The sequence below is a fragment of the Hakea prostrata genome, chromosome 5 (assembly GCF_041222555.1).
Source record: "Hakea prostrata isolate BN-2017 chromosome 5, UWA_Hpros_2, whole genome shotgun sequence".
Classification (NCBI taxonomy): domain Eukaryota; kingdom Viridiplantae; phylum Streptophyta; class Magnoliopsida; order Proteales; family Proteaceae; genus Hakea; species Hakea prostrata.
Window position 1 is genome coordinate 35903350 of NC_142604.1, and position 72089 is coordinate 35975438.

The 72089-nt window shown below is 42.3% G+C and overlaps 1 non-coding gene across 1 annotated transcript; it reads right to left on the reverse strand.

The window, feature by feature from the left end:
• Positions 1-33561: 33561 nt before the first annotated feature.
• On the reverse strand, positions 33562-33668 carry LOC149015880 (small nucleolar RNA R71). The gene has a single exon (XR_016173738.1). It is a non-coding gene; the product is annotated as a small nucleolar RNA R71 (small nucleolar RNA).
• Between the last annotated feature and the right edge of the window lie 38421 nt (positions 33669-72089).

Consider the following 72089-nt stretch of genomic DNA (forward strand, 5'->3'; position numbering starts at 1 on the left):
TGATTGTTCATGATTATGTTATTGTTTATGTGGGAGGTTGATCACTCGATACCTGATCTTCGGGCTGTGGATCAAACTCTCGGGTATGCCAGATAGGGTACCGGCTGGGAGGGCGTGACACTGGCAGTCGACCGGCCAGTCGACCAAGGCATGACAGCAACTTCAGGAGTGGATTTGAAAGGCTATACAAGGTCAAATTGAGCGGGGTTTTTTCCTACAAGTCAATCAAGAAGTCTAGTTTCCAGAAATACATTCGGATCAAGCATTGGAGCTCATTAGGTACTTCAAATAATTCAATCTTATTCGATGTGCAGGCAGGATTGGCCAGACATAGTTCAGCAACTTCGGACAGGGATTTTGAAGGCTATACAGGGTCAAATTGAGCGGGATTTTCTCCTAAAAGTCAATAAAGAAGTCTAGTTTCCAGAAATACATTTGGATAAAGCATTGGAGTTCATTAGGTCCACCAACTAATCTCACCTTCTTCAGGCTGCAGATTTAAAACTAACACTAACAATGCTCTCAAGTGAGGGGCATCATCGACAATGTCCAAGGGCTTGGGCTCTGACACCAAATCATTAATCAAAAGAGTCCAAAAATCTCTATTTCCCCCACTTCGGGTCAAACACCATGTCTTCCATAAAGAGGGCCCACAAGGACAACTTCCATCATTTCGGGACATGGATCTACACTAAGGGAAAGATCGGACATGATTTCCTAAGACTCTCAAGGTAATAACACTGAAATCAAGGTCCAACTTTAGGGTCTAACATCAAACAAGTCTTTCTTCACCCAAAACAAATAGGGTGCCCCGGGCTGGGTTTGGGCTGGATTTCACATTCTCCCCCCTTTAAAATAATTTCATCCTCGAAATTGGGAGAGTACTAGGCTTTCAAAAGAGATGGAGATACATCGCTTTTACCTTGACTTTCTTCTCCCAAAATATATAGAAACAAATAACAATAAGTCTTTTGTAAGAAAACAAGGAATAAATCTAACATGCTTTGAAATCAAATCAAGAGTATGATCATGGCTTCGGAAGACTTCACAAGGATCACGGAAAAGATCAATATGAAGATCATAAAACCTTAAGAATGAAAGGAGATTGTAGAAGAGATGGTTGCAAGGATGCATTATCTTCTTCATAGTCTCAATCACAAAGAATAAAACATAGTAAGAGTAGATCAATACAACATAAGGGAGATTACTAACCTTTGATTGAAGAATAGGAGATGCAAAGTCTTGAAACAATTAGAAGGAGTAACAAATCATGAAGATCACACTTGATTTCTCTTTGAAATCATCATGTGGAGAGTTTACAAGGCTATAGAGTGTATGGAGTTCCACTTTACAACAGCAGGTATAGAAGAATCAATCATGGGAATGACTTAAGATCACCCTCTCATCAAAGGAAAAATAGAAGGCACGAGAAGAAATAGAAGGGAGAAAAGATTAGCTTCGAGGTAAACTTCTACTAAACAAAATTAGGCAACTCATATGATAGAGAATAAATTGAACAATGTATATGGTAGGTATGCATTTGGCACAGCAGCAAGGTTAGGATTAGGTGGGATTTCACATCTTAGGTCCTGAAATGATTGAAGCTACAAGCGCAATGGTGGATATGATCAGAGAAAGGATTAAGTCTGCCCAGTCAAGACAGAAATCTTATGCCAACAAGAGAATGACAGATTTAGAATTTCAAGTTGGGGAGAAAGTTTTCTTGAAGGTTTCACCAATGAAGGGTGTAATGAGATTCAATGTTAAGGGTAAGCTTAGCCCTCGTTTCATTGGACCTTTTGAGATTTGGAGAAGGTTGGACCTATTGCGTATCGATTGGCATTACCTCCTCCTCTTGCTGGAGTTCATAATGTATTTCATATTTCAATGCTTCGGAAGTACATAGAGAACCCGGAACACATTAACAACAAGCTCCTGAAGGACTTAGTTTGATCTTACCTATGATAAAGAGACAGCAGAAATCTTGGATAAGAAAGACAAGCAACTACGGAATCGCACCATCCCTTTGGTGAAGATTCGATGGAAGAAACGATACCCTGAAGAAGCTTCTTGGGAGATGGAAGAAGACATGAAGGAGAAGTTTCCTCACCTCTTTGGAAGCTCAGGTACGCTTTCAATTTCGAGGATGAAATTTCTTTTAAGGGGGGGGGGAGAATGTGAAACCCAGCCCTAACCTTGACCCGGAAACCCTGTTGTTTTAGGTCCGACAACCCGAAGTAAAGCAAGAAGTCAACTTTGTGCCATCCCAATGGAAGACTTGGTGTTTGGCTTAGAATCCATCAGTGTTGATGACAAAGTTCCATTTATGGAAACTGCACCCTGATGAAGAAGGAATTAGTTGATGGACTTGGAGTACTCTCTGACTTGGTTCGAAGGCATTTCTACCTACTAGGTAAGTCACTTGGTGTGTGTGCAAAACCCCTTCATGTTTGGATTTGATCTGAGCCTTCAATTCCCTATTTTGGACTTATTGTTCTGCTTGGTCGATTGATTGGTTGACTGCTTGGTCGACTGGGCTAGTCGACCAATCAATCGACCAATGAGATCTGATTTGCTGATTATGTCTTTGCTTGCTCTATTTAAGTCCAATCTCAAGTCTACTTCGTATTTTCTACCTCCAAACTCCTTGGAACGAACCAAAGCCCTCTGCAAGTCATCTCCTCTGCATCCTTGGTGATTTTCTTGATAGATCTTCGTCAAATCTCTTGCATTTACGCAAAAAGGTATGTGATCATCCTCTTCTATGCTTCGTCTTTGATTCTCCATTGTTTTTCTTTCCTTTTCAGATTGAAGATAGTAGAGTTGATGTTGCATCTCTGTTGCAACTATCACATTACTCGTTCCCTCTCTTTTCCTAAGGATCTAAAGCTTGGTGGATGATCTTCATCAAGATCATCACTCGCTTTTGAAGGAAAACCATGTATTCATTCTCTTTCCTTATTTAGATTGATGTTCTTCATTCTTAGATCTATTTTTCTAGAAGATCTATGCATGCTTTCCATGAGTCCTTTATCATATTAGTAATCCATCACCCTATAGTTTCTCGTCCATGATTTTGATATGAATTCTTCAAGGACCATGATTGATCTAATTATGGTAAGTTTTTGTTTCCTAATTTGTAACTTGAAGACTTGATATTATTAGGGTTTTGAAGTCCTCTATATACCAATACACTACCCTTGCATATTCCCTCTTGTTTGGTACCCATTTGAACCACCAAATTCAGATTTGTAATCATAAATCTCTGATTTTGTAAGTCACTGTCTATATTAGTCGACTGCTTGGTCAACTGAGGCAGTAGACCAATCAATCGACCAATGAGGATAGCAACCTCATATTTGGTCTGTTTTGGATGATTTGATTTCTTTTCTTCTAGGTATCTTTCCTAATATGTTATATATACTTGTTTAGGACTTTCGTTCAAAGTTTAGACAAGGTCTTACTTGATCTTCAAGATCCTTTGCGAAGTGATTAAGGTAAGGATAGTTATTTCCTTAATTACATAGATTGCATGATTTAGTTTCTATATTGGAATCTCTTTGATTTACTTCTATAAATAGATTCTTATATTGGCTGAATATTGATGCAACTACTTTGATTACACTAGCGTTACTTGTTTATGCTAATTAGTTCATGTATGATTTACTTACCAATTATATACAAGTAGATGTTGTTATTGATTTCTTTCTATATAAGAAGTTACTATATATGTGATATGATTGGTTTATGGTTGTGAATGATTAGGTATGTTTGGAAAGGGGAGGTGTCCTTTTGACACTTCTGTCCTTGGACAACTACGGGAATATTATGGGATGTTTCTGAAGATGCCCTTTGGACACCTTCCTAAACTGTTGGATGACATATTTAGGGTTGTATAGTAGTGTTTGGCTAGGATGTCCTGTTATGTCAGACCCTAATCGGAGGGGTATTGAGACCGAACAACCTGTGGTAGCAATGGGGATTTATGGGCGCTCAAGACCGGTAACCAACCCGCGAGAGGACAGGAATCACATTGTGGATACTTGAAAGAGGCCATTCATTGGTAGGGTTGCATATGGATAGACTTGGGCTCATGGGCGCTTAAGACCGGTAACCAACCCATGAGGGGACGTGAGAGCTTCCCGTTTACCATAGGTGGATAACCAATAGGGTTGATGAGTCCATAGTCAGGGAATATGAGGACTCTAGTGTGAAGGATACAGGAAAGGATTGCCAGGGGCGAGGAATGGACGTTTCTAGATCTGACTTGATGTAACTAAGTAGGAGACTTGCATTTGGCTAGGCTTTGACCCTGACATGCACCAGTACTTAGACCAATGGTGATGTGAGAGAGCGGTGACCTAAACCCCAGCCATGGAATGTCCCGAGGGATGCCGGACCCACTACCAAAAGGCATTGTGTGATGAGACCTTCCTAAAGAAGTACGGTGCTATGACTTAAAGCATGTCTGCCAATAGAGACCAGCATACATAGAGTTAGAATCATAATGCATCATATGTTTCATATCATATTGCATCTTATTTTGCTTTGAAATCTTGCTATTTATGTTATTATGGATTAACTGCCTTACTGGGTTTGTTTTGAAACTCATTCCTTTTGTGCTATGTATTGTTAGACTTCTCTACAGGTTCTTAGTATCATGACTGCTCGTATGAAGAAGCGCAAGGAGAAGAGACATATCTTCAGGAAGGTGATTGGGGTTACGATGATTACACTGAAGATTCCGCGGGTGGTTATACTGCATACGATGCTTAGTCCGACCATAAAGTGGAAGCGCCCTTGCGCCATTTTTGAGATTTATACTTATAGAGATGTTGTCTATAAGATTGAGAACAATTTAGTTACTTATTGTACCTGCTACTGGGATTAGTTTTCATCCCTTTTCCTTCTCTTTTTATAACTATTTTTCCGCTTGATGCGTCCAAAATCTGCTCAGCTCTTAGATCTCCTGAGAGTGACCTGCAAAATAAAGCGTCAGATGTGGCCCGACCGCTGGGGTCGGGAGTCCACCTCCGAAGGCTAAGTTAGTTGATGAACTTAATCGCAAACGGCTCTGCTAGAGCACAGAGCTAAGGAATGAATAACAAGAATACGATTCAGATAGTAAGCATCTGAGTGTTTTCGTCCGTCCCTACCTTGTTGGTAGGTTGATGTCTTATATAGAGTGTACCTTCCAATCTCCTTCGTTCGATGTATTTGAGCCTTCTTTGGGTAGTCGTTGGATCTTAACTGATAGATTAGTTGAGTGATAGACTTCTACTAGTTTGGACTAGTAGATGACTCCTAGGATAACCCGACTGTTATCTGATGGTTATCCATACGATAGCGATGAGTGACAGCTGCTGGATTCTGCTAGCCATCATTAGGTTGATTAACCTACTCCAAAAGTATCGGATTAGGGCGTGCTTGTGGCCGAGTTTGTTTTCATCCTCAGCAAACTATCTTCTGAACCCGACTCGCTCGGAAGCGAGTCAATTCCCTTCGTCTCGACCGAAGTCGAGGGTCCAACCATGAATGAACCAAGTTCGATCATATTTTCTTCATATCACGAGCCCCCCAGACCAAGCGTTCGTGTCAATCCCGAGGGCTTGGTTTTTAACTAGGTTCTTCGTCGAGCAATAGTCTTGCATAACTTATTAAATGTCATTTCACATTTAATGCGGAGGTGTCGCTTTTTCCTCGAGCATTGTGAGGGTGACGCCACGCGTCTTTTTGCAGTCGAAACTTTCGTGGCTCACGCAATCAAAATGACGGTTTCTGAATGCCTGTTTTGGATTTGTGAGTTCAAACTTTCGAACCGTCTTCAAATCTCGATCGTTGATGCTGAATTCATCTCGATCGTACACGTCCTCGAACACTCGTGTGGGTGCTTAAAAGCGGTTCATTGTCTCCGTAGGTTTCATTCTCCTTGTCTGGAATTTTGAAACCTCGTCGTCTTCTTCGTGCCTTCACGATTCTCTCGTCCTCGAGCTTTCTGCCTCAATGACTCAGTAAGTTTACTAACTCCTTCGCAAAGTTTACTTTCGTCTCCAGGTTTCTTTTTTCTCTAGAAACTTCAATCAGACCTTTTGGTAATGGAAGATAGTAGGGTTTCTTCTGAGACTTCCCCTATACCTAGTGCCGGTAAAGGCAATAGTGATGAGGTCTTTGTTTCTGTCCCTTCTGATCAATCGGATAGTGACAATAAAACCCTAACTGTTCTCTGGCATGACTCCACAGAAGTTAGCCAACAGAGAGGAGTAGAAGAAAAAGCTAAGACTTCTTCTGCCCTTCCTGAGTCAGGATCTTCCATGACTCCTAAGGTGACTGCTAAATCTTTTGGGCAGTCGAGACAACCTACCAAATCCGCCGGTGGACCTGATTCTGTTGCTTCCTCCTATAATGAGGAAAACCTTCCTTTAGCCGTCCAAGGCTTTAACTTTCCTTCTTCGTACCATCTTAGGGCTCCCAATTTTGATGAGAGAGTTGATTCGACCCTTCTGGGCGAATTTTCCCTGTATATAGATACAATGGAAAGCAGGGTTCGCTTTCCTTTCTTCAATCCTTTGTTTGCAGTCATTCTGAATCATTGGGACATTTGTTCCCGGAATGTTTCTTCCCAATAGCTGGCGTCTCATCGTCGGCTTCTTGGGTTTATGCTTTGAACTTGGCATCATGCTTTCTCTTCCTCTTTTTGTACATTTTCATGTTCTTTCTATTTCCCATCCTCCTGGTTGGGTTGTGGTTTCTAAGTGCAACAAAGTGGAGCTTGACTGGACAGGCAACATTCTTGCCAAAGGAACTTGTCCTTCCAATCACAAAGGATGGCGCATGCGGTATTTTTTCTGCCGAGCGCCTCAATCAGATATTAACTTCCCAACCGTCTGGAAGGAGCACACTTCATATTCTGAGGGTAACCGGGTCCTTCCATTATCCAAAGAAGACAGAGCGGCCGTCAGGAAGATCAAGTCAATTCCATGGTATCAATAGATACATGGATATGAGATGGAATACAACTCCATACTTCAGTACCGGGGGTTGGCTCAACGTGAGCTTTCTATCTGCCACATTTCATTTTCTTAAGAATACTACGAATTCTTTCAACTTTGACTCTCGTCTTTCTTTGCAGTGCTTCCAAAAATGAATCCCGAAAGTCTTCGAATGAAAACTGCCAGGGCTGTTGTGACTGCTGAACAGCGGTCTCCTCGAGTCTTGACTGCAAAACAGGTAGCTTCTGCACCACCTCCAGACCCTTCTTACAAGGGTATTAGAAACCTGAAGCCAATGGTTGAGGCTTCGAGGAGAGGGAAAAGACCAATGGAAGAGGTAGACCTCCCCTCTCCCATTCGAACTAAAAGGAAGCACGATTCAGCTGATGCTTCCGCTCCGAAAAAATCCAAGAAGAATAAAGATTCTGAGGAGATCTTCATGCCTCAATGGATGCTGACGCGGACAGATCGGGCAACATATGATCCTAAGAAGGCTGCCGAATGGAGCTCTCTTGATCTTTTGCCTGCCAATCGTCAGGACTTTGAGGCCCTGGAGGATGACGTTCTCGTTCATCATTCCACAAGGTATTATTTTTCTTGATCTTCTGCCAATTGCTTTGTAATCTCTCATGAGATTTTCTAATAATCTCCTAGTCTTTCTAGGAATGTTGTGTTGAGCTTTTATCAACACATGGAGGCATTGAGCCGAGTTGGTCGCAATGGCTCCTTGCTACAGACCTACGAAGAGAATTTCGCAAAGGCCAATCTGAAGTAGACCGGCTGAAGAAAGCAGCCAAAGAGTTGAAGGAGAAGCACGATGAGGAGATGAATTCCTTGAAGAAGAAACTTGACTCGTCAATTACTCGTGTTGTTGCTGCAGAACGTGGGGCCAAGAAGTACAAAAATGAGGCTATTGCCTTTGGTGAGAGCCTCGAGTTTAGGTCCTTAGATAATGAACGCCTGTCAAAGATGGCAGTTCCTAGCAAGCCCGAACATATTAGACCGAGTCTTCGAAAGAACTGCATTCGTAAATATCTGAACAGCGTCCCCTTTACCAAATTGATGGGCTCCTTCATCCTTCAAGCTTACCTAGCGGGCCAAAATGACGTCTGGGAAAAGATCCTTGAATCTAACCCTTCCTTTGATACAACTCCCTTTCGAGAGGTGTGTCACAAGGAAATTTTCGGGAAGCTTAAGTTGTCTTACCCTGACTGGGTTTTGGAATTGGAGGATCCTATTCTAGCAGACCCAAATATTGAGGAGTATCTTGCTGACTCGCCGCCTCTTCCCGAAGAACCTCAACAGCCTGCTTCGGAGAAAGATCCTGAGAAAGACCCTTCAGTCGACAATGAGGATGAAACATAGGAAACCATCTTCTTATTTTCCTTTTTCTTTTGGTAGGGTTGGACCTCCACAATTTTAATGAAATGGAAATCAATCTTTTTTCTCGAACTCTTCCAATGATTGCCTTAATACTTCCTCATCTCATATCCAAAAAATTGTCTTAAGAACAATACGTAAATGATATAAGTTATCACGTAGATTAACTTGTACCTTAACGGGAGATAACGTTCGGGATATCATGAAGGTGCGTTCAGGAGAGATGTGTTCAGCTTTGAACTTTATGCCATCTTAACTTTTACTCCCAACTGCTCCTTTATTTATGACGAAGTCCAAACGTTTCCTGTATTCGTATACCAATCGCTCCCCCCAAGGAGTTGGAAATACTCTATTATTTAATGCTGGTGAGACGGTTGGTATTTTGGCAGTATCCTTGTATCAGGTGCATACTGTTCCATGTGGAAACTTTGTTCAACCTTCGAATTTCAAATTTGAAGCGCCGTTATCCCCTGACCGTTGATCCTGCATTTTTAGGAATTTGAAGCGTCTCTTCGATCCTATCCCTTGATTGTCTTGGGCTTTCAACCATCGTATCCCTCTTTGAGGCTACTTAAGCCCCTCAAGGATACTTCATCCTTATCTCGCTATCTGCAAGTTATTTCTATCTGATAGATTTGCAAAATGACATTCCGTCCTCCTTTGCCGTATCCGTACTCTTGTCCTTCAACAATATCTTCGATCAGAATCTGAACAAGTAAGTCCTCTGCTCTGTCTGTGTCAAGACTCTCTTCTTCTCCCTGAGGAAACTCCACAGTATTCATACTTGGGGTTTACTTAAAGGAAGTACTTGTTGGATTTTCGTACTGACATTGCTTTTTTGTATTTGCAGTGCCTCCCAGAATTAACTTGGACTTTATTAAGGCAAATTCTTGCAAGAAAACTACCCCAGTACAGACGAAGGTTGCTTCCTTTGAGGTGATTGCCGCTGGTGAATCTTCTAAACGTGAGGAGACTGCTGTTGGTGAATCTTCAAATCAGATTCCCACAATTTTTGCTGATGTTTCTCCTACGCTCCCTCTGCCTGAAGAGACCGTTCGGTTTTCCAAGGAGGATGTGGCTCCCTCCGTTGTTCCTTGTACTGATGATGCCCCTGCCGAAGATATTGTTCGATCTTCCATGATGAAGACCCTTCGGGCATCTAAGGAAGATGCGGTCCCTGTTGGTGCCGCTTCTATTTCCAACTCTAGTGCTTGTTTGGCATCCTCCTCCGCTTCTTCCTTGGAGATGGAGGATTTTGCCACTAGGAAGCGCCCTAGGTTGGCTGATGACGTAGCTCATCCTTCTTGTTCGTTGAAGAGGTCTGACTTGGTGACAGGCGATTTTGACAAGGCACTGAATGGTGCACTGCTATTCAGATGCCTACCGAGAGTAGAGCCCTCTCCACCATCCCAGACAGTGATTTTATGAAATCACTGATGATGTAAGTTTTTCTTCATTACCTTTTGTTCTGAAGACTTTTCTTTTGCTCATGACTAACTCTGATGTTGTTGCAGGAGTCTTACTGGTAACTTTCACAACCAAGTGGAAGCAGCCTTTAGACTCAGTAGACTGAGTGAAGAAGTTTCCAGGCTTCAGGAAGACTCCAAAGCCAAAGACACTAAGATTGCTCGTCTTGGAAACCGAGCCTGGGAGATTGCCCGAGAGAAGAATTCTGAGATCGATCATCTCCGTTCGGATTTGGATGATGCCAGGGAGAAGATCCGTCGGCTGGAGCGGGAAGCAGGGAAGCCAGGGGCGAAAAGGTCTAAAGCGTTACCCCAAAGGCAAGTTGTTATCCCTTTGCCCGAGTCCCTCCCAACTGATGTTCGTAGGGCTTGCATCTTCAAGTATTTGCATAGTAAGCCTTTTGTTGACATGCTAAAAGCTTATAACTTGCAGGCATACCGGGATGGCGAAAACGAAGTATGGGAATCGATATTAAGGAGAAATCCTTATTTCAACACGACTCCCCACCGTGCCAATTGTCATCCTAAAGTGTTTGCAAAGCTGGGACTTCCTCTTCCTGCTTGGACCAAGGATGCAACAGACCTTCCACCCCCAGTTCCGAATATCATGCATCATCCTGATGATTCTCCTCCTTATTCTCCTCTCAAAGGATTTAGTTATGAAGAGCTTGCCTTGAATGCTGGTTTAATCAAAGATCAAACTTCTCCTGGCCAAGCTGGATAAAGAGTATGGAATTGCAAGGATTTTGATAACATACGTTTTCCCGACTCCGTTCTTCTTCTTCTTCTTGAATCTATGCTGCTTCTTGACTTTGTGTTACCTCTGACAAAGCTGCTTCGATCTTGTTTAACATCTTAATGATCACCGATGATGACATTCTTTTTTGACCGAGCAAAGATTGTACCTCAACACTTGTTGTCTCATATGTATGTTTGATGTAAAGGTTGGCCCCTTCTGGTCGTTTAAAGAAATAAAGAATTAACTTCATCTTTGAACTTTGTCAGTCACTTGAGTCATTGTTGCAGTAGGTCTTAGTTGTTCAAAACAATGGCTCTACTTAGAGTTTTCCGAAGAAATTCAATAAGTTTGAGGAGGAACTCACTTGGGTTTTAAACCTATGCCTTGTAGAAGGAACCCACTCAGGTTTTAAACCGACGCCTTTACTTAAGAATTTCCGGAAAAATTCAATAAGTCTGAGAAGGAACTCACTCGGGTTTTAAACCGATGCCTTGTAGAAGGAACTCACTCGGGTTTTAAACCGACGCCTTTTGATTTTGTCGTTGGATCTTGTTCTTAAGTGTTGTGTGATGCCCCCCAATCAAAAGACAGTATGTTGAACACTGATAATTGTATTGATTGAGTTGAAATTTGTTACATCATGAACGAAAATGATAATCTTTAGGGATAATATTTCTTCAGATGCCTGGCATTCTACGAACGATCCAACTCTCTTTGGGTTGTCATGTTCTTCAGCTTATAAGCTCCCTAACCGACTGGTTTAATAACCATATATGGTCCTTCCCATGAAGGGTCCAATTTCCTTTGATGGCGTGGATCTGAAGCTAAAGTATTTCTCAATACCAAATCTCCTGCCATGTACCGACGATTCTTCACTCGAGTATTATAATGTGACACTATCCTTCGTTGATAATGTTGAGTTCATGCTATAGCTTTTGCACGAACTTCATCCAACAAATCAAGGTTATCTAGCAGTCCTTGTTCGTTTGCTTTTTCTTCAAACTCTCTTTCCCGTAGTGTTCCAGCCATTACTTCCACAGGTGCCAATGCTTCAGATTCATAAGCCAACTTAAATGGAGTTTCTCCTGTGGGTGTTCGAACCGTAGTTCGGTAGGCCCACAGTACATTCTGTAATTCTTCGACCCACAAGGCTTTGTCAGCTTTGAGTCTTCTCTTTATTCCCTCAAGTAACGTTCGGTTTGTAACCTCTACTTGACCATTACTTTGGGGGTATGCCACTGATGACATACAATGCTCAATCAAATAAGTTCTGCAAAATTGCTCAAATTGTGGATAGTTGAATTGGGTGCCATGATCGGTAACGATTATTTTTGGCATCCCAAACCGATATATAATTGACTCGAGCACGAACTTCTCCACTTTTCTTTCAGTGATAGTTGCCAGGGCACTAGCCTCAACCCATTTGGTGAAGTAGTCGATTGCTACTATAAGATATTCTCTTCCGCCTGACTCCCACGTGAATTTTCCCATGATATCGATTCCCCACATCGCAAAAGGGATGGGATCTAAAATCGAAGTCATGGTTTCAGCTGGGCATTTAGATACCGTAGCATGGATTTGACAATTGCTACACCGGCGAACATATGCCATAGCACCTTGCTGGAGTGTAGGCCAATACAACCCAAACCTCAAAATTTTGTGTGCCAAAGCCCGACCGCCCGTGTGTGCACCACAAATTCCTTCATGCACCTCTGCCAGTGCTAATTCCACTCCTTCAGGACCCAAACATCTCAAAAGGGGTCCAGAATAAGACCTTCTATATAGCCTTCCATTTTGCATAATGAATCGTGTTGATCGCACTTTGATTAGTCTCGCCTCATTCGGATCTTCTGGTAGTTTGTCATCTCTCAAATATTCTACCATTGGATCCATCCAACAACGCTCCTCTTCAATATAGGAAATTTCCTTTTCGTGATAACTTGGAAATGTTATCTCTTCTATGTAGATCGAAGGGTCTAAATTCTTTTCTTAGCATTGGCTAATCGAGATAGCTCATTTGCCATTGTATTTTCTTTTCTTGGAATCTGACATAATTTCAGATTCCTGAACTCTTCTTGCAATGCTTGCACAATCTCTTGGTATTTCTGTAACCGGGGTTCTTTGATGCCATACTCCCCTTGTACTTGGTTGACAATAAGTTGGGAGTCACTATAAATAGTTACGTCTGCTATCGCCAATGCTTTTGACAGTCTAAGTCCAGCTATTAGGGCCTCGTACTCCACCTCATTGTTACTTGCTTAGAATGCAAATCTCAATGCATATCGAATAATGAATCCTGCCAGACTCTTCAAGAGAATTCCAGCCCCTGCTCCCTGCTTGTTACTCAAACCGTCCACATATACCTCCCAAATGGTCGGGATAGTGGGTTCGGCAATGTCTTCCATTGGTGCAGTAGTCTCTACTACAAAGTCGGCTAGTGCTTGAGCTTTGATTGTTGTTCGAGGCTTAAAGCTTACTTGGAACTCATTGAGTTCAACCGACCAAGCCACCATTCTTCCAGACAAATCAGGTTTACGAAGAACTTTACTAAGGGGAAAAGGAGTAAATACCTCGATTGAATGAGCCTGAAAATATGGCTGTAGTTTCCAAGCTGCTATCATAAGAGCTAGAGTCTGCTTCTCGATCTGAGAATACCGTGTCTCCGCATTAAGTAGTACGTGGCAGACATAATAAATTGGCCACTGCTTCTTGTCTTTTTCCGAACGAGTATTGCGCTGACTGCCGAATGGGATGCTGCTAAATATAACTGGAAGATTTCTCCCTTCTCGGGTCGAGATAATAGTGGTGGTCTTCCCAATGTCTCCTTCAGTTCTTCAAAAGTTTTCTGACATTCTTCAGTCCACTTTGCCTCCCTACTGCCCCTCAAATCTTTGAGTGCTTTGAAAAAAGGTCGACACTTTTCTCCTGACTGTGAGATGAAACGGTTTAAAGCGGCTACTCTCCCCGTTAAGCATTGAACATCCCGAACAGTTTTGGGGGCTTCCATATCAATCAAAGCTTGTATTTTGGTTGGATTAGCCTCAATACCTCTTTGTGATACCATGTGTCACATCCACCCAGCCGGTACCCTATCTGGCATAACCGGGATGTGATCCACAGCCCCGAAGATCCATAGTTTAGGGACCACATAATCCACATCGACGGTAATACAATCATGAACAGATAATAATCATAAACTAACAATGAATGATCATGGAATTCAGAAATAAGGTGTCAGACATAATCAGAGTGCGGAAATAAATATCAAATCAGATAAATTAAGAAGGCAGTGGGCGGAATCCACTCCTTCACCAAACGGAAGTGAGGTCAAAATTTAGTTAAGTACAAGTCTCAAGTTATAAAGGTAAGTTAAAGTTATTACAATTCTTCTAAGTATACTGTCACAAAAGAAGGGGTAACTACTCATAAGTCTCCTCCATAATAAATATATCTTCTTCAAAGTTGAGGACCATGGAGACCCAACATGACTGCTCCCATACAACTCCGGGGCTAACCCTGGTACGCCTGGTAATCTTCTTCGGTATGGTCACCGAAGACTTCAACGTAGCCAGCCTCCGGATGGTAGTATGAGGTATCTGGGTCCGCCTCAGGGAGGGTGCCATCAGAGTAATCACCTGTAGAATAGCCTAACAAAATATTGCAACAGAAAAGGAATGAGTTCAAAAGAACTCAGCAAGGAAGTTATCCCACCACACATAAACCACAAGATAATCATAAAATGATGCAGATGATATGAGGCATATAATGCAATATGACTTTATTCTAAGTATGCTGGTCATCTATGGTAGACATGCTTTAAGTCGTAGCACCATACTTCTTTAGGTAGTCTCAGTCACTCATCACCGGGGGGAATTGGGTCCTGCATCCCTCTCGGACAAATCCATGGTTGGGGTTTCGGTCACCGCTCTCTCACATCACCGTTTGGTCTAAGTATTGGCGCATGTCAGGTTATAGCCTAGCCCAATGCAAGTCATCTACTTAATCATATCATGCCAGTTCCAGATACTTCCATTCCTCCCCTCTCGGGATCCTTTCCGGTATCCTTCACACTAGAGTCACGGATATTACTCACCGGACTCATCAACCCTATTGGTCATCCACAAATGGTAAACGGGAAGCTCTCATGTCCCTCTCATGGATCATTTCACCGGTCTTGAGTGCCCGTGAGCCCAAGTCTAGCCATTTGTAACCCTACCAATAAATGGCCCCTATCGGGTAACCGTAATGCAATTTATGTCCTCTCACGGAGTGGATACCGATCTTGAGCGCCCACAAATCCACACTACTATCACGGGTTGTTCGGTCTCAATGCCCTTCCGAATCGGGTCTGATATGATAGGGACATCCTAGCCATACATCTAGACAAATCCTATGCATGTCATTCAATAACCCGGGAAAGCGTCAATGGACACCTTCGGAGAACATCCCATACTATTCCCTCCGATGTCCAAGGACAGAAGCACCAGTAGGGTACCCCTCAATCCCAAGTTATACTTAAGCAATCACATGCCCAAGTTCATCATATCAGTTCACAAGATACAACGTCATAATAAACATTCAATTCATGACATTGACATAAGTCATCATATATTGAAATTGATAAACATGATAAAACATTGAAGTAATATAATGTAAACACAAAGCTACTGTTAAAAGACATATGTAGCAAGTCTAACACGATAAGAATATGAAATAGAAACTATATTTACTAGGTTAGGAATACCAAGTCAAGATTTCCATATCCTAGGTAATTACATCGATAACTATCCTTACCTTGAATCGGAGAAGAGAATGGTCCAAGATCACAAGCAGTGGCCCAAATAGTCTTAAAGTCCTAAACAAACATATATGAAAGGTTAGAGAAGAAATCAGAACAATCGGAGATCAAACGAATCGAACCGGGCAAAAGTTGCTGACAAGCAACTCTATTGGTCGATACATTTGGTCGATAGTATCGACCATAGTATCGACCAAATCAATTCCAGGACAGCAAGCTGGCTTTTCGGATTCTTGCCCCGATTTGGTCTTCCGGGTCTCGGATTGACATGAAACTTGGAGGATAGTCTAAGCACAACATGGGGACACTAATTATCAAGAAACTTTCATAATCCAATGGTCCATTTGGAAATCCCCAAATTGACATATTAAGGTTAAGAGTTGTAGATCATGGCATTGGCTATATCTCAATGCAAATTAGGGGAAAACATGGGGGATTAGGTAGGGAATCGTTTAGAAGTAACATGGAGCACATATGCAAGGTATAGATTAGGTTAATCATGAGCTTCATCTCAGTTTTGGTAAATAAAGCAAGTTGGTAAGCAATAAATCATGGAAATGTGTAGTCAATGATCATGAGGTGAATCAATCATAGTCATATCGGTGAAAACATCATTGTATGGGGTTTAGAAGGTTCATGGCAAGGTGTATGCAAGGTTGCAGCACCTTGGCCATGGTCCCAACAGTAAAATAGAGAAAAGATGAGTGAGAAAGTGATTAGGAGAGAGAGTCATACCTTTAAAGTGGAACAAGAAAGTAGGAATGAGTGGTTGGCAATGATTGATGAAGAAGATGCTTCACCACTACCAAGGAGGAGTTCTTGGGAGGCTCTCTCACGTTCCCAGATGTTAAAAATGCGAGAATAGGGCTCCAGTCTCGAGGAATAAATAAATAGAAAAGAATATTCCAAGAATCTTTAAATCTGGGCTCAGCAAACTTGTTGGTCGATACCTTTGGTCGATGGTATCGACCAATAGTATCGACCAAAACAATCTCTGCAGAAATTTTACAGAATAGTTCAGCAACTTTAGGTGCGGACTTGGAGGGCTATACAAGGTCAAATTGCATGGGGTTTTCTCCTACAGTTCACTCAAGAGGTCTAGTTTCAGGGAGTACCTTCGGATTATGTACAGGAGTCCGTTTGCTATTTCAACTGTCTCGCTCTTCATCAGTGCGCAGATTCTAACTTAGCACTGGTAATGTGCTCAAGGAAGGAGCAGCATCATCAATGTCCATAAACTGGAATCCCGACATTACGTCATCAACCAGTAGGGCCCATAAGTCCCTCCTACCACCACTTCGGGTCTTTGGACCTACAAACATAACAATGACCGGGTCGGGTCAAGGTTAGGTAAAAGCTGGATTTTACACCATGAAGCCCAAAAATTTGCCTGACGAAACTCCGAAGGCACATTTCTCCGGATTCAGCTTTATTTGGTATTTTCATAGTACTGAAAATACCTCCATCAAATCTTCAATATGTTTCACCCTTGCAATGTTCTTTACTAGCATATTGTCAACTTAAGCTTCGACATTTTTCCCGATCAAGTCTTTGAAAATTTTGTTGACGGCCCTCTGGATAAGTAGCTTCGCATTCTTCAGGCCGAACGGCATAACTTTATAATAAAAAATTTTACGATCAGTCATGAAAGCTATAAACTTTTTGTCCTCCTTGTTCATGAGGATCTGATTATACCCTGAATAGGCATCCATGAAACTCAATGTTTCATAGCTTGCAGTTGCATCTATCAAGAGATCAATCATGGGCAACGGGTAACAATCCTTAGGACAAGCCTTGTTGAGATCTATGTATTCTGTACACATTCTCCACTTCCCATTTGCCTTTTTGACCATTACCACGTTGGCTAGCCAGATTGGACATTCAATTGGTTCAATGAAACCAGAGCTCTTCAATTTTTCAACTTCGCCCCGAACGGCTTCGTATTTTTCCATGGAGAAATTTCCCCTTCTCTGAATACCTGGTTTCACCTTTGGATCTATCCAAAGTTTGTGCTCTGCAACATGCCGATCAATTCCTGGCATGTCATCTGCAGACCATGCGAACACGTTACTATTTTGTTGAAGAAAAGACTTCAACTTTTCCTTGAATTCTTCCAGTTGTTCCGACCCGATATAAGTAACTCTTTTTTCATCATCAGGATACAACTGGATTTGCTCCAGTTTTTCTACTGGCTCGGGCGTTTGCATTTCTGCTCCGTCCTGATCATCTCGTACCTCAATTGGTAGCACTGTCACCTTCCTCGGGCCTTCCTTGTCTTTCAGATATGCAACATAACATTGCCGAGAAATTCTCTAGTCAGACGAAACTTGACAGATTCCCATCTCGGTCGAGAATTTTATTTTCAGGTGCTTCGTTGAAACGATAGCACCTAACTTCGACAAAGATGGTCTCCCGAGGATGACGTTGTAAGCCCGGAGATCCCGAACCACCAAGAAATTTACCTGAACGGTAGCTTCCTTGGGGAAGCTTCCAATTGACAGATCCAACTGGACCGATCCTTCCGCTATTGCAGATAATCCTGCAAAGCCATATAGATGTGTGGACGATGGCTCCATCAAGTCTTCATCCACCTTAAGTTTCTGATAGGCTGCATAAGATAATAGGTCTGCAGCAGACCCGGTATCAACTAACACCCTGTGTACTTTTTGGCGTGCAATCTCTACCTTGATGACTATGGCGTCATCATGAGGTAAACAAACGCCTCTTTCATCTTCTTCTCCAAAGGTGATTGAACCCTCACCATTTGGCCTTTTACGCTTCTGTGTCTCTCCGGTCCCAACAAATTTGGATTTCGCTTTCAGCTTCCGGTGTGATTCAGGCTCGGGACCTCCAAAGATTGTAAGGATCGGTGACCGAGTAGCATCAATCACCTCCTTACCCTTCTTAGACTTAGGAGCCTCCTTCGGTTGATCTAGGCTAACCGAATGGTCCCTTTTTACTCCAGCATCACGTGGTTCCTCTCGCCTTCTACTGACGAAATTGGACAAATGTCCCTGGGATACCAATCTTTCAATATCCGCCTTTAAATGTTTGCAATCATTGGTATAATGACCGTAATCCTTGTGGAAACAGCAATACCTTTCCCGATCCTGCTCCCCCGGTTTAGTAGGAAGCTTCGGAGGCCACTTCAAGATATTCCATTTCTTGATAATGTTTAAAATATCAGCCCGAGGAGTATTTAATGGAGTATACTCACTTTTGTCTAGAGATCTCTGCCGCCATGCCTGATGAGGCTTTCCAACTCGATCTCCAATATTCTGCTTCGGCTTCTGCTTGTTTTCAGGAGCCTTCTGTTCTTTCGTGGAGGCTTTATTATCCCCCTGGCGTGCGTCTAAGATTTCCGTGACTTCTGCTTGCTTTTGGCATCTCTGTACCAATTCAGCATAAGTTGTAGACATATCCTGAAGTAATAACTCCAAAAGTCGTCGATTAGTGAGTCCAGTGAACAAAGCAATTTTAGCTACTTGCTCATCTAGATTCTCTATCTCCATTGTAACCCTGTTGAATCTTTTCAGGTATTCCCGAATCGATTCACTCTTCCATTGTCTAATAGTAAACAAGGTTTCCTCGGTCTTCTTAATATGGATTCCACTCTGGAATCGCCCTATGAATTTGCGTGCCAACTCGTCGAAATTCACGATCCTTCCTGATGGGAGGTTCGAGAACCATTTTTGTGCTGCTTCCGTTAAAGACGAACCAAAGACCCTGCAAAGGATTTCATCAGAATTACCTGCAACTGCCATAGTCCGCTGATAATAACTGATGTGGGCCGTGGGATCTCCGGAGCCATCGAATGTGGAAAAAGTTGGCAAATGGAAATTGTGAGGAAATTGATATCCAGCAATGGGCTCGGCAAATGGAGTTTTTCGAATAACTGAATAGATATCGTCATTTATCCTTCCTCTCGCTAATTGCCCGAGCTTTTGATTGATATTAGCCAATTCTTGACCAATATATGCCTATCGATCTTCAACAACGCGATCACGACCTCGAGCAACCCGATCATTATCATGAACAACGCGTCTGACAGTTGGTGAGTGAGTCCTCATTCTTGTAACCAACCTTGTATTCAAATCGGCAGTACTCCCTTATGGTCCGTCGAACCGATCGTCACGCCTAGGGAGATTTTCAATTCTCCTAGGTACTCGATCGCCTTCCCGGAAGTTTTGACCGATATTCTGTTCATCGATTAGTCTTTGATCCCGCTGTGATGCACGCCTTCCTGCATCACGATGATCGGGCCCTTGTGGTAGTATCACTTGTCTGGTCAACGCTCGAAGTGCCTGACTTACATCCAACATCTGGAGTTTCAGTTGATACTGGAGTGAATCTGGAGGATTATTATCTCCTTGACCACCATCTACTTCAAGCAGCCGACTTCCCTGAGGAATATTCGGATTGTTTACTTAGGGAATTTGGACGCCAGCATCTTGCTGTGTAGCAGCTACTGCTGTTGCCTCTGATCTAGTCACCATAGCTTTCTGAAATGTTTCCCACAGACGGCGCCAAATGATGCATCCAAAATATGCTCAGCCCTTAGATCTCCTAAGAGTGACCTACAAAATAAAGCGTCAGATGTGGCCTAACCGCTAGGGTCGGGAGTCCACCTCCGAAGGCTAAGTCAGTTGATGAACTTAATCACAAACGGCTCTGCTAGAGCACAGAGCTAAGGAATGAATAATAAGAATACGATTCAGATAGTAAGCATCTGAGTGTTTTCGTCCGTCCCTACCTTGTGGGTAGGTTGATGTCTTATATAGAGTGTACCTTCCAATCTCCTTCTTTGGATGTATTTGAGCCTTCTTTGGGTAGTCGTTGGATCTTAACTGATAGATCCGTTGAGTGATAGACTTCTACTAGTTTGGACTAGTAGGTGACTCCTAGGATAACCCGACTGTTATCTGATGGTTATCCATAAGATAGCGATGAGTGACAGCTGCCGATTCTTGCTAGCCGTCATTAGGTTGATTAACCTACTCCAAAAGTATCGGATTAGGGCGTGCTTGTGGCCGAATTAGTTTTCTTCCTCAACAAGCTATCTTCTGAACCCAGCTTTCTTTGAAGCTAGTCGTTCCCTTCGTCTCGACCGGAGTCGAGGGTTGAACCAAAAATGAACCAAGTTCGATCATATTTTCTCCATGTCATCGTTGATTAATAGAGTGAGATTTCTGCCTCACTTTACTTTGTGATTTAGACATTTTGATTGTCTTTCGTACTTGGATGATATATGATTTATTCTTCCCTTATTTGGATCTTTTGTTTATACTTTGTACATTCATTATTTATGTTCATGATTATGTTATTGTCTATGTTGGAGGTTGATTACCTCGATATTTGATCTTCGGGGCTATGGATCACACACTCGGGTATGCCAGGTAGGGTACTGGCTGGGTGGATGTGACAATGATAGCAGCTAGAAAGCTACGGCCATACTTTCAGGCTCATCCAATTGAGGTATTTACCACTTTTCCCCTTTGTGAAGTTTTTCGTAAACCGGATTTATCTGGAAGAATGGTAGCCTGGTTAGTTGAACTTAGTGAATTCCAAGTAAGCTTTAAGCCTCTAAAGACGATTAAAGCTCAAGCACTGGCCGATTTCGTAGTAGAGAAAGGAGCAGGGGCTCAAGCACTGACCGATGGAGGAAATTGTCGAACCCACTATTCCGATCGTATGGGAGGTATATGTGGACGGTTCGAGTAATAAGAAAGGAGCAGGGGCTGAAATTCTCCTGAAGAGTCCAGCAGGATTTTTTATTCGATATGCATTAAGATTTGCATTCGAAGCAAGTAACAATGAGGCAGAGTACGAGGCCCTAATAGCTGGACTTCGATTGTCAAAAGCATTGGCGTTAGCAGATGTGACTATTTTTGGTGACTCACAGCTTATTGTCAATCAAGTTGATATGGAGAAAATATGATGAACCGGGTTCATACTTGGTTTGATCCTCGAATCCGGTCGAGAAGAAAGGAATTGACTCGCTCCTGAGCGAACCGGATCCATAAGATGGCTTGCTGAGGAAGAAAACTTATTCAGCTACAAGCATGCCCTAATCCAACTTATGGATTAGATTAATTACCCTAATGAAGGCAGACTCAAATTGACGGCTGCTGCTAATCATTATCGAAGGGATAATCATCACATAACCTGGAGGTTATCTCAGGAGTCCTCTACTAGTCCAAACTAGTAGAAGTCTATCGCTCAACGGATCTATTTGTTAAGATCCAACGACTACCCAAAGAAGGCTCAAGAGCATCCAATGAAGGAGATTCGAAGGTACACTCTATATAAACCCCACTGCCATACGAGGTGAGGGAGAGAGATTCATATACAGACTGGTAGACGTAAACTATCAGAGGCTTACAATCTAGATCACCTTTCTCAATTCTTCATTCCTTAGCTCTGTGCTTCTAGCAGAGCCGTTTGTGATTAAGTTCATCAACTGACTTAGCCTTCAGAGATGGACTCCTGACCCTCGCGGTCGGGCCACATCTGACGATTTCGTTTTGCAGGTCATCACAAGGAGATCTAAGGGCTGAGCAAATTTTGGACGCATCATTTGGCGCCGTCTGTGGGAAAGACTTGTAAAGCCATGGTGACTAGATCGGAAGCAGCTGCAGCAGCCACTGCACAGCGCGATTCTGGTGTTCAAATTCCTGGAGTGAACAATCCAGACGTTCCCCAGGGAAGCCAACATCCTATTGAGGTAGATGGTGGTCAGGGAGGACATAATCCTCCAGATACATTCCAAGATCAATTGAATCAGGTGAAGATTCAACTCTTGGAGGTGAGCCAAGCGCTCCGCGTGCTCACCCGACGAGTGGTGTTAACACAAGAACCTGATCATCGCGATTCAGGGAGGCGTGCATTACCACGTGATCAACGATTGGCTGAAGATTGGAATATCGGTTAGAACTTTCGTGAAGGTGAATGGGGACCCAGGAGAATTGACGATCAACCTAGGCGAGACGATCGGTTCGACAGACCGCAGGAAAGTACAACCGATTCAAATACAAGGTTGGATACGGAGGTGAGAACTCACTCACCAACTATCAGAAGAACCGTTCGTGATGATTGAGCAGTTCGCGATGAGCGGAATGTTCGTGATGGACGGGCTGTTCGTGATGATCGAATAGCTTGTGAAAATCGTGTTAACCGAGGTCGTGATCATATTGCAGAAGATCACTCGACCCAGATTGGTCAGGAATTGGCCAACATCAATCAGAAATTAGGGCAGTTGGCTATGGGAAGGATAACTGAGGATATTTACTCAGTCATTCGAAAGACCCCCTTTGCCGAGCCAATTGCGGGATATCAGTTTCCCCATAACTTCCGTTTGCCTACCTTTTCTACATTTGATGGCTCCGGAGATCCAACGGCCCACATTGGCTATTACCAGCAGACCATGGCAGTTTCAAGTAATTCTGATGAAAATCTATGCAGGGTTTTTGGTTCATCTTTAATCGGAGTAGCACAAAAGTGGTTTTCGAACCTCCCATCTGGAAGGATCATAAACTTCGATGAGCTAGCACGCAAATTCATAGGCGATTCCAGAGTGAAATACAGGTCAAGAAAATGGAAGAAACCTTGTTTACTGTTAGACAAGGAAAAAGCGAATCGATCAGAGAGTTTCTGAAAAGATTCAACAAAGTGACGATGGAGATAAAAAAAATTGGATGAGCAAGTAGCCAAAACTGCTCTATTCACTGGACTCACTAACCGGAAACTCCTGCAGTTATTACTACAGGATATGCCTGCAACTTATGCTGAGTTGGTATAGAGATGCCAGAAGCAGGCCGAAGTCATGGAGATCCTAGATGCGCGCCAAGGAGATAACAAAGTTTCCACTAAGGAACAGAAGGCTCCCGAGCAGAAACAGAAGCCAAAGAAGAATGTCCGCGATCGGGTTGGAAAATCTCAGGCTTGGCGCCAGAGGTCTCCCAGTAAAAGTGAGTATACTCCATTGAATGCTCCTCGGTCTGATATTTTAAATATCATCAAAAGGCGAAATATTTTGTAGTGGCCACCTAAAATTCCTTTGAAGCCTGGAGAGCAGCAGAATCGAGAAAAGTATTGCCGATTCCACAAGGATTATGGTCATTATACAAATGATTGTCGTTATCTAAAAGCAGACATTGAGAGATTAATATCTCAGGGACACTTGTCCAATTTTGTTAGCAGAAGGAGGGAGGAGCCACGTGAGCCACGCGCGGCTGCCCCTAAAAGGGATCGTCCAGTTAGTTTAGAATGATCAAGGGAGGCTTCGAGGTCTAAGAAGGGCAAGGAGGTGATTGAAGCTACTCGGTCACCGATCCTTACCATTTTCGGACGACCAGAGCCCAAATCACTCCGAAGTTTGAAAACAAAATCCAAATTTGTCAGAACCGGAGAGATGCAGAAGTGGAAGAAGCCGAACGGTGAAGATTCTATCACCTTTGGCGAGGAGGATGAAAGAGGCGTTTGTCTACCCCATGATGATGCCATAGTCATCAAGGTAGAGAATTCACGCTGAGAAGTGCATAGAGTTTTGGTTGATACAGGGTCTGCCGCTGACTTAATTTCTTATGAAGTGTATCAAAAGCTTAAGGTGGATGAGGACTTGATGGAGCCTTCATCCACTCATCTATATGGTTTTGCAGGATCATCTATAGTGGCGGAAGGATCTGTCCAGTTGGACTTATCTATTGGAAGTTTTCCTAAGGAAACAACCGTCCAAATCAATTTTTTGGTGGTTCGGGAACTGCCAGCTTATAATGTTATCCTCGGGCGACCATCTTTATCCAAGATAGGTGCTATTGTTTCGACAAAACACCTGAAGATAAAATTCCCGACTGGTATGGGAATCAGTCAAGTTTCCTCTGACCAGAGGATCTCTCGGCAATGTTACGTTGCCTATTTAAAAGACAAGGAGGGCCCAAGGAAGGTGACTGCCCTACCTATAGAAGTTCGAGACGATCGGGAAGAAGCAGAAATGCAAAGGCCCGAACCAGTGGAGAAGCTGGAACAAATCCAACTGTGTATCGAGGATAAGAAAAAGATTACTTATATCGGGTCTGAGCAGTTGGAGGAATTTAAAAGTGATTTGAAGTTATTTCTTCAACAAAATAATGACGTATTCGCATGGTCTGCCGAGGACATGCCAGGAATCGATCGGGCTGCCGCAGAGCACAAACTCTGGACAGATCCGAAGGTGAAACCAGTGATACAGAAAAGGAGAAATTTCTCCATTGAAAAGTATGAGGCCGTTCGGGGTGAAGTTGAAAAACTGAAGAACTCTGGTTTCATAGAACCAATTGAATGCCCAACTTGGTTAGCTAACGTGGTAATGGTAAAAAAGGCGAATGGGAAGTGGAGGATGTGTACAGACTACACAGATCTCAACAAGGCTTGCCCTAAAGATTGTTATCCATTACCTCGGATTGACCTCTTGATAGATGCGACTGCAGGATATGAAACTTTAAGTTTCATGGATGCCTACTCAGGGTATAATCAGATCCTTATGAATAAGGAAGATGAGAAGTTCACGGCTTTCATGACTGATCGTGAAAGCTACTATTACAAAGTCATGCCATTTGGCCTGAAGAATGCAGGAGCTACATATCAGAGAGCCGTCAACAAGATTTTCAAAAATTTGATAGGGAAGGATGTCGAAGCTTATGTTGACGACATGCTTGTGAAGAGCTTTACAAAAGCAAATCATATTGCAGATTTGACTGAGGTATTCTCAGTACTACGAAAATATCAAATGAAGCTGAATCCAGAAAAGTGCGCCTTCGGAGTTTCTTCAGGCAAATTTTTGGGCTTCATGGTGTCACAGAGAGGTATTGAGGCTAATCCTGCCAAAATACAGGCTCTGGTTGACATGGAGGCTCCCAAAACTGTTCGTGATGTGCAGTGTTTAACAGGGAGAGTTGCCGCATTGAATCGTTTCGTCTCCAAGCCTGGAGAAAAGTGTTTGCCGTTCTTCAAGGCACTCAAAGATTTGAGGGGCAGCAAGGAAGCAAAATGGACCAAGGAATGCCAGAAAGCTTTCGAGGAGTTAAAAAAAGCACTCGGACAACCGCCGATCTTGTCCCTACCAGAGAAGGGGGAAATATTACAGCTATATCTAGCGACGTCCCTTTCAACGGTCAGTGCAGTACTTGTTCGTGAGAAAGACAAAAAGCAGTGGCCGATTTACTATGTGAGCCACGTATTGCTAGATGCGGAGACACGATATTCGGAGGTTGAGAAGCAGGCTCTGGCTCTCATGATGGCCGCCAGGAAGCTAAGGCCATATTTCCAGGCTCATCCAATTGAGGTATTTACAACTTTTCCTCTCAGTAAGTTCTTAATAAACCTGATTTATCTGGAAGGATGGTGTCCTGGTCGGTTGAACTCAGCGAGTTCCAAGTGAGCTTTAAGCCCAAAACCGCAATCAAAGCTTAGGCACTAGCCGATTTTGTAGTAGAAACTACTGCACCAGTGGAGTCCACCCTTGAAGATCCCATTATACCAACCACTTGGGAGGTATATGTGGATGGTTCGAGTAATAAAGATGGAGCAGGAGCTGGAATTCTATTGAAAAGTCCAGCGGGATTTATTATTCGCTACGCTTTGAGATTTGCATTCGAAGCAAGTAATAACGAAGCAGAATATGAGGCTCTGATAGCTGGACTTCGGTTGTCAAAAGCATTGTCTATTGCAGATGTTACTATTTATAGTGACTCTCAACTTATAGTCAACCAAGTCCAGGGGGAGTATGGTATTAAAGAACCACACTTGCGGAAATATCAAGAGATAGTGCAGGCATTTCAAAAGCAATTTCGGAATTTGAAGATATCTCAGATTCCAAGAACTGAAAATACATTGGCAGATGAGCTATCCCGATTAGCCAATGCCAAAGAAAAAACTAAATGGGTTGAAGCCAGTGCACTGGAAAAAATTACTGAGAAAAAAGTGGAGAAATTCGTGCTTGAGTCAATCATATATCGTTTTGGGATTCCAAAGATTATCGTCACTGACCATGGTACTCAGTTCGACTGTCGGCAATTTAAGCAATTTTGCGGAACATATATGATCGAGCATCGTATGTCCTCAGTGGCATACCCCCAGAGCAATGGACAAGTAGAGGTTACGCTACTGGAGGGGATAAAGAGAAGACTCGAAGCTGACAAGGCTTTATGGGTCGAAGAACTTCATAATGTACTGTGGGCCTATAGAACTACGGTTCGAACACCCACAGGAGAAACTCCATTCAGGTTGGCATATGGGTCCGAAGCATTGGCACCTGTGGAGATAATGGTGGGGACAATACGGGATTGAGAGTTTGAGGAAAAAGCGAACGAGCAAGGACTGCTTGATAGTCTTGATCTGTTGGATGAAGTTCGGGCAAGGCAATAGCACGAACTCAACATTATCAAAGAAGGATAGCATCTCATTATAATACTCGAGTGAAGAATCGTCGGTACTTAGCCGGAGATTTGGTGTTCAGAAACACCTTAGCTTCCGACCCATGTCACCAAAGAAAATTGGACCCTTCCTGGGAAGGACCTTATATGGTTGTAAAACCAGTCGGTTCAGGAGCTTACAGGCTGAAGAACATCAACACCCAGAAAGAGTTGGATCGTTCGTGGAATGCCAGGCATCTCAAAAAAATTTTATCCTTGATGATGATTTCAATTTTGTTCGTGATGTAAACATTTTCAACTCAATCAATGCAATTATTGGCTTTCAACAAATTATCTTTTGATTGGGGGGCATCACACCACATTCAAGAACAAGATCCAACTATAAGGCATCGGATGAAAATCCGTGTGGGTCCTTCAACACTTATGGAATATTTTCAGAATTTCTTAAGTCAAGGCATCGGATGAAAATCCGAGTGAGTTCCTTCTGCAAGGCGTCGGTTTGAAACCCGAGTAAGTTCCTTCAAGATTTATTGAATTTTCGAATTATCCTTAAGTTAAGGCATCGGTTTACAACCCGAGTGAGTTCCTTCTCAAACTTATTGTATTTCTCCAAAAATACTTAAGTAAAGGCATCGGTTTAAAACCCGAGTGAGTTCCTTCTCAGACTTATTGTATTTCTCCGGAAATCTTTAAGTAAAGGCATTGTTCTAAACAACTAAGACCTAGTGCAACAGAGACTCAAATGACTAGCAAAGTTCAAGATGAAGTTAACTTCTTATTTCTTCAAAAGACCAAAAGAGGCTAGTCTTGAATATCAAAACATAAGATTACAAGAGCTGGATACAATCTTCGGTCAAAAAAGAAAGTCATCATCGATGATCATTAAGAAGTCATACAAGATCGGTACAACTTTGCTAGAACAAACACATGAGTCAATCATTGGTATGGATTCAAGAAAAATAAGAGGAGAAATGAGGATTACAAAAAGCATTTCAGTATGTATAAAATCCTCCGCAATTTCATACTCTTTGTCCAGCTTGTCCAGGAGAAGTAGGGTCCTCGACCAAACTTGCATTCAAGGCGAGCTCGTCATAATTGAATCCTTCCAAAGGAGAATAAACAGGAGAATTTTCCAGATAATACATAATATCTGGATTGGAAGGCGGAGGATCAATCTTATTTTTGGTCCAGTCAGGAGGAGGAAGGCCTAGGTTGGTAAATACATTAGGATGGCAAACAGCACTGTAGGGAGTCGTATCAAAATGAAGATCCTTCCTTAATATTGATTCCCATACTTCATTCTCACCATCCCGGTACGCCTGCAAGTTATAAGTATTCAGCATATCAACAAAGGGCTTACTGTGTAAATACTTGAAGACGCAGGCTCTGCGAACATCATATGGAAGGGATTCAGGCAAAGGAACGACAGCTTGCCTTTGAGGTAACGCTTCAGATCCTTTGGCTCCTGACTTTCCAACTCCTCGCTCCAGTTGCCGGATCTTCTCCCTGGCATCATCCAAGTCTGACCGGAGATGATCGATCACCGAATTCTTCTCTCCTGCAATCTCACAAGCTAATTTCCTAAGGCGAGCAATCTCAACATCTTTAGCTTCAGAGATTTCCCGAAGCCTAGAAACTTCATTGCTCAACCTATTGAGCCTAGAGGCTGCTTCCACTTGGTTGTGGAAGTTACCAGTAAGACTCCTCCAAACAACTTCCGAGTTAAAAAGGAGCGGAAGAGTAATATTCAGAATCAAAAGATAATGAAGAAAGACTTACATCACCATTGACTTCATAAAGACCTCATCTAGAAGTTTGGAAAGAACTGCGCTCTCAGAAGTCATTTGAGCAACAGTGCACCATTCCAACGCTCTGTCAAACTCGTTTGACACTAATTAAGGCGAAGGATGAGAAGAATGAGCTACATCAAGAGAAGGATGAGCTGCATCACTTGTCACCCGACGGCGCTTCCTGGTGGCAAATCCTCCAACTCCAGAGGAGAGAAGGAGGATGCCAAACAAGCACTAGAATTGGGAATAGGAGCAGCACCTGCTGGGACCACACCTTCATCAGACGCCAACATAGTTGCCTCAGATGCCCGAAGAGTCTCCTTCGGGGGTGCACAAACGGTCTCTGCAGCAGGGGCATTAGCAGCGCCATCAAGATCTTCCTAGGAAGAACGAACGATCACTTCAGGAAGAAGAGGCGTAGGGGCGGCATCAATAGAAACTGTGGGAATCTGACTTGAAGATTCACCAACAATAGTCGCCTTACGCTTGGAGGATTCACTAGCTGAAACCACCACACTGGCCCCAACCACCGCCGACAAAACGATTTTTTTACAAGACTTCGCTCTGATAAAGTTCGGATCGATTCTGGGAGCCACTGTGTACACAGCAAAAACCGTATCAGTACAACAATCCAACAACAAAAGCAACAAGGGAAAACCCTAGTTCTTTGCCAAATATGAAAAACTGATTAACTAAACCCCAAGTATTACTATTGTGCAGTTTACTCAGGGGGGAAGGGAAAGAGATGAGTAATCAAAAAACTCACTTGTTCAGAAGCTGATAGAGTTATTGTTGGAGTACGAGGAATACAGAAGCAAACAGGAGGACGGAATGTCGCTTTTGCAAATCTAACTTGCAGATAGCAGGATAGATGGAGAGTACCCACGAAGGCTTTAGATAGCCTTAGGTATTAAGACGACGGTTGAGAGCTAAAGACAACCAATGGCCCAGATTGAAAAGACGCTTCAAAATCCACAACAAGCAAGATCAACGGTCAAAGGGAGGCCACATGGAAACATGTGGAGGGAAGCACTCGATGCAAGAATACCTCCAATCGTCGCACCGCCATTGTGATAATGGAGGTATTATCGATTCATTGGAAACAGTGAATGGTATACTAAAGCAAGGAAACGTTTGGACTTCGCGGATACCAGAAGGGAAACGTGTGGACTTTGCAGTAAATGGAGTGGGGAAGATTAATGCATCTTTCCAAAACGTATCTTCATAATATCTTTACAAGATTATCATTCGTCGAAGAATGTGAAGTTAAGTGATAAGTTTTATCATTTATATTTTGATATTCAAGACAAGATTTCGTTAGGAGACGAGGAAATGGTAAGGCCAACATGAAAAAGAAGTGTTTATTCATTAGCCTCTTCTTCATTGTTGCCCGAGGAGCCATGGGCAAGGGGACTGTTCTCAGGATCCTGAGAAGAGCCTTCCTCAAGATTGACGTTGTCAGAGCCCTCTTCAGCAGCAGCTTGTGACTCGGCTTGTGACTTTTCCTCTGGAACCGCCGGCTCGTCAGCAAGATATGCCTAATATTGTGGGTCAGCTGGAAAAGGATCATCTTCTTCCTGAGCCCAATCTGGGAGATCCATGCCTAATTTCCCGAAGACCTCTTTATGGCACACCTCACGAAAGGGAGCAGTATCGAAGGAAGGGATTGATGCGAGAATTCTTTCCCAAACGTCATTCTGCCCCAAGCGATAAGCTTGGATGTTGTAGGCACCTAGCAGTTGGGAGAAAGGTACGTTGTTCAGGTACTTCCGAACACAATCTTTCCGAAGCTCTGGCTTGATGTGCTCGGGTTTGCTAGGAACCACCCACTTCAGATATCTCTCGTTCTCTGCACACTGAAATTCCAGTCTGTCACCAAACAACGTGGAGCTTCTTTCTGCTTCTTGGCCTCGCGCTCGGCAGCAACAGCACGAGATTTTGAAGAATTAAGGGCCTCCTTGAGGGAGTTCACTTCCTCCTCGTGCTTTCTCTGCAACTCCTCGGCAGCTGCAGTAAGCCAGTCTATCTCAGAATTGGCTTTGGCCAAATTCTCTTCACAGGTTTGCAGCAAAGAGCCGGTGCGACCAACCCGGCTCAATGCTTCCATGTGCTGATAGAAGCTCAACACAGCATTCCTGGGAAGGCAGAAATTATCAGAAGAAGTCATAAGAAATTATGAAAAAACAAGTAAGCAAGAAGACCGGTACCTTATGGATTGACTAACAAGGGCAACGTAGTCCAAGGTTTCGAATTCCCGACGATCGGAAGGTATAAGACTGAGAGAGCTCCACTCTGCAGCTTTCTCAGGATCCTGTGTCACCTTGTCAGTCAACTTCAGGGTCCACTGGGGGGTGAAGACCTCCTCACAATCCGTAGAATTTTTGGATTTTTTATGGGAGGAAGCATCAACTGTATCATGCCTCCTTTTGGTTCTGGCAGAGGAGGAGACATTAGACCTCTCCACCATCGGCTTCTTCCCTTTACCTGAAGCATCAGCCACGGGCCTGATATTCCTGATACCCCTGTAAGAGGGGTGGGGAGAGGGAACAGCAGCCACTTAATCAAAGGTCAAGGCTCTAGGCGATCGTTGTTCGGCTGTCACAACGGCCCTAGCGGCCTTCACTCGCAAGCTCTCGGGATTCATTCTTGGAGGCACTGCAAAGAAGAGCAAGAGTTAGAATTAAAGACTTATCACTTCAGTAAAATTAAAGGATTATGGTTAGAAGCTCACAATGAGCCAAGCCCCAGTACTGAAGAATGAAGTTATACTCCACCTCAAGTCCATGTATCTCTTGATACCATGGAATGGATTTGATCTTCCTGATGGCCGCCTCGTCTTCTTTGGATAAGTGTGATAACTCTATGAAATAGAGTTAAGATTTATAACTTTTATACTTGAGATGGCTTGATTTAGGAGTATTTTGTCTTTGTTTTAGTGATAGTATTCATTAGGTGTTGTTTTATTTAGTCTCAACATGTTGCATTTTGTTTAGTTCATTTTTGTCACATTGCATGAATTTCCCTTCTTTTTATGGATGAATTTGACTGTTTCTCTTTCTCTTGAACATGTAGGTGAAGATTCATAAAGAACATGTCCTCTAACTTTGTTGTAGAGTTGTTGCTGCATTGCTACAACAACGGAGCAGAATATTCTCAGATCCAATTCAAATGGAATTGACCAAAAAGGGCTAACTTAAGTGGACTAAATTCTTGTAAATACATGATGGTTTTCAGCCCTTGATCTCAGGAGGAAGGTTCTAATCCTATGGCCAGAATCTAACCTAATGATTGAAGACATTTATGGAAGAAAGAGAAGAGAGGCAAGGAGGACAAGAGGAGAGATTCGACCAAGGTGTGAGAAGAGAGACTCGGCTGAGAGGAAGGAGGTAGAGAACGAATGCTGGAGCTCTTGTGGAAGCAAGGAGCTGCTGGAGTTGCTGATTTGCTGAAGAAGAAAGCTGGAGCTCATGTGGAAGCATTGAAGCCTTAGTTTATTCTTGTTTTTATAACTCTATCTTCTTATTCTCTAGTCTCATGTCAACTATACTTGGTTTTATGCATTTGAATTCTGTTATGGGCTAAATCTTAGCTGTGTTGGGATGATAGTAGTACCTAAACCTGAATTTTGATATGTAACTAATCATGTGTTCTTTAGTTTTATTGCAATCCACTCTATTGTTAATGAATTCAGCATGTTATATTGACTAATTTCAGTTCTTGAATGATCTTTCTTGAATGAATGTTATGATTTCATTAATTGGAAAATTAATGAAGTCTAGGTGTTTGTTGAATTATGTGAGTTAGCATCATCTTTAATTAGGTTGTGTTAATTAGTAGGTTGGGTAGGAATACCCAATTACCTCACATTACCATTGATTGGATTGGGTTTAAATTGCATTCTTAATTCAATTCTTCATAGGAATATGCTGATGTTGATTTAGGATGCTAGCTTATGTGTATTGGAAAATACCATATTGCCATTCATTCCAAGTTCTTGATTTATCTTGGGGTTGTAGTATTGCTTTAGTATTTGTGTTTTAAAATTCGGGGAAGGGAAACTTGATTCCTAACACACTTGTCACTCATTAAGTTTCTTCCATTGCTCAAATCTACATTTTAGTTCCTTAGTTTTCTTTACCTGTCAATTGGTTAATTAGTTAGACAAACACCAATCAACCTTGTTAATTTCATTTAAATCAATTTTATTTTTACATTGAAAGTTAAGGATATAATTCTCCGTGGGATCGATACTTTACTTATCATTTATTACTTGATTGCGATACGTATACTTGCGTGATATCTTGAGATACAAGCAACAAGTTTTTGGCGCCGTTGCCGGGGAATTTTGTCTTTGATAATTAGTGTAGAAGTAAGTTTTTGTTTTATCTACTGAAATTTCTTTACTTTGATATTATTTTCCTTTTATTCTCAGGTGCTTTTACCCTTGTATGAACACGCTGCCTGATCAAGAGTTGGCACCCTTTGACATCGAAATAGAAAGGACATTTCGAGCTAGAAGAAGGGAGCAACGAGGCCTAGCAGTAGTTCCAACAATGGCTGAAGCAATGAGATATGGGTTGAATAATAATGAGACTAATATGGCAGCTGAGGGTGATGATAGAGATAGGGCCATTAGAGGATATGCTGTCCCAAGGTTGCATGAACTGAATCCAAGTATAGTAAGGCCAGAAATTCAAGCATTACATTTTGAACTTAAGCCTGTGATGTTCCAAATGCTTCAGACTATAGGACAGTTCAGTGGGATGTCAACAGAAGATCCTCATCTCCATCTTAGACTCTTCATGGAAGTAAGTGACTCTTTCAAGATACCTGGAGCAACTGAAGAAGCTTTGAGATTGACGCTATTCCCTTACTCATTGCGGGATAAAGCAAGAGCATGGTTGAACTCCTTGCCTCCACAATCAGTAGCCACATGGAATGATTTAGTAGAGAAGTTCTTGATGAAGTACTTTCCTGCATCAAAGAATGCCAAGTTCAGAAATGATATCACTGGTTTTCAACAGTTGGATGGTGAATCTTTGTATGAGGCATGGGAAAGATTTAAGGAGCTCTTGCGTAAATGTCCTCACCATGGTATTCCTCATTGGATTCAAATGGAGACTTTCTACTATGGTTTAAGTGGACAAACTCGATCCATAGTGGATGCATCAGCAAATGGGGCTATATTGGCAAAGTCTTACAATGAAGCTTATGAGATCTTGGAGAGAATGGCCAACAACAACTACCAATGGCCAGCTGAGAGAGGTGTTGCAAATAAGAGAGTGGCAGGGATTTATGAGTTAGATGCAGTGACAGCTTTGACTTCACAAGTGTCATCCCTAACTAGTGTGTTAAAATCCGTAAACTTGCCTACAGCTGTACAAACTCAACAACATACAGCAATCTCGTGTACATATTGTGGTGGGGAGCATGTCTTTGATAGCTGTCCATCTAACCAGAATTAGCTTACTATGATGGTAATTTCAGCAATGCCAATAACCCATATGCCAACACCTATAATCTTGGTTGGAGGCAGCACCCTAACTACTCTTGGAATGCTCAAGGACAGAATGCAAGCCCATCTTCCATCCTGCTTCGACCTCATCCGCTTCCAAGTGCTCAACAGCAAGTGAACATTCAACCTATGGAACCCTCTTCATCAATAGAGCTTTTATTGAAGGAGTATATGGCAAGGAATGATGCAATGATTCAAAGTCAAGCATCTTCATTGAGAAATTTGGAGAATCAAGTTGGACAGCTGGCTAGTGCTTTAAGTAATCGATCTCAAGGATCATTGCCATGTGATACAGATCCTAGATCTCCAGATGCAATAGAAGAGTGCTTTGTTGTGGATGTCCTTGAAGAGCTGGTTTCCGAAGAGTTGGAGACAGAGTGTATTAAAAACCCACTAGAGCTTTCATTGGCAATAGAAATTGAACAAGTGGATGATGAAGCAAGTAGATATATGGATTTGTTAGAGGCAAGACCAGCTAAGGCATTGAGTGGGAGTAGATTTGAGTCTCTTGTATTATCTGAGCTTGAAACTAAAGCCCCTAAGCCATCAATTGAAGAGCCACCTATGTTAGAGTTCACACCTCTTTCAAAACACTCTCAGTATGCCCATTTGGATGCAACCAAAACATTCCATGTTTTTGTTTCAGCACTACTAACAAAGGAGCAAGAAGATATGCTACTTGAAGTGCTGACGAAGTGTAGAAGAGCAATGGGATGGAGTATAGTAGAGATCAACGGGATCAGTCCTTCAGTATTAAAGCTTAAAATTTGGTTGGAGGAATGTTGCAACAGGTACATGAAGCATCAGAGGAGTTTGAGTCCAATTATGGAAGGTGCACAAGAAGAAATCATTAAATGGCCTTGGGAACTAGAGCATGCAGTGGATCAAGCATTATTGGGGAGCACCATTGGAGTGGGACAAATCTTCAATCATCCTTCAAGGCTTAAAAAGAAGGGAGGTCACTTAGATTTCATTATTTTTAGTTTAATTGTGTGCTATTAGTTCATTATTGTTAAAAAATAAATAAATAAATAAATAAAATGAATGATAGATAATTTGCTAACATGTATATTTTGATGTGCAGGGAGTGTGGGGAACAAAAAGAGAGTGATTGGGTGTTTTTCCAAATTTATCATTAAATCCAACCTGCGAACAGAGCATGTTTCAATATCCAGCAAATTTCACTATCTTTGTAGTAGCGATGTGGCCACAATGCTACTACAAAGTTTTGACCCTCAGCTACGGGTCTTGCATGTTCTGTTAACACATTCTATTCTCTGTTGAAACTTACATTCTGTGTTCGTTGCTATAGCAAAGCTGCAGCAAAGCTACAACAACGATTAAACCACTCACCCGACCCGGTTTCATCTCAAACCCAACCAACCCATCAAAAATACACTTCTAACTTCTATCAGACCCTGCTGAACCCATACTGATTCGAACCAATTTCATATTTTTTTAAACCCTTCTAAACCAATACCAACCCAAACCCATAAAACCTCTCATTTCAAATCCAAATCAACGAAACACTCAGCTCACTTCGTCGACTCTCAAGGCACCATTGTCTCCTCCACTGCAACTCATCCTCATCTTCTCTTCCATTTTCTGTTTTTCAAAGACTTTCACACCTCCATTTACCTACATTCACCCACCACAGCAATCTTCTTCTTCACCGATAGCCCATCTTTCACAAAAAAAAAAAAAAAAAAAAAAACCCTAACTTTTTCCCCCATTCCATTCTCGAATCACTTCTCAGAGGCCTACCGATGTCGTACTGGGTTTCGGGCATGTTTTTGTGGTATTTCGACCTTTCATCTTCCCTACACCACATCAGCTAAGTGTTCTCCCCATTTCTTTTCTTTCATTCTATATTTTTGAACTTTCTGATTTGTTGTGTTTTTGTTGAATGTTCAATTTGTGGTTTGTGGGTTATGTGTTTGTTCTTATGTTGTCTTAGTGTATGTTTTCGTTAGGGTATATACAACTTTTCTTATTTGTTTAGGTGTTATTTTGGAGCTACAATCACTTGCACACACCAATACAGCATTTCTGGGTCATCGTTACCCTATGCTCATATCCTCTGTTTTTATGCTTGCCATTTGCACCTAAAACAACATAGAATTTGTTTGTTTGTTTGTTTTTGTTTGCGTAGTTATAGTTCATTGTTTGTTAATTGTTTGTTCTTGTTTTCTACTTTTATGGTGTCTCTGTTTTTGTTAGATAAGGTATGTTTTAGTGTTTGTTTGATTAGTTATTTTTATTTTTTTTTATTTTCTACAATTTGTTTGATTAGTTGTTGCAGTGTTTTTGTTAGCTAAGGTCTATTTTAGTGTTTGTTTGACTTCAATAGTGGTTGTTAGGGGCCAACCCTGTGCACTCCATTCAAAATGGCCCCTAAGAAGAAGAGCAGAACAGACCCTAGTTCTAGTGCTTCAATGAGTCCCTCTTATTTTGCCTCTCCCTTAGCTGAGAACCGCTTCACATCCATCTCCACCAAGAACTTTCTTCCGGAGAAGGGGTTCAAATTAAAACCCAATGAAGCCCAAGCCTTTCCATTCATCCCATCCATTATAGCTAGGCATCATTGGGAACAATTTTGCACCCATCCTGGTGCCTACATCCCTTCCATAGTCTACGAATTTTATGCCAATCTCACTGCCCCATCTCAGGATCAAGTCTATGTTAGGGGGATGCACATACCTATAGATGGACCATCCATTAATGCCTATTATGCATTGGCCAATGTGGAGGATGAGCACAATGCCTATCTTGCTTCAGCAGATCCAAGCGCCATGCATAACATTATCCGGACTTTATGTTCTCATGGCACGGAGTGGTCCTCCTCCACCCAAGGTGCATTAACTATTGCCCGCCACACCTTGCAACCGGCAGCCAAAATTTGGTACCATTTTTTACAGACCCACTTGATGCCCTCCACGCATAGTCAGACTGTTTCAGTGGATAGAGCTTTGCTCCTCCACTCTATTTTGGAAGGGCGTCGGGTTAATGTGGGTCATCGCATTCATGAGGCCATTTGTGCTTGTGCTGCTAGGCAGGGTGGTAGTTTAGCTTTTCCCTGTTTAATTACTGCTTTATGTTTGGCTAACCATGTTGATGTGCAGGCTTCTGATGTCCATACACTCAACAAAGGTGCCATCACACACTTCAGTATCACTCGCATGCTTACACCTAGTGCAGCTCCCCCTTCCAGTGCCCCACCTCCTGCTGCAGCATCAGCCATTCCTCCCACTTCTTCTACCTCTGGTGCTCCATCCTCTAGTTACACTCAATTGGAACAGCGCCTCAGTCAAGTAGAAGCCACCCAATTTCAAATGATGTTGGAACATCAAATCACTCGTGACCTCTTCCTTGGTTATATGCGTTATGTGGCTGCCCGTGATCGCGCCCTTGAGTCTAACTTAAGGATGAATAGCAACCGGTTCCAATCTTTTCCAGCTTTTCCCAACTACCTCTTCGCTAATCCTTGGGGCCAAGATGGGAACTACATTCCTAATATAGATGAGGAGGATGAAGCTGAAGCTGCTGCTGATGATGAGTTCCATTCATTAGATGATGATGATGAGGCCTAGCTTGTTCAGGGAAGTTCCGTTCTCTCTCTTCTTTTCTTGTGTTTTCCTTTTATTACCTTTTTTTTTTTTTCCTTTCTTTATTTGTGAGGACACTGCTCATCTTTAGTTTGGGGGTAAAGTTCTTTAATTGCATATGTTATCTTCATGATATGGATGTCCCCAGTTAACAGTTAATTTTCTTCAGTTTTTTTTTTTTTTGTGACTTTTTTGTGACTGTATAGTTTAAAGTTGATGTCCAGTTTTAGAGTAGCTGTTTTGGGTAGATGTTTTGTGTAGTTAATCTGGCTTTTCATGAAATTTGGATGATTGTTAAGTAATGTGAATGTCAGTGCCTCTTACTCTGGTTTTGTTGGAAATCTTAGCACAATTTTGCTATAATGATCTGATGTCTGCATTTACTCATGTTTTTGATGCCATACTATTGATGCACCAAGTGATGTTTCAAGCTCTAGAGAACCTGGGGAAAGCTGGATCAATGTGAGAGTTTTTAGGATTTTAGAATTGATTAAATGAGAACCTCAAGACTTACACATTAGAGATCCCCATTTGGTTGTTTCCAAGAACTTTGTGCATTGTGAATATTGATTGATGTTTGACCCCTTCCCTTCCCTAAAAGAATAATGCTCCGCTGATTTGGGTTGCCTAGTAACCAAGAATATGCATGTAACCCATGTGTATTTTTGACGTCAACAGTGGCCCGAAATATGAGCACAAAAAAAAAAAAAAAAAAAAAAAAAAAAGAAAAAAAAAGAAAAGAATAATGTTCCGCTGTTTTGGGCAACCTAGTAACCAGGAATATGCATGTAACCCATGTGTATTTTTGACGTCAACAGTGGCCCGAAATATGAGCATGCAAGGCACTCTTGTTTGTGATCTTGTTGAGTAACCGGGTATCTTCATCACAAATGAGCGATATTCGCGTAAAAAGGCAAGATGACAACATAAAAAAAAAATAAAAAAAAAAAAAAATAAAAAAAAAAAAATTCATAAATAATAAGTTTGGGGGTCAAATGCTCAAAAGAGTATGAAACAAGTTCTTGGGGTTGTAAAAAGATATGGATTCCTAATTAGTGGAGAGGTAATCATTTGGTCAACATATTAGATCAATGAACTAAACTTGATGACCATGATTCAGCTATACTAGGGTGATCGCGGGGCAAGATCCTTAACTTTCACACACACACTTGAGAGCATCCTGATGAGTAAAGTATGACATCTAAGTGTTATTGGCCAGATGTGTTGGATTTGAAAATTTAGAAAAAGATTGAGAGGCAACTTCTGTCTAACACTCATCCTATTATATTGCATGCTTAAGCCAGGTTATTTGCTTTTCTTTTCTTTTGATTTCCTCATGCTTTCATTAGTAGTTAGTTGTTGTTTTCATTTGTCTTTATTGCTCGAGGTCAAGCAATGTCTTAAGTTTGGGGGTGTGATAACTCTATGAAATAGAGTTAAGATTTATAACTTTTATACTTGAGATGGCTTGATTTAGGAGTATTTTGTCTTTGTTTTAGTGATAGTATTCATTAGGTGTTGTTTTATTTAGTCTCAACATGTTGCATTTTGTTTAGTTCATTTTTGTCACATTGCATGAATTTCCCTTCTTTTTATGGATGAATTTGACTGTTTCTCTTTCTCTTGAACATGTAGGTGAAGATTCATAAAGAACATGTCCTCTAACTTTGTTGTAGAGTTGTTGCTGCATTGCTACAACAACGGAGCAGAATATTCTCGGATCCAATTCAAATGGAATTGACCAAAAAGGGCTAACTTAAGTGGACTAAATTCTTGTAAATACATGATGGTTTTCAGCCCTTGATCTCGGGAGGAAGGTTCTAATCCTATGGCGAGAATCTAACCTAATGATTGAAGACATTTATGGAAGAAAGAGAAGAGAGGCAAGGAGGACAAGAGGAGAGATTCGACCAAGGTGTGAGAAGAGAGACTCGGCTGAGAGGAAGGAGGTAGAGAACGAATGCTGGAGCTCTTGTGGAAGCAAGGAGCTCTTTGGAGTTGCTGATTTGTCAAGAAGAAAGCTGGAGCTCATGTGGAAGCATTGAAGCCTTAGTTTATTCTTGTTTTTATAACTCTATCTTCTTATTCTCTAGTCTCATGTCAACTATACTTGGTTTTATGCATTTGAATTCTGTTATGGGCTAAATCTTAGCTGTGTTGGGATGATAGTAGTACCTAAACCTGAATTTTGATATGTAACTAATCATGTGTTCTTTAGTTTTATTGCAATCCACTCTATTGTTAATGAATTCAGCATGTTATATTGACTAATTTCAGTTCTTGAATGATCTTTCTTGAATGAATGTTATGATTTCATTAATTGGAAAATTAATGAAGTCTAGGTGTTTGTTGAATTATGTGAGTTAGCATCATCTTTAATTAGGTTGTGTTAATTAGTAGGTTGGGTAGGAATACCCAATTACCTCACATTACCATTGATTGGATTGGGTTTAAATTGCATTCTTAATTCAATTCTTCATAGGAATATGCTGATGTTGATTTAGGATGCTAGCTTATGTGTATTGGAAAATACCATATTGCCATTCATTCCAAGTTCTTGATTTATCTTGGGGTTGTAGTATTGCTTTAGTATTTGTGTTTTAAAATTCAGGGGAAGGGAAACTTGATTCCTAACACACTTGTCACTCATTAAGTTTCTTCCATTGCTCAAATCTACATTTTAGTTCCTTAGTTTTCTTTACCTGTCAATTGGTTAATTAGTTAGACAAACACCAATCAACCTTGTTAATTTCATTTAAATCAATTTTATTTTTACATTGAAAGTTAAGGATATAATTCTCCGTGGGATCGATACTTTACTTATAATTTATTACTTGATTGCGATACGTATACTTGCGTGATATCTTGAGATACAAGCAACAAAGGGAAGGCCTCGATTATTCTCAGAAGAAGAAGTACACCGCCTCCAGACAGTCGGGAAGTTAAGATCTGATGGAGGCGCTCGACAGAAAAAGTATCGTTCGCGCCATCTTTTGTGGTTAGAAGGGCAAGTTCCTTTGACAAGGATGCTGCCCCTCCAATCAAGTTCAGCCTTATTGCGTTTGGACAGAAAAACCCAGCCGGGAGGATGGGAGATAGAAAGAACATGAAAATGCACAAAGAGAGAAAGAGATGGCGTAATGCCAAGTTCAAAACACAAACCCAAGAAGCCGACGATGAGACGCCAGCTATTGGGAAGAAGCCTTCTGGGGCAAATGTCTCAGTGATTCAGAACAGCTGAGAACAAAGGATTAAAAAAGGGAAAGTGAACCCCGCTTTCCAGTGCATCTATGTACAGGGAAAACTCACCCGAAAGGGTTGAATCAACCCTTTCATCAGTATGGGGAGCCGTAACTTGATAAGAGGAAGGAAAATCAAAATCTTGGATTGCTGAAAGAAGGGTTTCCTCCTTGAAAACAGAGGGGACAGAGTCAGGTCCGCCATCAGACTTGGAAGTTTGAGGCTGCCTAGAAGATTCGGCAGTTAACCTAGGAGTCTTGGAAGATCCAGACTCAGGAAGGACAAAAGGAGTTTTGGTTTTTCTCTCCAAACTTTTTTGAGAAACTTCAGCAAATTCACGCCAGAGGACAGTTAGGGTTTTATTATCACTATCCGACTGTTCGGAAGGAGGGGAAGCAAAAGCTTCGTTACCACTACTATTACTAACACTGGGTACCAGAGAAACCCTATTATCCGCCATTACTTGTTTCAGTAAGGTACAAAAAGAAAAAGACCAATAAACTTACTGATTCAGTGAGGCAAAGGCTCGGGAGCAGGAAGGCGTGAAGCAAACGATGAAGGTTCAAATTCCAGACAAGAAGAATGAAACCTACGAAGACAACGAACCACTTTTAAAACACCCGCACGAGTGTTTGGGAATCTGAACGATCGAGATTGATTCAAAATCGACGGTCGAGATTAGAAGACGTTTTGAAAGTTTGAACTCACGAATCCAAAACAGGCGTTCGGAAACCGTCGCTTTGATTACGTGAGCCACGACAGATCGACTGCAAAGAGACATGGGGCATTACCCTCACAACGCTCGAGGAAAAGTGACCACCGCATTAAATGGGATATGACATTTAATGGAACACGCAGAGACTATTGCCTGACGAAGAACCCAGTTAAAAACCAAGCCCTCGGGATAGACCAAACGCTTGGTCTGGGGGGCTCGTGATACGGAGAAAATATGATGAACCGGGTTCATACTTGGTTTGATCCTCAAATCCGGTCGAGACGGAAGGAATCGACTCGTTCCCGAGCGAACCGGATCCATAAGATGGCTTGCTGAGGAAGAAAACTTATTCAGCTACAAGCACGCCCTAATCCAACTTACGGATTAGGTTAATTACCCTAATGAAGGCAGACTCAAATTGACAGCTGCTGCTAATCATTATCAAAGGGATAATCATCGCATAACCTGGAGCTTATCTCAAGAGTCCTCTACTAGTCCAAACTAGTAGAAGTCTATCGCTTAACGGATCTAACTGTTAAGATCCAACGACTACCCAAAGAAGGCTCAAGAGCATCCAACGAAGGAGATTTGAAGGTACACTCTATATAAACCCCACTGCCATACGAGGTGAGGGAGAGAGATTCATATAGAGACTGGTATACGTAAACTATCAAAGGCTTACGATCTAGATCACCTTTCCCAGTTCTTCATTCCTTAGCTCTGTGCTTCTACCAAAGCCGTTTGTGATTAAGTTCATCAACTGACTTAGCCTTCGGAGGTGGACTCCCGACCCCCGCGGTGTCACATCCACCCAGCCGGTACCCCATTTGGAATACCCGGGATGTGATCCACAGTCCAAGGATCAATGATCTGAGGTCCATGCCTCCCACATACACGGTAACACAATCATGAACAGTAATAATCAATGGTAAAAACAGTTAATACTAAATATCATGAATAAGATAAGACTAAATAAATCAGAGTGCGGAAGGCAATAACATTAAAGCATAATCATAAGGGTGAGAGAAGGTATGATAACCACTCTCTCAGAACAGCGGAAAAGAAGTGTGATAACGTCAAATACATGTCTAAGTGTCAAAAGATAAACTCAAAGATAAGTTAGTTACAAGACCAATGGTTCCACAAATACACCAGGGGAATGGGGCACTATGCTAGGGTTTCTTCTATACTAATAATAGTCTCCTCAATAGTACGGATGAAGTAAACCCAGCGCTGCCGCTCCCGCACAACTGTCGGGCTAACCCTGGTGCGAATAATAATCCTCCTCGGTTCCAATATACGAATCCTCACCGACGCCACTACCCGGAGGGTAGTATGTGGAATCATAGTCGCCTCATAGGAGGTGCCATCGTAATCTTCGGTGCACTGGAATGTAATCTAAAACATTTGCACAAAAGGAATGAGTTCGAAGAACTCAAAGAAGGAAGTTATTCCATAATTAGAAATCATACACATTCAGAACATATAATAATGCAATGTGATATGGAACATATGATGCAGATATGAGTCTAACTCTATGAATGCTGGTCTCTACGGTAGACATGCTTTAAGTCATAGCACCGTACTTCTCTGGGTTGTCAGTCACTCTCCCATCTCCATATCTTGGGAATGCCCGGGGAAGATCGGTAAAGTCATCAAAACCATGGTAAGGGGAATCGGTCACCGCTCTCTCACATCACCATTTGGTCAAGATCTGGCGCATGTCACGGTAAAGCCTAGCCCAATGCAAGTCATCTACTCGATCGGTCAAGTCGATTCAGATACGTCCATTCCTCGCCCCCGGCGATCCTTTCCGGTATCCTTCACACTAGAGTCAGCGAAATCCCGGATTTCGGACTCATCAACCCTATTGGTCATCCACATATAGTAAACGGGAAGCTCTCACGTCCTCTCACGGATTGGTTACCGGTCTTGAGCGCCCGTGAGCCCAAGTCTATCCATATGCAACTTTACCAATAAATGGCCCCTTTCAGGTATCCGTAGCATGGTTTATGTCCCCTACCGGATTGGCTACCGGCCTAGAGCGCCCATCCAACCATACACTACCACGGGTTGTTCGGTCTCAATGCCCTTCCGATTCGGGTCTGACACGACAAGGATGAACCTAGCCACACAACTAGACACTCCTATGTATGCCATCCAATAACTCGGGAAAGTGTCGATAGGCACCATCGGAGAATATCCCATACTATTCCCTCCGATGCCCAAGGACAGAAGTGACAGTAGGACACCCTCCAATCCCAAGTCATACGTAAGCAATCACACATCAAATCTCATCATTTCTCATGCATCCAATGCATATTCATAATAGTACTCAAATCATGATATTGAAACGAATCATTATAAACATAAGCAAATCAAAATGATAGAGTAACACAACAAGTGTATAAAGATTTAAATATACGCCCAAGGCGTGGATAGGATTTCATTCTTTGAATAAACATATGTTCAATAGTATGCATATATGTTTATGGTATAACCATCCTTACCTTGGATGAGTTGATGATGAATTGAGAATACCAAGAATAGTCCAATAGAAGTGTTAAGGCCCTAAACAAACATCAATAATAAGTTAGAAAAGAAGTCGTCGGAAGATCGGATGTCATTCGAGTCAAAATCGACCAAGGTTGTCTGTCGGCAACAACTTTGGTCGATGGTTTTGGTCGATGGTATCGACCAAAATAGTCCTCGGGCAGAATAGTGGATTTTGGGGATTTTGGTCCGAAATGAGTCTTCCGGTGTTCGGATCAATCTGGAACTTGGAGGCATAGTTAACAACAGTAGTAGGACACTATAAATCAAGGAATTAACCCAATCCAATGGTCTAATTAAAAAGCCCCAATTTGAGCTATCAAGTTCAAGTGATAAACATCATGGCATGAGTTGGAATTGATTGCATTGATGAGGAATAGCATGCAATAGCTAGAGGAACTAATAGGAATTCGATTGGAATCATATGGCAATGTTAAACATGAACATAATACACTTTATAGCTCAGTTTGATATCAAATGGTATGATGTTAATAGGTAAAGCATGGAATACATATGCTAGGCATGAGATATAAGCATTAGCATCAATGAATGGCTAAGGGAATCATGGATTGAGCATGAGTAGGCACTTGGAGTGGTGGTTGCAAGGTTGCAGCACCATTCCAAATGTCCCATCAGCAAGATGACAATAGAAAGGAGTAGAAAATGGTAGGGTAGAGAGTGGAATGAAGAGTCATACCTTAATGTAGAAGATGAAGGCAAGAATCAATGATAAACTAAGTGTCTTTGATGAGATACCCTTCACACTAACCAAGGAGCTGCTTTGGGAAGCTCTCCCCACGTTCCCAGGTGAGAAAAATGATTGCAAAAGGCTCAAGGCTCGAGGTCATATTAAATAGAAAAGGAATATTCCATGGAATCATTAACTTGGCAGATTGGGACATTTTGGTCGATGCTTTTGGTCGATGGTATCGACCAAAATGATCGACCAAAATGATTTCAGCAGAAAACTCAAGTTTAGAACAGAAACTTCAAGTAGGGATTTGAAAGGCTATACAAGGTCAAATTGAGTGAGGTTTTCTTCCACAATTCAATCAAGAAGTCTAGTTTCGGGGAATACCTTCGGATTGTGTACAGGAGGTCATTTGGTACATCAACCATATTAATCTTCTCCGATGTGCAGACTTTTCTTAAACACTGACAATGCATTTAAGCAAGGGGTATCATTGTCAATGTCCATGGGCTCGGTCTCCGAATTATGATCATCAATCAGAATGGTCCATAAATCTCTTCTTCCACCGCTTCGGGTCCTCGGACCTGAATACAACAGTGGATCCGGGTCAGGGTCAAGGTTAGAATAGGGCTGGATATTACACGCAGTCAGGCCACATCTGACGCTTTTGTTTTGCAGGTCATCACAAGGAGATCTAAGGGCTGAGCAGATTTTGGACGCATCACAAGTACAAGGGGAGTATGGTGTTAAAGAACCCCGGTTATAGAAATATCAAGAGATTGTGCAAGTATTGCAGAAAGAATTCAGGAATCCAAAAGTATGTCAGATCCCAAGAAAAGAAAATACAATGGCAGATGAGCTATCTAGATTAGCTAATGCCAAAGAAAAGAATTTAGACCCTTCGGTCTACATAGAAGAAATAACCTTCCCAAGTTATCGGGAGGCGGAAATATCCTATATTGAAGTAGAGCGTAGCTGGATGGATCCAATCCTAGAATATCTGAGAGATGATAAACTACCAGAAGATCCAAAAGAAGCAAGATTAATCAAGGTGCGCTCCGCACGATTCTTGATACAGAATGGAAGGCTATACTGAAGATCTTACTCCGGACCCCTGTTGAGATGCTTGGGTCTCGAAGGATCGGAATCAGCCTTAGCCTAAGTACATGAAGGAATTTGTGGTGCTCACATGGGCGTTCGGGCCCTGGCACACAAAATTTTGAGGCTCGGGTTATATTGGCCTAAGCTCCAGCAGGTGGCTATGAAATATGTTCGTCGGTGTAGCAATTGCCAAATTCATGCTACAGTATCTGAATGCCCAGCTGAACCCTTGACTTCGATTCTAGACCCCATCCCTTTCGCGATGTGGGGAATCGACATCATGGGAAAATTCACCAAAGCATCGGGCGGAAGAGAATATCTTACAGTAGCAATCAACTACTTCACAAAATGAGTTAAGGCCAGCGCTCTGGCAACCATTACTAAAAGAAAGGTGGAGAAGTTCGTGCTCGAGTCAATCATATATCAGTTCGGGATGCCAAAAATAATCGTGACCGATCATGGCACTCAATTCGATAACCCGCAATTTGAACAATTTTGTGGGACTTACTTGATCGAGCATCGTAAGTCATCAGTGGCATACCCCCAGAGCAATGGTCAGGTAGAGGTTACAAACCGAACGTTACTTGAGGGGATAAAGAGAAGATCGAAGTTAATAAAGCCTTGTGGGTCGAAGAATTGCACAATGTACTGTGGGCTTACCGAACTACGGTTCGAACATGCACAGGGGAAACTCCCTTAAGTTTGCTTATGGATCTAAAGCATTGGCACCTGTCGAAGTAATGGCTGGAACACTAAACAAGGACTGCTAGATAGCCTTGACTTGATGGATGAAGTTCGTGCAAAAGCAATAGCGGGAACTCAACATTATCAACGAAGAATAGGGTCATATTATAATTCCTGAGTGAGGAATCATCGATACATAGGAGGAGACTTGGTATTGAGAAATACCTTAGCTTCAGATCCGCGCCATCAAAGGAAATTGGATCCTTAATGGGAAGGTCTATATATGGTTATTAAACCGGTCGGTTCGAGAGCTTATAAGCTAAAGAACATGACAACTCAAAAGGAGCTAGATCGTTCGTGGAATGCCAGGCATTTGAAGAAATATTATCCTTGAAGAGATTCTCATTTTCATTCATGATGTAACAAAATTCAACTCAATCAATACAATTCTCAGTTTTCAACATATTGTCTTTTGATTGAGGGCATCACACAACACTCAAGATCAGATCCAGCGACAAAATCAAAAGGCATCGGTTTAAAACCCGTGTAGGACCTTCTACAAGGCATTGGTTTAAAACCTGTGTGGGACCTTCTACAAGGCATCGGTTTAAAACCCGTGTGGGACCTTCTACAAGGCATCGGTTTAAAACCCGAGTGAGTTCCTTCTCAAACTTATTGAATTTCTCCGAAAATTCTTAAGTAAAGGCATCGGTTTAAAACCCGTGTGGGACCTTCTACAAGGCATCGGTTTAAAACCCGAGTGAGTTCCTTCTCAAACTTATTGAATTTCTCCGAAAATTCTTAAGTAAAGGCATCGGTTTAAAACCCGTGTGGGACCTTCTACAAGGCATCGGTTTAAAACCCGAGTGAGTTCCTTCTCAAACTTATTGAATTTCTACGGAAATCTCTAAGTAAATGCATTGTTTTGAAACAACTAAGACCTACTGCAACAATGACTCAAGTGACTGACAAAGTTCAAAGATGAAGATTAATTCTTTATTCCTTTAAACGACCAGAAGGGGCCAACCTTTACATCAAGTATACATATGAGATAACAAGTGTTGAGATACAATCTTCGTTCGGTCAAAAAGGAAAGTCATCATGGGTGATCGAAGTAGCTTCGTCAGAAGCAACACAGAGTCAAGAAGCAACACAGATTCAAGAAGAAGAAGAAGAAGAAGAAGAAAAGAGTCGGGAAAACATATGTTGTCATTTGTTTATCTCCCTTGGGGATTGCAAAGCATTCTGCAAGTACAAAATCCTCTGCAATTCCATACTCTTTATCCAGCTTTGCCAGAAGAAGTCTGATCTTTGATCAAACCTGCATTCAAGGCAAGCTCTTCATAGCTGAACCTTTCAGAGGAGAATAGGGAGGAGAATCATCAAGATGATGCATTATATCTGGATATGGAGGTGGAAGATCTGTGGCATCCTTAGACCAAGCAAGAAGAGGAAGTCCCAACTTTGCAAACACTTCAGGATGACAATTGGCGCGGTGGGGAGTCGTGTTGAAATAAGGATTTCTCCTTAATATCGATTGTCACGTCCTCCCAGCCGGTACCCTATCTGGCATACCCGAGAGTGTGATCCACAGCCCGAAGATCAGGTATCGAGTGATCAACCTCCCACATAAACAATAACATAATCATGAACAATCATAATAAAAGTGCGGAAGATAAACCATAGATCCAATAAGGAAAGAATGAATCATAAATAAATCAGAAAGGTAGATATAATCAGAGTATCAAACAGATAAGTAAAGTGAGGCAAAAATCCCACTCTACAACCAGCGGAAAAGTAGCTCTAAAGAGAATAAACTAGACAAAAGCTAATCCCAGTAGCAAGTACAATGGGTAACTAAATTGTTCTCCACTTTATAGACAACATCCTTATAAGTGTAAATCTCATAAATGGCACAAGGACGCTTCCACTCAATGGTCGGACTAAGCATCGTACGGAGCATAACCACTCGCGGGATCTTCAGTGTAATTGTGGTAACCGCAATCACCTTCCTGGAGATATGCCTCTTCGCCTTGCGCTTCTTCATAGGGACCGTCATAGTACTCAAGCACTGCAGGATAGTCTAACAAACATTGTACAATAAAGGAATGAGTTTCAAAGAAACTCAAGTAAGGCGATTAAAATCCATAATAACATAAATGGCAGGATTCCGAACAAACATAAATGCAATATGATATGAGACAAGCAATGAATGAATGAATCTAACTCTATGTATGCTGGTCTCTATTGGCAGACATGCTTTAAGTCATAGCACCGTACTTCTTTAGGAAAGTCCACTCACATCCTCAACCATTTAAGATATCTTGGATTCTCTCACGGATCATTTCACCGGTCTTGAGCAGCCGATTGGTAATGGGTCCTTCATCCCTCGGGACAAACCATGGCGGGGGTTAAGTCAACACACTCTCTCACAACCATTTGGTATAAAGTCTTGGCGCATGTCGGGGGTAAAACCTAGCCAAATGCAAGTCTTCTACTTAGTTACATCAAGTCAGATCCAGATACGTTCATTCCTCATCCCTGACGATCCTTTCCGGTATCCTTCACACTAGAGTCCTCATAGTCCCTGACTACGGACTCATCAACCCTATTGATCATCCACATATGGTAAACGGGAAGCTCGCACGTCCTCTCACGGGTTGGTTACCGGTCTTAAGCGCCCGTGAGCCCAAGTCTAACCATATGCAACTCTACCAATAAATGGCCCCCACAATGTGATTCCTGTCCTCTCACGGGTTGGTTACCGGTCTTAAGCGCCCATGAATCCCCATTGCTACCACGGGTCGTTCGGTCTCAATACCCCTCCGATTAGGGTCTGACATAACAGGACATCCTAGCCAAACACTACTAGACAATCCTAGATATGTCATCCAACAGTTTAGGAAGGTGTCTAGAGGGCATCTCCAGAAACATCCCATAATATTCCCGTAGTAGTCCAAGGACAGAAGTGTCAAAAGGACACCTCTCCTTTCCAAACCATACTTAAGCATACACATGCATCAATTCATATCATCACATATATGGTAACTTCATATATGGAAAGAAATCAATAATTACAATCACTTGTATATAATTGGTAAGTAAATCATACATGAATTAATTTAATATGATTAAGCAAAGCTACTGTAATCAAGGTTATGCAACAGTAGTATATCATTGTAAGAATCTAATTTAGGAAACATATCAATGATATTCAAATATAGAAACTAGATTCATGCTATCTATGTAATTAAGGAAATAACCATCCTTACCTTTTATAACTCGCAAAGGAATCCTAAGAAATCAAGTAAGATCTTGGCAAACTTGAGAAGAAGGTCCTAAACAAGTGTATACAACATATTAGGAAAGATCCCTAACAGAAAAGATACCAAAACATCCAACACAGACCAATCTGGAGTTGCTTTGTACTAATTGGTCGAGTGGATTGGTCGATGGTCCAGTCGACCAATCGATCGACCAATGCAGAGACGATAGCCTAAAAAAACAGAGTTTTAAGATATGAAATCCGAATTTGGTGGTTCAAAAGGGTACTAATCAAGGGGTAAACTACATCAGTAGTATTCTAACATATAGGGGACCTCAAAACACTAATCCAAACAAGACATCAAGATCCAAATTAGGAAACAAAAAGTTACCATAATTAGATCAACCATGGATCTTGATGAATTCGAAATAGAAATCAAAGACAAGAACAATAGGAGGATGGATCATTGCTTCAGGTAAAGGTATCATGAAAACATACTTAGATCTTCAAGGAAATAGGCTTAGAAGCATAAATCTAAATAAGGAAATAAAACCTACCATATATGTAACTACCATGATTCATGAAGAACACATAGCATGGTAGAAGAGAACAACTAGAGATTGATAGATCATGGATTATGAAAAGAAAACACAGTAATTAACTACTAACATGATCAAAATAGAAGATCCAAGGAGATCAGAATTCAAATCAGAAGTTTAACAAGATTAGATCATGGTTTGATCATGATTCCTTCAAAAGCTTGCAATGATCTTGGTTAAGATCATTGTTCTAGCCTCTAATCCTTAGGATGATCATGAGAACAAGTCCAGAGATGTTTGCAACAGAGGATGCAGCATCTCCTCTACTGTCTCAACTCAAAAAGGAAAGAAAATACAAAGATGGAGTAGAAGAAGAGAGAGTAGACATACCTTTTGATGCAAAAGGAAGAGTTTCGACGAAGATCCGTCAAGAAAACGCCAAGGATGCAAGGGAGATGACTTGCAGAGGTCTTTGGTTCGTTCCAAAGAGTTTGGAGGCAGCAAATACGAAGTGGACTCGAGATTGGACTTAAATAGAGCAAGAAAAACCTAATTGCCAAAGACAGCACTCATTGGTCGAGTGGATTGGTCGATTGGCCGAGTCGACCAATCGGTCGACCAATGCCGACAAAGAAGTCCAAAACAGGGAATTGAAGGCCCAGATCAAATCCAATCCTAAAGGGGTTTTGCACACAAGTCAAGTGACTTACCTAATAGGTAGAAATGCCTTCAAACCAAGATAGAGAGCACTCCAAGCCCATCAACTAATCCGATCTTCATCAAGATTCAGTTTCCATAAATAGAACTTCATCATCAACTCTCATGGATTCAAAGCCAGACACCAAGTCCTCCACTGGGATGGCCCAAAGCTGACTTCTTACTTTACTCCGGGTCATTGGACCTACAAATAACAAGGTTTCCTGGTCAAGGTTAGGGTTGGGTTTTACATCGATTCCCATACCTCGTTCTCGCCATCCCGGTATGCCTGCAAGTTATAAGCATTCAACATGTCAACAAAAGGCTTACTGTGCAAATATTTGAAGATGCAAGCCCTGCGAATATCAGTTGAAAGGGACTCGGGCAAAAGGGTAACAACTTGCCTTTGGGACGATGACACAGCTCCAGACCCTTTCGCCCCTCCCGAAAGCTTTCCTACTTCTCGCTCCAGCTGCCGGATCTTCTCCCTGGCATCATCCAAATCCGAACGAAGTCGCTCATTCTCGGAATTCTTCTCTCGGGCAATCTCCCAAGCTTGGATTCTAAGACGAGCAATCTCAGCATCTTTGGCTTTGGAGTCTTCTCGAAGCCTGGAAACTTCATCACTCAGTCTACTGAGTCTAAAGGCTGCTTCCACTTGATTGTGGAAGTTACCAATGAGACTTCTGCAACAACTTCAGAGTTAGTCAAGAGCAAAAGAAAAATCTTCTGAACGAAAGGTAATGAAGAAAAACTTACATCACCAGTGATTTCATAAAATCCATGTCTAGGATCGTGCAGAGGGCTCTGCTCTCGGCAGGCATTTGAACAGCAGTGCACCATTCTAGTGCCTTGTCAAAATCACCTGTCACCAAGTCAGACCTCTTCAGCGACCAAGAAGGATGGAACACGTCATCGGCCAACCGAGGATGCTTCCTAGTGGCAAAATCCTCCGGCTTCAGAGAAGGAGTGGAGGAGGATGCCAAACAAGCACTAGAGTTGGAAATACAAGCATCACCTGCGGGGACCACGTCTTCCTCAGATGCCCAAAGGGTCTTCATCATGGAAGAAGACTCCAGCGTAGTTCCGGCAGGGGTGTCAACAGTGCAAGCAACAATGGAGGGAACCACATCCTCCTTGGAAGACCGAATGGTCTCTTCAGGAAAAGGAAGCGTGGGAGAAGATCAGTAGAAACTGGGGGAATCTAATCTGAAGATTCACCAACAGCAGTCTCCCCACGTTTAGAAGATTCACCAGCGGCAATCACCTCAGTGGGAGCAACCTTCGTTGGTACTAGGGCAGTCTTCTTGCAGGAATTCGCCCTAATAAAGTCCAAGTTAATTCTTGGAGGCACTGCAAATGCAAAAAGCAGTGTCAGTACGAGAATCTAACAATTTATAGTAGAAAAGGGAAAACCCTAGATTTCTATTGAATAGATGAAGTAACAAACACCAATCAGGAAACTTCCATAATGAGTAAACCCCAAGTATGAATACTGTGGAGATTACTCAGGGAGAAGAAGAAGTTCGTGACAAAACTGAATGACAGAGCAAAAGACTTACTTGTTCAGGTTCTGATCGAAGATATTGTTGGAAGACAAGAGTACAGAGACAGCAAAGGAGGACAGAATATTACTTTGCAAATCTATCAAACAGAAATAACTTGCAGATGGCAAGATAAGGATGAAGTACCCTTGAAGAGCTTAAATAGCCTCAAGGAGAGATGCGACGGTTGAAAGCCCAAGTTAATCAAGGGACAGGATGGAAGAGACACTTCGAATTCCTAAAAATACAGGATCAACGGTCAGGGGATAACGGTGCTTCAAATTCGAAACTTGAAGGTTGAATTAGGTTTCCACGCGAAACAAGATGCACCTGATACGAGGATCTTGCCAAATACCAACCGTCGCAGCAGTATTAAATAATATAGTATTTCCAATTCCTTGGGAAGAGCAATTGGTATATGAATACAAGGAAACGTTTGGGCTTCGTCATAAAGGAAGAGTGGTTGGGAGATAAAAGGTTCGGAAGATTCAAATTGACCGAACAAAGCTCTCCCAAACGCATCTCCCTGATGTCCCGAATGTCGTCTCCAGTTAAGGTACAAGTTAATCTACGTGATAACTTATATCATTCTTATATCATTCTTAAATACCTATTGTGAGAGGGAATAGACAATTCCCTAGGTATGATATGAGGAAGTGTTATGGCAATCATTGGAAGAGCTCGGGAGAAAGAAGACAAATTTCTATTTCATTATAGAAGACCGTGGGGGGCCAACCCTTACAAAAAATATATATATAGTGATGGGTTCCTATTGTTCTTCCTCATTGTCGTCCGAGGAATCTTTATCCGAGGCAGGCTTTTGAGTTTCTTCGGGAATAGGCGGCGAATCAGCAAGATAATCCTCGATATTTGGGTCCGCTGGAATGGGGTCCTCCTCTCCCAAAGCCCAGTCAAGGAAAGGCAGCTTCAGCTTCTCGAAAATTTCCTTATGACACACTTCTCGAAAGGGAGTTGTGTCGAAAGAATGATTAGATTCAAGAATCTTTCTCCAGACATCATTCTGCCCTTCTCGATAAGCTTGAAGATTGAAGGAGCCCAGTAGGTCATTGAAGGGAACGCTGTTCAAATATTTCCGAATGCAGTCCCTCCGAAGATCTTGTGAAAGATGTTCGGGCTTGCTAGGAACGGTCATCTTCTTTAGCCGGTCGTTATCCTTGGCCTGAAACTCGAGGCTTTCATTAAATACGACAGCAGCATTCTTCTGCTTCTTGGCCTCACGTTCGGCAGCAACAGCACGACTGGTCGACGAATCAAGATCTTTCCTTAAAGAATTCATCTCCTTGTCATGCTTCTCCTTCAACTCTTTAGCTGCTTTCCTCAACCGGTCCACCTCAGAATTGGCCTTCGCCAGATTCTCTTCACAAGTCTGCAGCAACGAGCCGCTACGACCAACTCGGCTCAATGCCTCCATGTGTTGATAGAAGCTCAACACAGCATTCCTGGTAAGACAGGGAGATTATCAGAAAATCTCAGGAGAGATTACAAAACAAGTAGCAAAAGCTCAAGAAAAACAATACCTTGTGGAAAGACGAACGAGAACATCGTCTTGCAGGGTCTCAAAGGCCTGACGGTCAGTAGGCATGAGGCCAAGAGAACTCCACTCAACATCCTTTTCAAGATCCTGCATTGCCCAGTCTGTCCCCGTCAGCTTCCATTGAGGGACGAAGATCTCCTCAGAATCTTTATTCTTCTTGGATTTCTTTCGAGGCAGAAGCATCGACTGAGTCGTGCTTCCTTTTGGTTTGAACGGGAGAGGGGATGTCTACCTCTTCCACCATTGGTTTTTTTCCCTCTCCCCGAAGCCTCCACCACTGGCTTTAGGCTCCTGATACCCTTGTAAGAAGGGTCTGGAGGTGGCACAGAGGCTACCTGTTTTGCAGTCAAAGCTCGAGGAGACCGTTGCTCTGCAGTCACAACAGCCTTGGCAGCCCTCACTCGAAGGCTGTCTAGATTCATTCTGGGAGGCACTACAAAGAAAAATGAAAGTCAGAAAGCTGAAAAAAGTTCGTAGTACATTCAAGAAAGTGAAACATGGCAGTTAGAAAGCTCACGTTGAGCCAGCCCCCAGTATTGAAGAATGGAGTTGTATTCCATCTCATAGCCATGTATCTCTTGATACCATGGAATTGACTTGATCTCCCGACGGCAGCTCTGTCTTCTTTGGATAAGGGAGGGACCCGGTTACCCTCAGAATATGAAGTGTACAGCTTCTAGGCGGTTGGGAAGTTAAAATCTGATTAAAGTGCTCGGCAGAAAAAATACCACTTGTGCCACCCTTTATGATTGGAAGGGCAAGTTCCTTTGGCAAGAATGTTGCCCGACCAGTCAAGCTCAATTTTGTTGCGCTTAGAAAGCACAACCCAGCCGAGAGGATGGGAAAGAGAAAGAACATGAAAATGTATAAAAAGAGGAAGAGAAGGTATGATGCCAAGCTCAAAACATAAACCCAAGAAGCCGACGATGAGACGCCAGCTATTGGGAAGAAGCATTCCGAGACAGATGTCCCAATGATTCAGAATGGCAGAAAACAAAGTATTGAAGAAGGGAAAGCGAACTCCACTTTCCAAGGTATCTATATACAAGGAGAATTCGCCCAGAAGGGTCGAATCAACCCTCTCGTCAAAAGTGGGAGCCCTAAGTTGATACGAAGAAGGAAAGTCAAAACATTTGAAGGCTGAAGGAAGGTTTTCCTCAGTATAGGAGGAAGCAACAGAGCCAAGTCCATCAGCAGACCTAGTGGGTTGTTTGGACTGCCCAGAAGATTCGGCGGTCACCTTCGGAGTCATGGATGATCCAGAATCAGGAAGGGCAGAAGAAGTCTTAGCTTTTTCTTCTACCTTTCTCTGTTGGCTAACTTCTGCGAAGTCACGCCAGAGAGCAGTTAGGGTTTTCTTGTCACTATCTAACTGCTCGGAGGGGACAGGGACAAAGGCCTCATCACCACTATTGCCCTTACCAAGCTAAGTGTAGGGGAAATTTTAGAAGAAACCCTACCGCCCTCCATTACTAAAAAGTCTGATTGTGGTTTCTAGAGAAAAAAGAAACCTAGAGACGAAAGTAAACTTTGCAAAGGAGTCAGTAAACTTACTGAATCACTTAGGCAGAAAGCTTGAGAACGAGAGGATCGTGAGGGCGCGAAGAAGACGACGAGGTTTCAAAATTCCAGACAAAGAGAATGAAACCTACGGAGACAACGAACCGCTTTTAAGCACCTGCACGAGTGTTCGAGGACGTGTACGATCGAGATGAATTCAGCATCAACGATCAAGATTTAGAGGCAGTTCAAAAGTTTGAACTCACGAATCCAAAACAAGCATTCAGAAACCGTCCTTTTGATTGCGTGAGCAACGATAGTTTCGGATGCAAAGGACGCATGGCGTCACCCCCACAAAAAGTGAGAATACTCACAATGCTAGAGAAAAAAGCGACACAGCCGCATTAAATGTGAAATGACATTTAATGGGTTGAGGATTATGCAAAACTATTGTTCGATGGGGAACCCAGTAAAAACCAAGCCCTCGGGATTGACCAAACGCTTGGTCTGGGGGGCTCGTGATATGGAGAAAATATAACCGAACCTGGTTCAACCTTTATTCGACCCTCGACTCCAGTCGGGACAAAAGGAATCGACTTGCTTCCGAGCGAGCCGGGTCCAAGAGATAGCTTGCTGAGGAAGAAAACTAACTCAGTCACAAGCGTGCCCTAATCCGATTCGATCAGATAGGCTAATCAACCTAAAGATGGCTAGCAGTATTTGGCGGCTGTCACTCATTGGTATATATGGATAACTACCATATAACGATCGTATTATCAAAGGAGTCATCTACTAGTCCAACCTAGTAGAGATCTATCACTCAACTGATCTATCTGAAGAAGGCTCAACTACATCCAACGAAGAAGATTCAAAGGTACTCTCTATATAAGACATCACCTATCCACAAGGTAGGGGAGGGGACGAAAACACTCAGATACATACAATTTGAATCGTATTCTCGTTATTCCTTAGCTCTGTGCTCTAACAGAGCCGTTTGTGATTAAGTTCATCAACTGACTTAGCTTTCGGAGGTGGACTCCCAATCCCAGTGGTCGGGCCACATCTGATACTTTATTTTGCAGGTTACTCTCAGGAGATCTAAGGGCTGAGCAGATTTTGGTCGCATCAGCAGGTCATCTTCACAGATCCGGAGGCTTAACAATTCCGGACACATCAACGTATATATATATATATATATATACATAGAGAGATAGAGAGAGAAAGAGAGAGAAGAGAGAGAGAGAGAGAGAGACCTATGTTGGATTACAACCTAGGCTAGCCCTTGGGCAAAAATCACCTGATACTAGTAGTTGGGCTCAGATCTGACCTTCAAGTGGACCACGCTTGACTCCGGTTTATTGTTGGTTTGATTTTGATTTGTCCACACAAGAGAAAGTGAGTGCGGGCCAACTCTGTGGTTGATCAGCTGCCTCTGAAGGTTAAGTCAAATTTAGGACCAACATGAGAGAGGGCTTTTAATTACTCAAGTTGAGAAGCTTACAGGGAATATGGGAGTAAATGGCCATTAATATTCAATGTGGTGGTTGAGAGGTATTTATAGTTGAACTTAAAACATGAGGACCATTAGATCTTCTTGAACGAATTCGTGCTCTCCCTAAGGTCGACACATTATCTGGCCCAAGAAACCATTCTACTATGTACTTACCTAACAAAGCTAGTGGCTAGTCTAATTTGTCTCCACCTAAACACACAACAATTCGGCGGCAACCAAGATCCAAGCAGATATGCTTGAGGTCAACGTATCTTCTAGCACATACGAAACATTAAATGTATAGACACAAGGATCTCTGAATAAGACAAATTTAAAGTGAGATCTTCACAAGGAAGCTTCTCATGAGTCTTCTCTTCCTAAAGTGAGGGACTCATCCTCCTCATGGACAAATGGACCGAGGCATTGTCCTCAAACACCAATCTCCTCGGTTTGGTTCATCTCCACAAGGTTGGTCTACTCCTTGTTTCAGCCAGTGGTTAGTCTGGTGACCAAGCTAAGGTACTTGGTGCAAAATGGCACAACATAAGTCCCCCAAGCCCACAGGGTTGCCTTCTATAGGTTGGCAATGTGGATGTTGTATTCGAAGTGAGGGCCACAATTCTATCATGTCGTCTTTCCCAGCTATTTTCTAGAGCTACAAGGTTGGGTATATGAAGAGTCATCATCAATGCGGAAGTTTGGGGAAGTGGTCGAGGATTTGAAAAGACATCATAATGAAGTGAGGATTGTCAATTGAGGTGACATGCACGAATTTCAAGGCCAGACGCGGTTTGCCACATGGATTTATAGTAATGGTGCTCCTTGAGCATGTGAAGAGATGGATACATTAGGGTTGTTCATACATCTTCATCCTGACCGTCCATTCATATTTTGGAAACCAAAATTCCCACTATAAATAAAGGGCACTAATGTGGCTTATGTTCTTTACTGTTTCTTTCCAATGCTTAGGAGACCAGAGTTCTAGTTTTTGTGCTTGCGTTCTTGATCCACTGTGCCTTCCTTCTCAACTTCATTGCATTCCTTTTACTTCCATTTTCTTCATTTCCTTTGGGTTCCCTATATTAGAGCCTGGAGAGAGAGCGTGAATTATGAGGAAACTTTTTTTCCCTTTTGGTTAGGTTTGCCACTATCTGCCTTATATTAATCATTGCTGCTCAAATGGACTTAGAGCTTTACCAGATGGATATAAAAACTACTTTTCTCAATGGAGAATTTGAGGAAGAGAGATCAACATCAGGGCTTTGAAGATAAAGGACTAGAGCGCAATGTGCAGACTTAAAAGGTCCATATATGGCTTAAAGGAAGCATCTAGACAGTGGAATATTCATTTCCACCAAGCTATGATAGAAAATGATTTTTCCATGCTTGAGGAAGATCATTGTGTTTAGACTAAGAGATCCGATGGTAAATTTTTCATTCTGACTTTGTATGTTGATGACATAGTTATGGTTAGCAATAGCAATGAGCTATTGGAATCCATTAAGAAATGGTTGTCTTGTATCTTTGATATAAAGGACATAGGTACATGAAGTCAGCTACATGCTTGGTGTCAAGATTGTCAAAGAGAGGCAAAAAAGATTACTAGGTTTATCTCAAGAGAACTATATAAACAATATCTTAAAGAGATATCAAATGCACAATTGCAAACCCATAGATACTCTAGTAGAGAACGGTTGCATTCAAGCCTTGATATGGGTCCCAAGACTCAAGTGAAGAAAGATAAAATGAAAAGAGTTTCATATTCCAATGCTATGGGTGGTCTGATGCATGCTATGATGTGTACTAGGCTAGACATTTGTTATACAATGGTTTCGATTAGTCGGTATCAATCAAACTTAGGCCTAAAGCACTGAAAAGTGGTTAAGAGGATATTGAGATATCTCAGATAAACGAATAACTACATGTTGTGATATTAGGGATCGGATTTACAGATATTTGGCTATAGTGAGGCCAACTGGGTTGGAGACATTGATGAGTGCAAATCAACCTCTAGATAAGCTTTTTGCTTAATAATTGAGCCATTTCATGGCATAGCAAGAAGCAAACTTGTATAACGCTCTCAACCATAGAAGTAAGAGTATGTGGTATGCTCAATTGTGGAGCAGGAAACTATTTGGTTGAGGAGGCTTCTGCAACATACTCAGTTTGTGTTGACATCCAGAAAGTCGGCCTTAGTCTTCTATTATGTCATGGCAACTCTTGGTTATGTCAAGAACCCTAAATATCATGGTAAGACCATACATATACAAGTGTGTGATCATTTTGTTAGAGACATGTACAAGGAATAAAGTTATAATTAAGCACATATCTACTAGTCATATGGTAGCTGACCCTCTTACCAACCCTATAGCCAAGGACATTTTTGTTTCCATGTTAAATCCTTGGGCTTGCGTAGATTGTGTTGTGTACATGTATTGAAACTTTCTTATGTTACAGTAATATAAGTTCTATCCAACCTTATTTTGACTTTCTTTGTGAGTGTGTTGTTCTAGCATCAAACTCGATATGTCAATAGGCATGAGAATGGCTCACTCACATAAGCATTTGCCTCAGGTGCTTTAGAAGCAAGTGGAGATGAGATGTGAATGACTTTTTGTGGAGGACCAAAGTCGATTCATAATCAAGATGTCACCTTGATTTTGGAATCAATGTAAGATTCTTTATGGTGAATAGAATCGACATGAATGTTGGGGAACATTCATGTAGCCTATAGAAGTCAGGTGCGAGTACTTTATGTGGTGCTAGGGTAACAATAGCAAAGAAACTTGGGTTAGGCGCAAGTGGTGCGACTAGACTAAGACATGTATGGTGTTTGGGAGAGACATACATTCTATAGTATATAAAGTGCTCCACCACAGCACGTATATACTATGTGTGCTTTGCAACCATTTGGAGACGAGAGGATGCATCCCTACTCCTTCATTGTGGTGAGTCCAGAACTTTGTGGTCCATTAATGTCCTTATCAACTTTTGACAACATCATGAAATGAGGAGTTGATGTGGCTACTTTGGGATATTATCTATAGTTATAACTGATTTGATCTAAAGGGGCATTACCGGGGAAAAAAATCAATCCCAAGTGTAGTGGTGATTTGCAGTGAAAGGAACGTCTGATTCAACTGTACTTTAAAAATGCTAGTTGGCGCTAGTTGTATTAGTTACTGTCACGCCCTCCCAGCCGGTACCCTATCTGGCATACCCGAGAGTGTGATCCACAGCCCGAAGATCAGGTATCGAGTGATCAACCTCCCACATAAACAATAACATAATCATGAACAATCATAATAGAAGTGCGGAAGATAAACCATAGATCCAATAAAGAAAGAATGAATCATGAATGAATCAGAATAATAGATATAATCAGAGTATCGAACAGATAAGTAAAGTGAGGCAAAAATCCCACTTTACAACCAGCGGAAAAGTAGCTCTAAAGAGAATAAACTAAATAAAATCTAATCCCAGTAGCTAGTACATTGGGTAACTAAATTGTTCTCCACTTTATAGACAACATCCTTATAAGTGTAAATCTCATAAATGGCACAAGGACGCTTCCACTCGATGGTCGGACTAAGCATCGTACGGAGCATAACCACTCGCGGGATCTTCAGAGTAATTGTGGTAACCGCAATCACCTTCCTGGAGATATGCCTCTTCGCCTTGCGCTTCTTCATAGGGACCGTCATAATATTCAGTACCTGCAAGATAGTCTAACAAACATTGTACAATAAAGGAATGAGTTTCAAAGAAACTCAGTAAGGCAGTTAAAATCCATAATGACATAAATGGCGGGATTCCGAACAAACATAAATGCAATATGATATGAGACAAGCAATGAATGAATGAATCTAACTCTATGTATGCTGGTCTCTATTGGCAGACATGCTTTAAGTCATAGCACCGTACTTCTTTAGGAAAGTCCATTCACATCCTCAACCATTTAAGATATCTTGGATTCTCTCACGGATCATTTCACCGGTCTTGAGCAGCCGATTGGTAATGGGTCCTTCATCCCTCGGGACAAACCATGGCAGGGGGTTAAGTCAACACACTCTCTCACAACCATTTGGTATAAGTCTTGGCGCATGTCGGGGTAAAACCTAGCCAAATGCAAGTCTTCTACTTAGTTACATCAAGTCAGATCCGGATACTTCCATTCCTCGTCCCCGACGATCCTTTCCGGTATCCTTCACACTAGAGTCCTCATAGTCCACGACTACGGACTCATCAACCCTATTGATCATCCACATATGGTAAACGGGAAGCTCTCACGTCCTCTCACGGGTTGGTTACCGGTCTTAAGCGCCCGTGAGCCCAAGTCTAACCATATGCAACCCTACCAATAAATGGCCCCCACAATGTGATTCCTGTCCTCTCACGGGTTGGTTACCGGTCTTGAGCGCCCATGAATCCCCATTGCTACCACGGGTCGTTCGGTCTCAATACCCCTCCGATTAGGGTCTGACATAACAGGACATCCTAGCCAAACACTACTAGACAATCCTAGATATGTCATCCAACAGTTTAGGAAGGTGTCTAGAGGGCATCTCCGGAAACATCCCATAATATTCCCGTAGTAGTCCAAGGACAGAAGTGTCAAAAGGACACCTCTCCTTTCCAAACCATACTTAAGCATACACATGCATCAATTCATATCATCACATATTTGGTAACCTCATATATAGAAAGAAATCAATAATTGCAGTCACCTTGTATATAATTGGTAAGTAAATCATACATGAGTCAATTCAATATGAATAAGTAATGCTACTGTAATCAAAGTTATGCAACAGTAGTATATCATTGTAAGAATCTAATTTAGGAATCATATCTATGATATTCAAATATAGAAACTAGATTCATGCTATCTATGTAATTAAGGAAATAACCATCCTTACCTTTTATAACTCGCAAAGGAATCCTAAGAAATCAAGTAAGATCTTGGCAAATTTGAGAAGAAGGTCCTAAACAAGTATATACAACATATTAGGAAAGATCCCTAACAGAAAAGATACCAAAACATCCAACACAGACCAATTCTGGAGTTGCTGTACTCATTGGTCGAGTGGATTGGTCGACTGGACCAGTCGACCAATCCACTCGACCAATGCAGACAGTAGCCTAAAAAAAACAGAGTTTTAAGATATGAAATCCGAATTTGGTGGTTCAAAAGGGTACTAATCAAGGGGTAAACTACATCAGCAGTAATCTAACATATAGGGGACCTCAAAACACCAATCAAATCAAGATATCAAGATCCAAATTAGGAAACAAAAAGTTACCATAATTAGATCAACCATGGATCTTGAAGAATTCAAGATAGAAAGCAAAGACAAGAACAATAGGAGGATGGATCATTGCTTCAGGTAAAGGTATCATGAAAACATACTTAGATCTTCAAGGAACAAGGCTTAGAAGCATAAATCTAAATAAGGAAATAAAACCTACCATATATGTAACTACCATGCATCATGAAGAACACATAGTATGGTAGAAGAGAACAACTAGAAATTGATAGATTATGGATCATGGAAGGAAAACACAGTAATTAACTACTAACATGATCAATATAGAAGATCCAAAAAGATCAGAATTCAAATCAGATGTTTAACAAGATTAGAACATGGTTTGATCATGATTCCTTCAAAAGCTTGCAATGATCATGGTTAAGATCATTGTTCTAGCCTCAAATCCTTAGGATGATCATGAGAACATGTTCAGAGATGTTTGCAACAGAGAATGCAGCATCTCTTCTACTGTCTCAACTCAAAAAGGAAAGAAAAACAAAGATGGAGGAGAAGAAGAGAGAGTAGACATACCTTTTGATGCAAAAAGAAGAGTTTCGACGAAGATCCGTCAAGAAAACACCAAGGATGCAAGGGAGATGACTTGCAGAGGTCTTTGGTTCGTTCCAGAGAGTTTGGAGGCAGCAAATACGAAGTGGACTCGAGATTGGACTTAAATAGAGCAAGAACAACCTAATTGCCAAAGACAGCACTCATTGGTCGAGTGGATTGGTCGACTGGCCCAGTCGACCAATCAGTCGACCAATGCTGACAGCAAGACCAAAATAGGGAATTGAAGGCCCATATCAAATCCAATCCTAAAGGGGTTTTGCACACAAGTCAAGTGACTTACCTAATACGTAGAAATGCCTTCAAACCAAGATAGAGAGCACTCCAAGTCCATCAACTAATCAGATCTTCAACAAGATTCAGTTTCCATAAATAGAACTTCATCATCAACTTTCATGGATTCAAAGCCAAACACCAACTCCTCTACTGGGATGGCCCAAAGCTGACTTCTTACTTTACTTCGGATCACTGGACCTACAAATAACAAGGTTTCCGGGTCAAGGTTAGGGCTGGGTTTTACATTCTCCCCCCTTAAAGAAATTTCGTCCCCGAAATTTAAAGCGTACCTGTGCTTCCAAAGAGGTAAGGAAACTTCTCCTTCATATCTTCTTCCTTCTCCCAAGAAGCTTCTTCAGGGATATGGTTCTTCCACCGAATCTTCACCAAAGGAATGGTGCGATTCCACAGCTTCTTGTCCTTCCTATCCAAGATTTCGGCCGGTTCTTCATCATAGGTCAAATCAGCACTAAGTCCTTCAGGTGCTTGCTGCAAAATGTGTTTCGGATTCTCTATGTATTTTCGGAGCATCGAAATATGAAACACATTGTGAACACCAGCAAGAGGCGGAGGTAATGCTAATCGATACGCAACAGGTCCAACCTTTTCCAAAATCTCGAAAGGTCCAATGTAACGAGGGCTAAGCTTTCCCTTAACATTGAATCTCATCACACCCTTCATTGGTGAAACCTTCAGAAAGACTTTCTCTCCAACTTGAAATTCCAAATCGGTCCTTCTCTTATCAGCATAAGATTTCTGTCTTGACTGGGCAGACTTAATCCTTTCTCTTATCATATCTACCATAGCACTCGTAGCTTCAATCATTTCAGGACCTAAGACTTTTCTTTCACTGTCTCGATCCAGTACAAAGGTGTCCTACAAGTACTGCCATACAAAGCCTTGAATGGAGCCATGCCTATTGTTGCTTGATAACTGTTGTTATAGGCAAACTCAACCAAAGCTAGGTGTTCATCCCAATTACCACCCATATCCACCACACAAGATCCGAGCATGTCTTCCAATGTATGAATTGTCCGCTCGGATTGTCCATCGACTCGTGGATGATGAGCTGTACTCAAGTTCAATTGGGTTCCCAAGGCCTTTCGCAAACTATTCCAAAACCTTGAGGATGGAGCCAGCCTATTGGCTTGATCACGGTTATGGCCTCAACCAAAGCAGGGTCCCATCCCCCATCCACCACACGGGCCACCAGATGTCCCGGGGAGAGGCGACCAAGTTCAAGGGCCCAAGGCCACTATTCCAAACCTGGGTGAACCTAGGATCCCGATCCGAAACAATACTCAAAGGCACACCATGCAGACGAACCACATTATCCACATAAAGCCTTGCTAGCTTATCCAAAGTATGAGTGATCTTCATAGGAATGAAATGGGCTGATTTGGTCAACCTATCAACAATCACCCACACAGTGTCATTGCCTTTACTTGTCCGAGGCAAGCTAGTCACAAAGTCCATGGAGATATCCTCCCACTTCCAACTAGGAATAGGAAGAGGCTGAAGTAATCCAGATGGAGGTTGTCGAACGGCTTTCACACGTTGGCAAGTCTCACACTTGGCAACAAAATCATCAACATCCGCCTTTAGACCAATCCACCAAAAATGTTCCTTCAAGTCCTTGTACATCTTGGTGCTTCCCGGGTGTATAGTAAAGACTGACTGGTGTGCTTCCTTCAATATTTCTTTCCTAACTTCTTCATTTGCAGGCACACACAGTCTTCCTCTAAACAACAAAGCACCATCCATGGATATACCAAAGTTGGGGTCCGACTCAGGATTCGAAGAAATCTTCTCAACTTTGATCAAAAACTCTTGATCAGAACTCTGCAGAGCAACAATCTTTTCTCTAAGACCAGATCTTGCCGTCATGGCAGAAAGAATAAAATCAGAATTCTCAGGGACGATTTCCAAATCAAAACTCTCAATAGAAGACCACAATGGTAAACTCAAAGCATTCAAAACCAAAGTCTTCTTCTGGTTCTTCCTACTAAGAGCATCAGCAACAACATTTGCTTTCCCAGGATGATACTGAATATCACAATCATAATCGGAGACTAGTTCCAACCATCTCCTTTGCCTCATGTTCAACTCCTTTTGGGTAAAGAAGTATTTCAAACTCTTATGATCCGTGAAAATGGCAATCTTCTCACCGTAAAGATAATGTCTCCAAATCTTCAAAGCAAAGACAACGGCGGCAAGTTCTAGATCGTGAGTGGGGTAATTCCGCTCATAATCCTTCAATTGCCGAGAAGCATAGGCTACGACCTTGCCATGTTGCATCAGTACACAACCCAAACCAATCTTTGACGCATCGGTATAAAGCTGTCATACCACCGGAACTATCGGGTATAGTCAAAACCGGGGCACTTGTCAATCTATCTTTCAACTCTTGGAAATTCTTCTCACGAGCGTCAGACCAAACAAACTTTTCTTCTTTCCTGGTCAACTTAGTCATAGGAGCAGCCAACCGAGAAAAGTTCTCAATAAACCTTCGGTAGTAACCCGCCAATCCAAGAAAACTTCTTATTTCCGTTACTGACTTCGGTCGTTCCCAATCAGCCACAGACTTGGACCTTTTCAGGATCGACACGAATACCTTCGGCTGAAACTACATGACCAAGGAATACCACTCTCTTAAGCCGGAAATCACACTTGCTAAACTTAGCGAACAACTTCTTTTCTCGCAACCTTTGCAAAGTGAAACTTAGATGACTCGCATGCTCTTCTTCGCTCTTCGAATAGATCAAGATGTCATCAATGAAAACAATCACAAACTTATCAAGCACATCATGAAATACTCGATTCATGAGGTCCATGAACACCGCAGGAGCATTAGTCAATCCGAAGGGCATGACTCTAAACTCGTAGTGACCATAACGTGTTCGGAAAGCTGTCTTGAAGATATCACTAGACTTCCCTTTCAATTGGTGATATCCGGACCTTAAGTCAATCTTTGAGAACACAATCGCACCCTTCAAGCGATCGAAGAGATCATCAATTGCGGGCAGCGGATATCTATTCTTGATAGTCAACTTATTCAACTCACGGTAGTCGATGCACAAGCGCATACTACCATCTTTCTTCTTGACGAACAAGACCGGAGCTCCCCAAGGTGACACACTAGGCTGCACGAAACCTCTATCAATGAGCTCATTCAACTGATTTTGCAACTCTTTCAACTCAGTAGGAGCCATCCTGTACGGAGCTTTAGATACCGGAGCGGCACCAGGGATGAGATCAATAGAAAATTCGACATCCCTGTCCGGAGGCACTCCTGATAGATCATCGGGGAAGACATCAACAAAGTCGCAGACAACTCGACTTCATCGACTCTTTTCTCCACTATACCCTTGCCTTCGGATGAAGCATCATCCACTAGGGCATAGACTTGCATCGGTGCGAGACAGACACCTTCTTACAAACCCTTCTCTTTTCACCCCGAAATTCAAAGACCGGACTTCCACAAATATGGAACTGAATCTTCTTTGAGGAACAAAGGAACACAGCTTTGTGGGCTGTCAACCAATCAATTCCCAAAATAACATCGAAGTCCTTCATGTCAAGAATCACAAAATTGGCTTCCAAGTTCCTCTCACCAATCAACACAGGACATTTAGATAACCCCTTATCTAGTTTCACAACAGGACCAGTAGGTGTACTAATCAATAAACAACTAGACAACTTCTCGGGGATTAGGTTAGTCTTCTTGATGAATGCGAGATGACATGAACGAATGAGATGCACCCGTATCAAATAAGACAAATGCAGAAATAGAAGCGACTAACAATGTACCTGTAATCACTTCATGGCTTGGATCCTGCTCAAGACTTGGAAATACTGAAAACTCTACCGGAGGGAGGAGCGGGAGCACTCTTCACCACTTGGGGGGCGGCTGCTGGGCGGGCCGCTTCGGACAGCACGAGCAAAATGACCAGCTTGCTTGCGGTAGAGAAACAAACGGGATTGCTTTGGAACCAACGGGGTGGTGGCTGCAACAGAGGGCTTCGAACAAAAGGCCTTGCACTTGCACTTGCACTTGCTGGTGGTCGGTTTCCGCCATCTTGTCTAAACTGGCCGGGCTGCTAAAAACCCGTGTTCGACCTACACTCTTAGCCCGAAAGGTAGGAGTGGGGTAGGGTGTAGGTCTCACAAAACGACGGTCATCACGATCCACCAAACCAGAATTCCTTGATCGCCAAGGCTTTTGCACACGAGCACTTTCCTTCTCTGTTTCTTCCAACTTCTTCGAGTTCTGCACCACTTGAGCATAGCTCACTATAGGCTGGACTGTGAGGTAAGCTTTAATGGCGGGACGCGAGTCCTTTGAAGAACTTCTTTGCTTTCGCGAGGTCATCCTTGGGAGAATGCGGAGCAAAGAAATGAAGCTCCTCGAACTTCGTTGGTACTCCAATACGAGACGAGTTCCTTGAGTCGGAATCATGAACTCGGCTTCCTTCGCATCCTTCACCGCCTCGGGAAAGTAGTTCATACAAAAAGCCTCTTTGAATAACTCCCAAGTTACAACTCCTGCATGCAAACCTTCCAAAATAGGACGAGTGGAGATCCACCATGCATCAGCTTCTTGTTGCAACTTCTGTTCAACAAACAGAATCTTCTGAGCTTCCGAGCATTGCAGATGTCGGAAAGCCTTCTCCAACTCACGAAGCCACTTGTTAGGGAACAAGGGGTCCTTGGTAACTCCGGTGAAAGTGGGTACTTGCATCTTGGGAAAACTCTCCATCAAAGCGAGTATGAGGAGTTCCAGCTAAACCTCCCGCATTTAGGACTGCGGCATGAGGATTCACATTAGCACCAGCCCGGGTCTCATTATGCGAGTCATGAAACCCACCAACATCTGGTTGAATTGAGAGCTGCTTTGCTTGCATCATATTGCCCATAATATTGGCAATATCTCGAAAACTTCCAACATTCGGGGCACCAGGTATCTCATGAGTACCCTGATCAACATTTGGTATCTCACCACCTCCATGAGGTACTTCACCACCTCCCTGAGGTATTTCACCACCTCCATGACCACTGGATTCACCACGCCCACTTCTCAGAGTAACCATTCTGCAAAACCGAGAACATCAAAATACCGAATTTCGAAGATTCAACATAAACCACAAGTCCAAATGATTTGAAAACTTAAATCATGCTCAAATATATCCATATAGTCATCAAACAATATTCCATAAGGCAAAAATCACATTTTCCAAAAATTCAACAGCAATTGAGGTCTCTGTGACCATTGGTCGAGTGATTGGTCGACTGACCTAGTCGACCAATGAGTCGACCAATGCAGACAGAATGCGAAAATTCGCATTATAAGCCTCATTTTCACATTCCAACCTCATTCTAACTTCTTCCAAAGGTGAGAGACCTCTAGGGAAAGTCTCCAAGAGTTCTCACAAGTGTTCTTGAGGTGATTTGGTGCTCAACAACAACACCACAACACACAATCTTCACAAACAAGGTAAATCTCTTATTCTTTCTTCCATTTTCATCTTCTCATGCTTGCATTTCAATAAAACCATGCTTTACTTGTATCCAATGCTAGAAATCATGCTTAGGAATGCTTAGAAACATATTCCCTAGGTTTTAAACACAATGCCATGCATAGACAACAAGTTTTAACATAATGGTGTTCATCTCGCAAAGTTTTATACCGAAATCGATATCTTTAGAAAAATTCCGTTTTCTCTCAAACCGCTTGAAATTTTCGCACGAGATCAAATGCTACATGCTCAAGATGACATTGTAGATAGGTCCATACAATTTGATTTAACCAATTTCAACTTTTCAAAAATCCAATTTTGACCTAAATTGCAAAATCCCCAAATTTCCTTTTTGCTGAATTTTTCGCTTTAATACAAGTTTTCGATCGATTTTCATCAAACAAACTTCATAGACATGAAATTCCAAGTATTGCGCACATGCTAGTATGTTCAAATCAAATTTCCCCCAAATTTGAAATTTTCCGAAAATTACGAAAATACCCTTTTGGCTCAAATCTTAAGATAGCACTAACTGGAATTGTCTCTTGTCTCTTTCACGGATACACTATGCAAAGGGGAGGGCGAGGACGAGGTAGAGGTCGTGGTCGCATTGTAGGTGCTCTTAGGGGGCAGAGGTCGGGTTCCTTCGAGCCTAGACGGGAGGTTAGGAGACCGGACATGTTTGACACACCTCGGGCCGAGTTCCTGTACGAGGCCTACTTCAGCCTCTTGCACTATCGAGATGGGACGTCTACTTCACTTACGCCAGCTCAAAGCCTTTAGGATTCGGCAGAGATTCGACACATTGCAGTGGACTCATCTCTTCACCGAGGATCTGCCGGTATACCCGGAACTAGTGAGGTTGTTCTTTAGCAACCTTACTTACACGAGGAGGAGGCTCGAGGCCAAGGACATCCACTTAGACTTGTCCTCGGGAGCGGGGTCTTCCGGACTCGGATTCGCTTCTCTACCCGGACACCGGCTGAGATCTTGCGGGTTCCTTACTATCCACAAGCGGTGTGTGCGGATACCTGCAGGAGCGGATCCGGACAGCCATCCGATGCCGTACGAGCTACGCGAGATATGCTCTACGCTATGGGATAGCCGTCGATGCTTCACTCCGTGGACCAGCGGACGGATGACGGATTCTGCACGGATTATCGGTCGCATAGTCGGCCGAAACATTATGCCGAAAGCCGGACATCACCATCGGGTCACGGTGATGGAGGCCTTAGTCATCTACCGCATCTACATGGGCTTCGAGATCGATCTCTCCTACATCATTCAGCAGGTCATGCTTTGGACTTAGTTATGTGGCCTAGCATGCGGAACCTTTGCTATGGGAGGCTACCGACTTTGATCTTCGGGCATTTCGGGGTGAGTTTCGAGGATACACCGGTGGACACCGGTTCACGGGGATACTCTATTGGGACTCGGACCATTCGTCGGATGAGACTACAGCGATCGGAGAGATCTCCTGGTCCGGAGGGTGAGGATGATGATGAATCGGAGGATGAGGATCGGGGGTCGGAGGATGGAGGAGAGGATATCGGTCCCGATAGTGATGATCGGGCCGGAGATGATGCAAATATGCACGAGGCTGAGCCTGTGCATCACGAGTTTCCTTCATCACACTTCGAGGCGGGTGGCCCTTCACATGCGGTTCCGGAGACTTCGGATCTTGGAGCACGGATGAGATCGATGACTTCCATGTTAGAGAGGATGGAGGTCGAGACGGGAGCAGATGTACGAGAGGATGGAGTCACGACAGGATAGGATAGAGTATCGGGTGACTCGGCTAGCGGAGGAGTTCAGAGCATACAGAGATCAGAGAAGATCACCTAGATAGACTGTACCTTAGGATTTCCATTTATGCATTTCAGATGTAATCATTGTAAAAACCTTTGAAATTAATGAAGTTCATTTTGTTTCCCTTTAGTTATTGTATATTATGCACCTTTCTTTTCCTTGCATTAGTGACATTTGTTTAAGTATAATTATGGTATGTTATTCGGAAATGTTCTGTTATGCCTCAAGGGTCAAGTTTCTAATTCAATGTTCTATCATTCACTTCTAAGAGTAGAAGAGTCATTTCAGATCAATGACTCAGGAATGTTCAGTTGTTGTCTTTTGTGGTTAGGATCTTCTCGAACCTTGGGCTCTGATACCAATCTATCACGCCCTCCCAGCCGGTAACCTATCTGGCATACCCGAGAGTGTGATCCACAGCCCGAAGATCAAGTATCGAGTGATCAACCTCCCACATAAATAATAACATAATCATGAACAATCATAATAGAAGTGCGGAAGATAAACCATAGATCCAATAAAGAAAGAATGAATCATGAATGAATCAGAATAATAGATATAATCAGAGTATCGAACAGATAAGTAAAGTGAGGCAAAAATCCCACTTTACAACCAGCGGAAAAGTAGCTCTAAAGAGAATAAACTAAATAAAATCTAATCCCAGTAGCTAGTACATTGGGTAACTAAATTGTTCTCCACTTTATAGACAACATCCTTATAAGTGTAAATCTCATAAATGGCACAAGGACGCTTCCACTCGATGGTCGGACTAAGCATCGTACGGAGCATAACCACTCGCGGGATCTTCAGAGTAATTGTGGTAACCGCAATCACCTTCCTGGAGATATGCCTCTTCGCCTTGCGCTTCTTCATAGGGACCGTCATAATATTTTAAGTACTGCAGGATAGTCTAACAAACATTGTACAATAAAGGAATGAGTTTCAAAGAAACTCAAGTAAGGCGATTAAAATCCATAATGACATAAATGGCGGGATTCCGAACAAACATAAATGCAATATGATATGAGACAAGCAATGAATGAATGAATCTAACTCTATGTATGCTGGTCTCTATTGGCGGACATGCTTTAAGTCATAGCACCGTACTTCTTTAGGAAAGTCCACTCACATCCTCAACCATTTAAGATATCTTGGATTCTCTCACGGATCATTTCACCGGTCTTGAGCAGCCGATTGGTAATGGGTCCTTCATCCCTCGGGACAAACCATGGCAGGGGGTTAAGTCAACACACTCTCTCACAACCATTTGGTATAAGTGCGGCGCATGTCGGGGTAAAACCTAGCCAAATGCAAGTCTTCTACTTAGTTACATCAAGTCGGATCCGGATA